The sequence below is a fragment of the Notolepis coatsorum genome (genome assembly GCF_963971535.1).
Source record: "Notolepis coatsorum genome assembly, chromosome: 9".
Taxonomy (NCBI): domain Eukaryota; kingdom Metazoa; phylum Chordata; class Actinopteri; order Aulopiformes; family Paralepididae; genus Notolepis; species Notolepis coatsorum.
The window spans coordinates 150,323,464-150,375,963 of NC_140173.1; the positions used below are offsets into that span (position 1 = coordinate 150,323,464).

Below are 52,500 nucleotides of genomic sequence, written 5' to 3' on the forward strand. Positions count from 1 at the left end.
GTAAGGGATAATGTATAGCTACGAGGTCATTGTCGCAAAATAATTGACCGACACAGAGTTTAAAATACAGAGGCGCCTCGCCGAGGTGTTTTAAACGTCAGTGAAGGTAAATTATTTTGCGACAATGACCGAGTATAGCTATACATTATCCCGCTTATTACATGGCTAACTTACTAACAATATACCTAATTAATTTAATCATTTTACACCATCGACAAGACGAGATCAAACGCAGACGTAGTTCTGTTCTGTCGCTCCAGCTGTCATCGCCGGCAGCTTGCACTGATTAGTGCAGCTCTGCATATGCTGAGAGTGGGCTTGATTACTCCAGCTGCGAAAAACAATAATCACTGGTGGTTATCGAAAAATAATTCACCGCTGTCTGGGGCTATTGACCAATCACAATCAAGCATTTTGGCGAATGTTAAAACGCCATGTAATAATAGATAATAATAGAACAGAAAGAGTATATGAAAATAAATTCCTGGGAGTGATTTTAGACCATGAACTCTGCTGGAAACCCCATATAGAATGTATGAGGGCTAAGATGGCAAAGAGCATCTCAATCATTAGTAAGGTGAGACATGTACTCAATCCCAACTCATTGCACACTCTGTACTGTGCAGTGATCTTGCCTTACTTGCATTACTGCACAGAGGTACGGGGTAACCCGGGTAACACATACAAAACAACCATAAATACATTGACTATCCTACAAAAAAGAGCAATAAGAGTAGGGGTGTAATGGTACACAAAAACCACGGTACGGTACGTACCTCGGTTTTGAAGTCAAGGTTCGGTACGGTTTTCGGTACAGTGGGGGAAAGTTTGGCTTTCCATGTTCCACTCAGGGGTGATGTAGTGTGCAGTAACTAATTGTGCTTGTAGGGCTGTCAACGAATATTCTATATTGAAATTAATAATCGACTTGTAAATTTTATTTTAAATTAAATAATAATATTAGATTGTGAAAGAAACAGCCCCCGGTGGGCGGTCGTTAGTGGTTAACATACCGTTGTATCCGTTCGGTACACTACACAGCCGTTCGGTACGGTACGGTACACACTGAAACTTGTTCGGTTCGGTACGGATACGTGTTTACACCAATAAGAGTAATAAACAATGCAGGATATCGGGACCACACACACTGTTTCTACAATCACACATTTTGAAGTTCATTGATATGGTAAACTTTAAAACTCTGCAAGTTATGTACAAAGCAAGAAATAATCAATTACCGGTAAATGTAAGAAGCAAATTTCTGGATAAAGAGGGGGGACAACCTCAGAGGACCATTGAACTTCAAAAAACCTGTGATGAAAACAAACTTGAAAATAATGTATATCTCCTCTTACTGAGCCACCCTTTTCGGACAATTGGACAATGCTGCAATAGCAGCTGGTAAAACGTTGCCGATTTATGGAATTACCATTGATTGTTATGTGTCCAAAACCCGAAATAAAAAAATAACTGAACTGAACTTCCATTGCTGATAGCTCTGAGCGGAGATTGTTTGGTCAGCCACGTAGAGATGATGAATCAGTAAACAAGTTTAATGTTGCTTTACGGTGGAATGTCAGGGGATGTTTTTTTTTTTTTATCCACTTTTTCTCTCATTTTCTATATTTTCTCCCATCCCAATTTCGTATCATCCAATTCAACCCTCCCCTGTCACGGACGCTGTTTCTTGCCTCCCACAAGCCGGCTGCAATGTGGACTAAGTCATACATAGCACAAGTCCCCTCCGGTACTTGAGGTAACAGCAGTCGCATCTTTTCACCTGCGCAGCTCGATCTCTCAGTGGCGAGGAGTAACGCGTGGGAGGCTCACGCTGCCCCCGACACTTCCTGATTCTACTGCGCAGGTGCACCAACCGACCTGTAGGAGTCTGATCCCCACCCATCAGTTTCCCACCCCCTAATACGGCCAATGTGTATTAGTACGGACGACCAGCTAAACTGAAAGCAAATGTGGAGCGCTGGGCTCGAACTGACGAGCCCAGCGTGTCCAGCATTTCGTGGCGAGCGCCTTGCCCACTACGCCACGTAGCCGCCCTGAATGTCAGGGGATGTTTTGCCTGTTCTGGAGTCAGTGACTTACACAGGATCACCTAGCTATGCACTGACCACAGAGGGGTATCCATTCCCCTTAATTGGCTGATATCAATCCCTGTCTCCTGAGCCGTTCAGCCATTGTGTAGTGTGATGTGTGCCGGGTGCCATGTATGGTAGTCAGTGTGTAGTGTGATGTGTGCCGGGTGCCAGTGTATGACAGCCATTGAGCCTGCATAGCCCAAGGTTGGGTGCTACCAGTGGTGGTGAAGGAGGCAATTTCCATCCTACATTGTGGGGAGCGCTTTGAGTGTCTAGAAAAGCGCTATATAGGGCGGCTAAGTGGCGCAGTGGGCAAGGCGCTCGCCACTAACGCAGGAGATGCTGGGTTCGAGCCCAGCTCTCGGCGTTGCTACCAGCTTGGCTGGTCGTTCATACTAACACAATTGGCAGTGTTAGGGGTGGGAAAGCTGGTGGGTGATTGGACGTTGTGGACAGCGACTCCTACAGGTCGGTTGGTGCGCCTGTACAGCAGAATCAGGAAGCATCGGGGGCAGCGTGAGCCTCCCACGCGTTACTCCTCGCCACTGAGAGATCGTGCTGTACAGGTGAAAAGATGCAACGGCTGCCTCCTCGTGTACCGGAGGTGACACGTGATGCAAGGCTTCGTCCTCACTGCAGCCGACCAGTGGGAGGCATAGTCTAGCAACATTCGAGACAGGGGAGGGGAGAATTCAAGGGAGAATTGGCGAGGCGAAATTGGGATGGGAAAAAAAAAATAAGGAGAAAAGGTGAAAAAAAAGCGCTATATAAATGTAATGAATTATTATCATTTTTACCATTCTATTGTCTGACTCTCACCTAAACTGCACAGACTACAACATATAATGTATAACATTCACTTTAGACACTTTTTCACTACACCATATTTTATCTATTTATTACTAAAAGATTTGCACTACCTCTCTACCTCATTTTAGCATTGTCTGCATTTTGTATAGTGTTTGGTCTTAATTATTGTACTTTTCTTTTACTATATGAAGCACAAGAGCGCTTTGAGAGGTTTATTTTGTTAGGGTAGCGTTTAACTGGAGCCCAAGACCAGAACACAGGGAGGGGAGAATGGAGTGGTTTAGGTTGTTTAATGTTCCAATAGGTACCATGCAGACAGGGTTATAGAAATACAGGAATGTACGGCTGGGTGGCGCAGCGGACATTGTGCTCGTCACCAACGCAAGAGACACCGGTATCGAATCCGGCTGTCAGCGTTGCCTCCGGCTTGGGCCGGCCGTCATACTGACTCAATTGGCAGAGTTAGCGGGAGGGGGCGCCTGCACAGCAAAGACAGGAAAATGGCGGGGGTAATGTGAGCCTCCCACACGTTACACCTCGCCAATGAGAGTCCGCGCTGGCAGGTGAAAAGAAGTGACAGGCTGCCTCCACATGTATCGGAGGGGACACGTGATGGGCTTCTATCCTCCCTACGACCGACCAGTGGGGGGCACATGCGAGCAACGATCAAGACGGGAGGGGAGAATTGGCACGAGAGGTAAATTGGGATGGGAGAAAAATAGAAAAAGGAGGAGAAAAAGTGGATAAAAAAATTAAGAAATACAGGAATGTTCGACAGGTGCGAGCAGGAGCACTCCTTGTGCTCCACAGGAACGTCCTGGCGGGTGGTGTCTCGTGAGACAGCGTAGGCCGGCGGCAGATGATCCTAGGTAGATGTAGCAACACTCGGACAGTGAGTGGCAGGCACCGCAGGGCTCATATCAGAGCTGGTGATGACCTGACGAGTCTCAGGTGTGCAGATAGGACTTGGGTGACAGTGTGTGAAAACAGCGACAGGAAGCTGCCCATATAAGGGCGTGGAAGCAGGGGGAGTGAGAGAGGCTCTGGCCGTGATTGTAATCACTCTGTATGTGTGTGTGCTTCAAGGCCCTCGACCTGGCATATCGTGCGGCAAAGGGAATGGCTCCCACCTACCTCCAGTCAATGGTCTCCAACTACACACCCTCAAGACCCCTACGCTCTGCATCTTCCGGCCGCCTCAGACCTACTCTGTGCTCCGGGAGGGTCATCAAAGAGAAGCCGCCTATTCTCAGTCCTTGCCCCACAATGGTGGAACGAACTTCCCAGTTCCCACCACAGTTAGGACAGCCGAAACCCGTCCAATATTTCGCTGTCGACTAAAAACACACTTCTTCAACCAATATCTGAAATGAAAAAAAATATATATGTAACGGTTGTGACAACGTCACCTCAAACTTCGATGCCCCGAGTGGGAGTCGAACCGCGGTCTCCCACACCGCAGGCAGCAACACAGACCGCTATACCAAGAGGTGAATCCACTACTTCGCATCGTGTCTATCTGTCTTTGAGGATGTGAGAGTGAGTTTAACCCATAGCACCGCTACTCACCCCAGCCCTTCTTGACTGCGCTTCACGATACCATCCGTTACACTCACCCCCACAAACTCACTCCACTCCACCCAAGGCACTTCGATGCCCCGAGTGGGAGTCGAACCCCGGTCTCCCACGCCGCAGGCAACAACACAGACCGCTATACCAAGTAGTGAATTCACCTCTTGGTATAGCGGTCTGTGTTGTTGCCTGCGGCGTGGGAGACCGGGGTTCGAATCTCCCTCGGGGCATCGAAGTTTGAGATGACGTAGTCACAACCGTTACATATATATATAAAGATATAACCCTAACTAACCTTACTGTCATGCACTTGTCCTAATATACTAACCTACACTGTAGCACTCAACACTTTGATGAACATTGTTATTCAGCTAATTGTAGTTGTGCCCTTCCTGATGACTTGTCATACAGAACTTGTAAGTCGCTTTGGATAAAAGCGTCAGCTAAATGACTAAATGTAAAATGTATGTAAATGTATGTCTGTGTGTGTGTGATTGATCAGAATCATAGAACCGTTAGTGGAGGTGGGACATACCATTGAGTAGTAATGTAAGCTGCGTTGTTATTGTTGCAATCATGTGGTGTACATCTGGTATGACAGAAGACAAAAGGTGTTGATTGATATTGTCCGGAAGGTTGTGATAGTAGTCTGTAGCCTGTCAATGTTACTGTTAATCCTGTTAAACAGATGTTGATATTACCCTGAAGGTTGTGACAAGTCTGTAGCCGGGCCCAGGGTAGATGTTATGGTACCACCAAATGTTTAAAAGAAAATTGTATCTGAAAAAAATGTGTCCGCCACTTTTCTCTGTACCAAGGCTGTGACGTCACACGTCAACATCTGGAGTGCTCTGAGACTGCTGGAATCATGTGGATTTTCCCCATTCAAATGCACAGATTTGTATAGAATCAATGCCAGACGAGCTGTCATTTAGGCAAATGGTGGACATAACAAATATTGAAATTTGATATTGAAACTTTGACTTTCTGTTAATATCAGCCAAATGAATCAGTTCATTGAGCCGTATCTGGGATGCTTCTAGGACTATATTACATCATATTCACACATTGAAACTTTTTTTTTTTTTTTTAAATCCAATTGGACTTGCACACGATTTGTTTTAAGATCAGATATTCCTTTATTATTGATCCCCTTGGGGGGAATCCGGGTGTCATATCAGCATGGGGGAGAAGGGAGGGTTGAAAATGGGGGACCCTGATGTAAACAAGACGAAAGTCTTTCTCTGGTCTGCATCCCCTTAACAATTGTGTGTATTGAGCCGTACTGTACTGTACCCATTCTGCAATCTGTTAAATAAAGTTTTCATTCATTCATTCACACAGTTATGGGCAGGGTAATAGTAGAAAGACATACATCTAAAAAGAGAAAAATAAAGGGACGTTTATGGGGTGGAATGTTCCTTTAACCCCGGTCCACAGCGAGAGCAGGCAGCCACAGAGAAGGGAAGAAGCAGCAGCTCACTACGCAGCATCCAATTTTACAAAGAAAAAGTGACTGGGTTTCCCCCCTCAAGTCCAACAACAGGTCCGCGTTTCAGAACAGTGAGTTGAAACTCTTCTCGCCATATTATTATTGACCCTAGAGCTTCGACTGTTGTGTTGTTCCGCTTTTCACTCGAAAAAAAAACGATTACGTGGGTGTTCCTTTTTGGGCAAAACGCTTTCTCAATTCCAGAGAGATGTTTTGCCACCGTGACCAAAAAATGGAGGCGGTTACAAAAAATAAAAAAAGAGGTGAGGCGAGGGGGGGGGGGGGTGACTTGTCGTTACCGGGGGGGGGGGGGGTGTCGTCGTTGAGTCACGCTGGGGAGGGGGGGGGGACATATGTAAACCAGTGCCTTGACACACAGTCGTCGACTGTTTCTACGTCAAATGTATATACTCTCTTTTCTGGACTCTTTTTGTATCACAAACAGTACTGTATTTGCAAATCTGGTGTGTCATAAATGTATAGATGTAGCAGTACTGTCTATCTGTATGTTGTGTGTATGTCATATGTTATGATGAATTGAAAATGGGGGACCCTGATGTAAACAAGACGAAAGTCTTTCTCTGGTCTGCATTGTACTGTACCCAAATTCCCATTCTGCAATCTGTTAATAAAGTTTTCAATCAATCAATCAATCTGTTGACATTTTATTAAAAAAATTAAATAATACGCAATCCCCGCGACGACAAATAATGATCACGCTTCACCCCTGAATGAGGTGATTGAATGAAAAAAATGAAAAAGTTGGACGCCTTTCCTTTTCGCCCAGCAGGGTGGTGGTAAAAGAAAAAACGTGAACATCAGATAAGCCGGCAGCCAATGAAACACTCGGGGCTCGTGGCATCAATTCCCCTCTCGACCAATTGCTTTAAAACGACGTCGCGAGCCTCACAGACAGACAGCGAGCGGAACACAGGGCGCTTAGGTAACAAACCGGTCATCATCATCACCACCACCACGGCGCGCGGCGGGCAGCGACTACATCACACATCATTATAACCACACACACAGTGCCTGGCGTTGTTGTGTCGTCGTCGTCGTTTTTGTCGTCCACCACAGCCGCCCTCTTGTTTGACCTGTATTTGGTTGGAAGAGACCGCATTGTTACTCGGTGAGTATTCAACTGTACTGCTGTGTGATACTGTAGTTGTTTAGCCATGACGGGGAAACAAATGGAACTCGATGTCCTGCACGTGAGACCCTCCTGTTGAGGCGCGAGACCCTCCCATCGCTTTTTAGTCCGTCGGCTAGAAGAACTACTCTGATGATGTAATAAAACAGCGGCGCGTGCGACTGTACTGTTTAACAAGCCCGTGCTGCGACTGTACTGTTTAACAGCGACTTGATAGGTTTTTCAGTTCATTGATGTCGAATATCTTAAGTTGATAGGTTCATCAGTTCATAATGTCTGGTACTGTTTAACAAGCCCGTGCTGCGACTGTACTGTTTAACAGCGACTGTACTGTTTAACAAGCCCGTGCTGCGACTGTACTGTTTAACAGCGACTGTACTGTTAACAGCGACTGTACTGTTAACAGCGACTGTACTGTTTAACAAGCCCGTGCTGCGACTGTACTGTTTAACAAGCGCATGCTGTGACTGTACTGTTTAACAGCGACTGTACTGTTTAACAGCGACTGTACTGTTTAACAGCGCATGCTGCGACTGTACTGTATAACAGCTACTGTACTGTTCAATTTTTACTGTTTAACCCTTTCACTGCCACATGACAGAAGGTTAACCCTTTACTATCACACAACCGACGGCGCTAATGATGCTAATGATGGAGCATCGCCGTCGGTTGTGTGATAGTAAAGGGCTAAAAACGTCTGTATTGTTGTCACAGTGAAAGGGTTAACTGCGTGCGACTGTACTGTTTAACAAGCGTGTGCGACTGTACTGTTTAACAAGCGTGTGCGACTGTACTGTTTAACAAGCGTGTGCGACTGTACTGTTTAACAGCGCGTGAGACTGTGTACTGTTTAACAAGCGACTGTACTGTTTAACAACGACTGTACTGTTAAATTTTTACTGTTTAACCCTTTCACTGCCACACGACAGCCGGTTAACCCTTTACTATCACACAACCGACGGCGATGCTCCATCATTAGCATCATTAGCTAATGATGGAGCATCGCCGTCGGTTGTGTGATAGTAAAGGGCTAACCTTCTGTATTGTCGTCACAGTGAAAGGGTTAACCGGCTGTCGTGTGGCAGTGAAAGGGTTATTAACAGCACGTGCGACTGTGTACTGTTTCAAATTTTTTTTTTTAGACTGACGGGCTGCTACGCCGTGTTGTGTACCGTTTCCTGAGTATTTCAGTTGTTGTTGTATAACTCTATCTCTCTCTCTCTCTCTCTTCCCCCCCTCTCTCTCTAGACCGGGACCCACATCGCTGCGCCATAAAAAAAGAATCCACTGACTAAAAAAAAAAAAACAGAAAAAATGACAGAAACGGAGACGATAAACCGCACTTCAAGCAAACCGCAACAGAACGGAGACGCCACCACGGCCGCCTCGACGGAGCCGTCGTCGTCGATAGAGGATGTTTTCGATGACACTTATAGGGAAAAGGAGGGTCCCAAGCCGCCCCGGTTGCTGGTGTGGAGGAACATCGTGCTGATGGTGTTATTGCACACCGGAGCTCTATATGGACTCTCGCTCATCCCTTCTGCGTCACCGTTAACTCTCGTGTGGAGTAAGTATTCAACTGTTAACTATTCGCCGGTTACCGTCGGTAGTAGTGTGATAGTAAAGGGTTAACCGTTCTGTAGTGTGTGGCAGTGAAAGGGTTAACCTGCTGTTGTGTGGCAGTGAAAGGGTTAACCTGCTGTTGTTGTGTGGCAGTGAAAGTGTTAACCTGCTGTAGTGTGGCAGTGAAAGGGTTAACCGTCTGTAGTGTGGCAGTGAAAGGGCTAACCTGCTGTGTGGCAGTGAAAGGGCTAACCTGCTGTTGTGTGGCAGTGAAAGGGCTAACCTGCTGTTGTGTGGCAGTGAAAGGGCTAACCTGCTGTAGTGTGGCAGTGAAAGGGCTAACCTGCTGTTGTGTGGCAGTGAAAGGGCTAACCTGCTGTAGTGTGGCAGTGAAATGGTTAACCTGCTGTTGTGTGGCAGTGAAAGGGTTAAACCCTCGTGTAGGTATTCACCTTTAACCCACCGTGTAGTAGGTATTCACCGGCAGCCACACCACACAGGCGGCGCGTTTTTATGGGGACTTTCCTCTCTCGCCGTTCCCCTGCAAATCCATGCATCCAGCTAGCTCAGAAATGTGCTGATCTTGTGTGATGATTGCAAAGCAGGCGCACCCTGGCGTTAGGCCGACGAACGGTGTCTATAGTGGGCAAGACTATTATATATTCTGGGTACCCCTACCCCCCCCCCCCCCCCCATTAGAACCTACACACAGTTATGCCTATATAATGATTATTATTATTTTTTAAAGCCAGAGTATGTTGCCTCGAAGAGCAGGGAGATCTGAAGGCCAAATACCACACAAGTGGTTTTCAGAATGTGTAGCCCAGGGCAACTGGGTCCCTCTTGACACAGACGCACCAGAATCTTAACGAGAAAACGCCAGCACTAATAGCCAAAACTATTCAGAGAATATAGAGTTCGTGCCCAAAAGGTACGACTGTTGGTACGAGCGTGACTTGAATTACCGAACAAGCGTGAACTTTGTTTTCCACTTGTGCCCGCATAATTTTTTTCCCCTTCTCGTCGCAATGCCGAGCCGCATATTATTTCACTTGGGAGAGGGGACAAAGGACAATCGCAATTCCAATAGGCATTCCATTGTGAGCTACATGGCACCACAACAGAATGGCCTTCTTTGCTGGTTCAGGCTCCTGGTTCCCACATCCTTAGCAGCCTTGTCTGGCCCGCACATAGAAACACATTCAGCCGGGTTTGGAACAACAAGTCGGAGAGAGGGAGAGCGAGAGCAGACACTCGTACTCCCACACTGTCAGAGAGAGAGAGAGAGAGAGAGCCCTTCGCAACATAAATAACTCCCCCATGACAGAAGGGCTCTGGGGGGGGTAAATAGACAGAACATGTTGTCCCTTCGTCCCACTGGATGTTTTTGTGTGCGTGTCAGACGTGTCTCCGTGTGGTGGTAACGGTTGTCTCCCACTTTCCTCCTCCTCTCTCTCTCTCTCTTTCAGCGCTCGTGTGCTTCGTCACCAGTGCGCTGGGTATAACGGCCGGGGCACACCGGCTGTGGAGCCACCGGTCCTACAAGGCGTCCACTCCCCTGAGGGTCTTCCTGGCGCTCGCCAACTCCATGGCCTTCCAGGTAAAGGGGAGGAGTTTCTCTCGGTTTCAGAGGGAAGGGGGGGGAGCATTTAGGGACACACAGAGGGAAGGCATTTTGGGACACACCAGGGGAAGGGGGGGGGGGGGGGGGGAGCATTTAGGGACACACCAGGGGAAGGGGGGGGGGGGGGAGGATTTAGGGACACACCAGGGGAAGGGGGGGGGGGGAAGCATTTAGGGACACACTGAGGGAAGGGGGGGGGAAGCATTTAGGGACACACCGAGGGAAGGGGGGGGAAAGCATTTAGGGACACCAAGGGAAGGGGGGGAAGCATTTAGGGACACCGAGGGAAGGCATTTAGGGACACACCGGTCCCCCCAACATTTTACGATTTTAGAGTTTCGGTCTGTTACTTTTTAATGGTATTAGACACGGGACATTTGGGGTCATTGGACAAAGATTATTGAGATTTATTACATGGCGTTTTAACATTCGCCAAAATGCTTGATTGTGATTGGTCAATAGCGCTCGGTTGCCCCTGACAGCGGTCAATTATTTCTCGATAGCTGACCGCTGTCATGGGCAACGCGCAATAATGATCGCTGTTGGGGGCAACGGAGCGCTATTGACCAATCACAATCAAGCATTTTGATCGCAGTCACGAAAGCTAAGCTAAGCTCAGCATATGCACAGCTGCACTACATCAGTGCAATCAGACCACACACCTGCCGGCGATGACAGAGGAGCCACAGAACAACTGCGTCTGCATTTGATCTCGTCTCGTCGATGGTGTAAAATGTTGCGTATATTGTTAGTAAGTTAGCCCTGTAATAAGCGGGATAATGTATAGCTATACTCGGTCATTGTCGCAAAATAATTGACCTTCACTGCGTTTACAGAACTCTGTGTCGGTCAATTATTTTGCGACAATCACCTCGTATGATCACCTCGTATTATCCCTTACATAATATGTTTTTCTCCATTGGGGAGAGTTAATGTGTCAGAGATAAGATAAGATATTCCTTTATTGATTATCCCCTTGGGGAAATTCTGGCAGCATGGGGAGGGGGAGGGGAGGTACAGGTAGTAGAAGACATGGTACAGGTCACAGAATTATAGTACAGTGGAGAAGTAAAAAAAAATTAAAATAAAAAGGCAGTGTAAACAATATAATTAACTGGACATGCGCATGGGCAGCAAGGTGCGAGATGAGGGTATGTGTACCCTCAGTTATATTTGCTGAGAGGCACTTTTGCTTTGATTTCGGGCACGTTAGACGTGTTTCTTGGTATCGGATTTTAGCTTGAGGGAAATTGTCGGGATACCATTATTCTATTCTAGCCCGGTTATCGGACCGATATCCGATACCAGTATCGGTGCATCATCCCTAGAAAGATCATCATCAGTGCCTTGATGGCAATAGCTAGCAAAGGATCTATTGATATTCGTTACACGCTTAATACTCTCGTCAAAATGTTTTTACGTAGAGCTTTTTGAGTTTAGAAAGACTCTTATTGGTGAATTCACATTCAAATCCTACCAGCGCTGGTCACATTATAGAATGCAGTATGCAGATGTTTTTTCAACGGATATATTTACATTTGATCTGAGCATTATATACATCTAATCTCTTTTGTTCGCTGCTGGGCCCCTTAATCTGGTGATGATGAATCTCGTTGTGCATTTCCAGGCCATACAGTATAGATCTTTGAGTCCTGCACGTATAGTTTTGGGTACAGTTCACATTTGAACCGGTACCAGTTCCTGAAATCTCATTACAGTATGTTTAAATATCAACATTATCTGGCCATCCTCTGTAAATATAATCAAACTCCTCTGACCTCGCCTGGTCTTTCCAAAGACTGAAGGGATAAGACTGTAATATATATATATGTGGAAAAGCCTCCCTCTTGTCTACCATATTGCATGGAAAGGTACAGAAATCTGGTCTATGTAAAGCGACCTTGGGTCCTCTGAAAGGCGCTATATAAAACGAAGTTATTTATTATTATTATAGCGTGAATCGGTACTCTGTAGTACTGATATAATTTGGTTGGTTGGTACCCTTAAAAGTATAGAGTTCGGTACCCAACCCTATGCACGTGTGTGTGTGTGTGTATATAATATATACATCTCTCTTATAACCCTTATTGAACGCACACACACCTTAACATGCACTATACGCATGACACTTTCTGTAAACAATTTACTATTTTACCATACCTCATTTCATATTCTATCCTACTACTACTTATTGTTACCATTCCTGTATTCGTTGTAGTTTCTTAATCGTGCACCGTTGAGTCTGAGTCTGAGCTTGAAACGCAAACATTTCATTACCTGCAATGCCCCCTGTATCGTTGTGCATTTGACCATAAAGAATTTATATAGAATAGAAATACCTTTTTATTATCCAGAGGGAAATTTGACACTGCAAATCGCTCAACATTTAGACGGGTCACGAATAAGAATAACAAAAACAAATCAAATTGCCTAAGAATAGAATAAAAAAAATTAAATAAAATATACAGTAAAAATATACTGAAGTCTACAGTAGGTGTAACTTGAACTTGACCCCCCTCTCGTCTCTGTCCGCGTCCACAGAACGACATCTACGAGTGGGCCAGGGACCACCGGGTTCACCACAAGTTCTCCGAGACGGACGCCGACCCCCACAACGCCCTGCGCGGCTTCTTCTTCTCCCACATCGGCTGGCTGCTGGTGCGCAAGCACCCCGACGTCATCGAGAAGGGCGGCAAGCTGGAGATGGGCGACCTGAGGGCGGACAAGGTGGTCATGTTCCAGAGGAGGTGAGACGAGAAAACGAAAAAGGGAAGAGGGCGACGACTGGCGGCTAGGGCGGGGCGATCAATCGATTAATTCAAATTCTTTCTCAAGAGTTTCCTTCTTTTATTTTACAAAAAGTGATGTTTGGTGAAAGTTAGATTTGCACTTTATTAATCCCAATAGGGAAATTCATTCTTGGTTGATGATCAAGAGGCACCTTATTTGTTTTTAAGTGAAGTTTGGTGAAAAAGCAAGTTATTGCACTATTAATCCCAATAGGTCCCTTCATCTTTGTTTGATCAAGAGTAACCTTATATATATATATATATATATATATATATATATATATATATTATTATTATTAAAAAAAGAATTTAAGTGAAGATTGGTGAAAGTTAGGTTTGCACTTCAATCCCAATAGGGAAATCCCCCATTTCTATCTTGGTCCAAAATAAGATAAGATATTCCTTTATTGATCCCCTTGGGGAAATGCCTGTGAGCACGTTTTAGTTTACAGATTATGTTAATTACTATAATTTAAGGTACTCGATGCTATTTTAAAACCACTGATGATACTTATTAACATTGCAGTTTATTGTACATTGGCCTATACAAGATGACGGTTCAAGAGAGATGAGAAGGAAGGTAGCCAAGTTATTTTACTCAAATACTGTACTTGATTACAGTTTTTGAGTTTCAAGTTTGTTTTTATTTCTCACATAAGGTACATGTACTTTACAGTGAAATGCTTGGTTCTGTATGAGCCCCTGAGAATGTGCTTCCTACAGTAAAAGAGGAATAACAATGTACAATGAGTAAAAATGCAGACAATGCGGTACAAATGCAGAAGTAGCTATACTTGTGTATTTTCATTTCAGGGGGAACTTTTACTCCCCAATACATTTTAGAAGGAACTATATTTTTTACTTAAAGGCACATGCCAACATTATAGGAAATATCTTGCTCTCCACAGTCAGACGATAAGATGGATAACCAATTTCCTCTGTGTTCAGTAGAAAGCTATCGAGGAAATCAAAGAAATCGGGCAGTGCACTGCTAGCACAAATGAATGGAAGCAGATATGGACTGTTTTTGGCCCAACAGCTAGGGTTGTCCTATGAGGGTTGTGCTAGGCTACAGCTAGGGTTGTCCTATGAGGGTTGTGCTAGGCTACAGCTAGGGTTGTCCTATGAGGGTTGTGCTAGGCTAACAGCTAGGGTTGTCCTATGAGGGTTGTGCTAGGCTAGCTCTCAGTCGGATCACTTTCCAGTGAACGCACCGAGGGGAAACTGGCGTCTTCTTCTCCGACTCTGGAGAAGATGGTAAGTGCATTTCCCATAATGTTTGCATATTCCTTTCAACTACATTTATTTGAATAGTCTTGTTTATGGTTACAAAAATGTTTGCCAGGAATTCTAGAAGAGAATATAAATGATAAATAGTGCATAATAATGTATACATGTAAAATAAGAGCATTTCAAAGCCTGAAAAACTGACAAAATCTTGCAAATGGAATATATCCAATGTCACGCTGAACACCTTGTCTAGGGAAGTTGGTTTCTTTTGGATAATCTTCAAACTATAGCCCTTTTATCCTACTTTCCCTATGTCGTTTTAAAAAGCCAGGGCCGTGTCAAATGGGTCTTGTGTGAAAGATTCTCCCGGTTTTGCACCCTTTTGGATCGAGTGTATCCTACTTGGATCTCGCTATTCCAGCAGGTCATTATTACCGCAAAGAGTCATCATGACAGAGCAAATATCGGGACGGTAAATGCAGGCCGGTGTGGGTTGTCCCAACACGCGTTTGCTGCTGATGCCAACAGATGAGAGGAATCCCTCATGCCATTTAAAATCAAGATAAGCAGGTGCTCCGAAACGATACATGGGACGCTGAAGAGAGGGTGATAATGGCGAGATTAGGGTTCCAAATCCAAGAGGTTTTCCTGTTAAAATGAGGCCTTTTGACACCTCGAGGAGGAGGCTCGACCATGAGTCCCACAACCGGACGAAAGAAGAGAAAAAACTTAAAGAATGCACATCAAGATAGGCTACATGTGGGCTTTTTTATGATGCAATTGGCATTCCTCTGTCATCTCTCTCCGCTGAGATAGTGAGGCGCTGTCTCTCTCCTAAGATAGTGAGGCGCTGTGTCTCTGCTGAGATAGTGAGGCGCTGTGTCTCCGCTCTCTCTCTGCTGAGATAGTGAGGCGCTGTCTCTCTCCTAAGATAGTGAGGCGCTGTGTCTCTGCTGAGATAGTGAGGCGCTGTGTCTCCGCTCTCTCTCTGCTGAGATAGTGAGGCGCTGTGTCTCCTCTCTCTCTGCTGAGATAGTGAGGCGCTGTGTCTCCGCTGTCTCTCTGCTGAGATAGTGAGGCGCTGTGTCTCCGCTCTCTCTCTGCTGAGATAGTGAGGCGCTGTGTCTCCTCTCTCTCTCTGCTGAGATAGTGAGGCGCTGTGTCTCCTCTCTCTCTGCTGAGATAGTGAGGCGCTGTGTCTCCGCTCTCTCTCTGCTGAGATAGTGAGGCGCTGTGTCTCCGCTCTCTCTCTGCTGAGATAGTGAGGCGCTGTGTCTCTCTCTCTCTCTCCGCTAGTGAGGTGCGTGCTGCTCATGGAGGACACCAGCTGGGTAAACAACATCACGTGTCGTTTCTGAGTCACCTTCTTGTTATAATGCCCGTGGCTGGCTACATGAGTCGGGAGTTCACTGCTGCCTTTTTATTTCTTCTTGTCAAGTGACCGTCATCAGACCAAAACATGACCCATAACTGCATCAGGGAAATTCTCCAGGTCTTCCAGGCCGGGGAAAAAAATGCCAGTGTGACATGGCATCTTTTTGATGTGATTTATTACAGCTAAGTAATTTGTCGTGGTGTTACTTAAAGTCAAACGACAACCAAAAAATAGCCTATATGTATATTTGCGACGACTGTATTGTAAAAACACATACCTTTCTTCGTCATAATTTTTTATTTAGCCAGTTAAAACATTAAGAACAGGTTTCTTATTTACAATTGTCGGCATCAACCTTTTATTCAAGTCTCTGAATAAACTATTTGAGGGTGGGCCGTCATTATCAATGTTGCAGAGATGACAGAACGGGCAGTGATGATGTATAATTAATAACATGCTACACGAGATCATGGCCCTGAATGGTTCACGGGTCAGCAGGGAGCCTCCGCTGCCTTGTTGTGCAGAACATCATTCCAAGTAGTTGGCTGACTTTCCATGTTTTTTTTATTATTATTGATTGATTGAAGTTTATTTCAAATATGCAACATAACAAACAAACATCAAGTACATATATAGCCTTAAGCCATTCAAATAATAAAAAAATAACAGAACAAACTTATTTTTTTTGGTCATTTACATATTTGCAAAGGAGTGGGAAGAAGCATACTCCAATTATTTACTAATTCATACATTACTAGACTTGTATTGAAAAAATGAATTTAGTTGACAATACATTTTTTAATAATACCTTATTAATATTTGCCAAAACTGTATCTTACCCTCTAGCCAAATACACATACATACTGCCAGTTATCAAGCCCCTTCTTCATCTCTGTACCTCTGGAAAACCATTTGTCTGCATTTTATTTAACTTTTATGTTTTGACATTGCTTTAACTCCACAATCAGACCGTTCCATAATTTTACTCTGCAAATTGAAACACAAAGACTCTTCATGGTCGTTCGAAAACTATCTTTTGAAATTAAATGTTTCCCTTAAATTGTAACCCCATCTTGTACGTTGAACAATCTTTCAATATTTCCTGGGAGTTCATAATTTTTTTCTTTGTACATTATTTGTGCAGTTTGATACATTACAATATCGGTACATTTTAATAATTTTTACTTAAAGAGTATGTTCAGACCGTCTTCAGGGGACCATGAGCATAAGCCAGTCATTTGAGCGGGTTAGTTAACACATTGGACGCCAGCAGCAGGGGGCGCTGATGGCCTTCAGCGCCAGTGCCGTTATTCAATGGATATAGTTTTAGAATGCCAAACTTGCGAGTCCTAATACTATATTTCATATTATAGGTATGGATCTAATCACGCCGTCGACTGTCAGTGAGTTGCTTCTGGTCAACATGCAAGAAACGGATTGTTTTTTCATCCGTACATTTCCGTTTTATACCGTTTGAATATGAGTATAGTTTGAGTGATTCTGAATAATTCCAGGAAAAGACGAGAAAAAGGCATTTTAGTGTAATCCAGTTATCACGTTCAAATTTTTCGGCTGATTATCTAATCCTGAAATCAACGCTAGATTATTGGTATTATGTCTCCTCGTGTATACATGAAATGTTGCTTGAACCGCGGGGCGGTTCTAGAGCCATATGATTTTTTTTTTTTTTTTTTCAAATTCCATTCCATTCAATTATCTTTTTTTTAAAATCAGAATTCTGTATTTTGCTTTGTACGCTCATTTTACCATCAGAAATAGTGTAATAAGTGGGAATGAATAAATGTCCACAATTTAATAAGATATAACAGTCCATTTAATGTTTTTAAGTGCTGCAACTCAGAAATACAGTTCAATTTTACACTATTTTTCAAATAATATTGTGACAAAATAAAAATACACATTAAAGTGTAAACAATAGATACAGCTAGCTACTACTGACATCACAATGTAAGTAGCCTAGCTATATCTATTCTATTGTGATGATATATAGTAATGCATAATTTATAGGCGTGGGAATCACCAGTTTCATCACGATACGATATTGATTCTTTGGACAACAAAGTCTGCCACGATACGAGTTCGATTCAGGTGCCTGGGATCGATATGAGCCGATATTATATGCCCATTTAACACAATCGGTAACATTTAAATCAACAACAAAAAAAGGCAATGGAAATATCATTTGACATTTTTATTTTTGATCTCTTCCAGACATTTAAATTAAAAACAATCTTTCTTTTTAATACAAATAGACCTCCTGTTCACTGTTTTTGGTTAGTTTTTCTTTTTTTCTCTATATTAATATATCCTATTCACTGTCTCAGCGCTGTATTTTGGCTGGAAAAGGCATATTGGGAGTCAGAAGGTGCAGTACTGGCCAGATCTAGTGGGGCTATCTCGAGAATGCAGTAACCCCCCCTCCTTCCCAGTCCCTAGTGGACCTGTGCTGTTCTCTTAGCTTAGTTAGCTTACGCTAACGCAACGTTAATTTCGGTATTTATCGCGACGTGGGCATAAAGGAATGGCGAGGATGGAAAGCATGTTGGATGCATTTGACCCCTTGTGGGGAAAAAAACAACAGGCACTTATTTCGGTCAAACTAGGCGGACTCTGAAGCAATGCTGTCTAACGTCTACACACGCTGAGCTGCGCTGAGCTAATGTTGTTGTTCCGGCCGGGCGGATATGCTCAACAGGGGATTTTCAAAATAAGAGCGATCTTTTTACGTTGCATCGATCCTATTTGATAATTGATAATGGATCGATGTATCGTCCCACCCCTAATAATTTAGGCACCTTTAGATTATAAAGGACAGTGTGTACTGACAATCATTTGCATTAAACAAATGGATGGGTGCACCAGATTTAGCAAGAAGCTATAATTGCTAGTCCTGTGTACTTTATGTACTGCAATGTTACATAGCTATTTCATCACAATAGTGTCAGTGATTAGCCTCGCCCTCTAGCTGTATCTATTGTGATCACCAGGTATCATCGTTAGAGGGCTGGTGTGTATGGGGCTGCGGCACTGCAGATATACCCTACTCTGTTTTGAAGCAGTGTTTTCCCGTGTTCCTGACATGGCTTTTGGAGAGTGATCTTGCACGTGTTTTGCGAGTCCAGTCCACGGCATGTTGACATTGACAGAATTAGCAAAACACCTTATCGCCGGTCATATACAAGTCATAGGATACTGCGCTGCTCTGAATTTAGGGCTTAGTGTGGAATTTCTTCCGACGTTAACGTTAACACCGAAGCAGCTAGACTCTTCGAAATTGCTGCGTGTTGTGTGTAACACGATGTAGCGTCCCCGGTCATGTTCGCGTTGCACCAACATTCAATGTTCTCCCGAACACGGAATTTCAGTCCAGATTAGGGCAAATTCTGCAATATTCCACGTTTACAGTTGATTCCATTTTTATTGCTCGATTCCGTGAATGTGGATTTCATATGGCTCTACATATACTGCATTACCATATGGGGTTAGCTTTCTGATAATGGCATTATTTAGATCAGGGGTTCTCAAACTTTTTTATACCCCACACTTAATGTATTGTGTAATTTCAACATGGAATTAAGGAATATCAAAATAAAAGCACACGTTGTTGAACTTGATCATGCATATTTATTAGAACATTTTATTACAGCACTATGTTATCAATACACATTTATAAAACGAGGCATATTTAGCCAGAATATGTTGCCAGAACATTAAACATAATTATATATATTTTTTTATATTTTCTTTACTTGCCAATGACCCCACTGTCGCCTACCCCAATTTGGGTCGCGCCCCGTAGTTTGAGAACCACTGATTTAGATAATAACGATACCAATGGCAGAGAAGACCATCCCACTTTAATCATGATGGCCACGGTGGAGAGTGTCATCGCTATCACCGGTAATAAATCTTGAGGGCGGAATGTTGGACCGTGGACCAGGTTTTCAATGGCGAGTTGTACAGAATCTGCAATGCAATACACGGTCGTATCGTCAGCATAGAGACGCCGAGACGGGCTTGACAACCTCTCAACGAAGAGACTATATCATTCATATAAATTGTGAAAAGGGCCCATAATTGATCACTGCGTTTCACTTTGTTACCGACAAGAATTCAGACTGGGCACTTCCGCACTTGACACACTGAAGTTTCTCAAATAAATAATTCTGAAACCAATCTTGCATAACTTTATATATATAAAACTGGTCAACCGTATCAAATGCTTTTGACTGATCCACAAAACGAGCAGCACAATGTTTCTTATCGTCCTAAAGCGGATACTATATTATTTGTAACTAATGTAATGGCTGAAATAGTGCTGTGATTGGCTCCAAAACCATATTGGTGCAAACCTAAAACAGAATGACTAGAAAGAAATGCCTCGAGTTAACAGGATTTCTGCTAGGCATGGCAACTAGGAAATTGGTCTGTAATTACTTCAGTCATTTCCATCGCCACCTGTTATGTAATGGAAATACATGTGCTGTTGCTGTTATTCAAACACTTGTGAATACACTTGTTGAGATGGAAAGATTGAGTGTGCCTTAATTGCTCTGTGATAAATCCTCAGCCATTTTTAGGAGAAGATCCAATTGATCCCCCTCCAGTTGAGCTCCTGGAATCAATGGCTTGCAAAGCTTCCAATAAATCCCTAGTAGAGTAGTGGAAACGCAATCATCATTAACCCTTTCACTACCACACTACAGAAGGTTAACCTTTTACTACCACACTACAGAAGGTTAACCTTTCACTACCACCCTACAGACGGATTCTAGATCATAATTAAATTTGTCATTTCTTACTGATGTGCATTTATTCCTAATTGGTCTAAAAGGTGCCCAACGTGACCGTGTCTGGCAAGTGACCAGGCTCCGTTCCTTTAGTTTTCTTTGAATAAAGCTGCTAGTTCAGGTGAGAACCAGGCTCTGTTCCTGAATAAAGCTGCTAGTTCAGATGAAAACCAGACTCTGTTCCTGAATAAAGCTGCTAGTTCAGGTGAAAACCAGGCTCTGTTCCTGAATAAAGCTGCTAGTTCAGGTGAAAACCAGACTCTGTTCCTGAATAAAGCTGCTAGTTCAGATGAGAACCAGGCTCTGTTCCTGAATAAAGCTGCTAGTTCAGGTGAAAACCAGGCTCTGTTCCTGAATAAAGCTGCTAGTTCAGATGAAAACCAGCCTCTGTTCCTGAATAAAGCTGCTAGTTCAGGTGAAAACCAGGCTCTGTTCCTGAATAAAGCTGCTAGTTCAGATGAAAACCAGACTATGTTCCTGAATAAAGCTGCTAGTTCAGGTTAAAACCAGACTCTGTTCCTGAATAAAGCTGCTAGTTCAGATGAAAACCAGACTCTGTTCCTCAATAAAGCTGCTAGTTCAGGTGAAAACCAGGCTCTGTTCCTGAATAAAGCTGCTAGTTCAGATGAAAACCAGGCTCTGTTCCTGAATAAAGCTGCTAGTTCAGATGAAAACCAGACTCTGTTCCTGAATAAAGCTGCTAGTTCAGATGAAAACCAGACTCTGTTCCTCAATAAAGCTGCTAGTTCAGGTGAAAACCAGGCTCTGTTCCTGAATAAAGCTGCTAGTTCAGATGAAAACCAGACTCTGTTCCTGAATAAAGCTGCTAGTTCAGATGAAAACCAGCCTCTGTTCCTGAATAAAGCTGCTAGTTCAGATGAAACCCAGCCTTTGTTCCTGAATAAAGCTGCTAGTTCAGGTGAAAACCAGCCTCTGTTCCTGAATAAAGCTGCTAGTTCAGATGAAAACCAGGCTCTGTTCCTGAATAAAGCTGCTAGTTCAGATGAAAACCAGACTCTGTTCCTGAATAAAGCTGCTAGTTCAGATGAAAACCAGACTCTGTTCCTGAATAAAGCTGCTAGTTCAGATGAAAACCAGCCTCTGTTCCTGAATAAAGCTGCTAGTTCAGATGAAAACCAGCCTCTGTTCCTCAATAAAGCTGCTAGTTCAGATGAAAACCAGGCTCTGTTCCTGAATAAAGCTGCTAGTTCAGATGAAAACCAGGCTCTGTTCCTGAATAAAGCTGCTAGTTCAGGTGAAAACCAGCCTCTGTTCCTGAATAAAGCTGCTAGTTCAGATGAAAACCAGGCTCTGTTCCTGAATAAAGCTGCTAGTTCAGATGAAAACCAGGCTCTGTTCCTGAATAAAGCTGCTAGTTCAGATGAAAACCAGACTCTGTTCCTGAATAAAGCTGCTAGTTCAGGTGAAAACCAGCCTCTGTTCCTGAATAAAGCTGCTAGTTCAGATGAGAACCAGGCTCTGTTCCTGAATAAAGCTGCTAGTTCAGATGAGAACCAGGCTCTGTTCCTGAATAAAGCTGCTAGTTCAGGTGAAAACCAGCCTCTGTTCCTGAATAAAGCTGCTAGTTCAGATGAAAACCAGGCTCTGTTCCTGAATAAAGCTGCTAGTTCAGATGAAAACCAGGCTCTGTTCCTGAATAAAGCTGCTAGTTCAGATGAAAACCAGACTCTGTTCCTGAATAAAGCTGCTAGTTCAGATGAGAACCAGGGAGTTACACTTGTCTTTCATTCTGAACTTTTTAAAGCGTGCGTGTAATGTATGTCAATGACCGATGAATTAATGAGCTCAATTGGCATTGCATGGCTCCACAGCAGAATATTAGACACTCAAGTGTAGCATTGTGTACAAAAGCCACATGCATATATTAATTAATCACCGGCATGGTGTTCTGTGTGTTCTCATTCGCTCACTAGTCTTTGATGTTTAGGTGTCACAGTGACCGTGACGAGTTGATTAGAGGCTGAAGACCACTGTAATCTATCAAACGGCTGACGGGTCGCGCTGACCGTGATGGGACTAAACCCAATGCTCTCAGTACAGTGACCGACTGGCCCTTCGTCCACGGGACTGTATACTCCTTTTTTGGAAGCCGCAGTCCCAAATTAGCATCGCTGCTGTCGTGGGGGGGGGGGGGGGAATTAACATTCACACCGAAGCCAAAAGATGAGAAGATCTGGTCTAAAAAAAGCAAGTGGTTTGGATGTTAAAGTTTAACATCTAGCTGCACATTTTGATGTTAAAGTTAACCCTTTCACTGCCACACGACAGTGTGATAGAAAAGGGGTAACCTTCTGTAGTGTGGCAGTGAAAGGGTTAACATCCAGCTGCACGTCTTTTTTGATGCTTCCAAGTCACTTTTTATTTTAATGGCTACCTTTTTTTTTATTTGTCCTCGCTGAAGATTTGTCTCGTATTTTCCATTGTGCGTCACTCACTCACTCGATAAGACTAGATTACAGTGGTGCGGCCTGGGCAAGCTTTTAATATCAACAGGCCCCGACACGGCAGTGAAAAACCAACCCGTCCAACCGGTTTTTGTAACTGAATCATATTCAGTGTTGTGGATGTGCATCGATATTCTAATAAATCATTAAATTTTTTATTTAAAAAACAATTGGAATAGTTTATGCGATTTTCAGATTAGTATTCGAATAGTTCCCACTAGTGACTTTTGAAATGAGAGTTTTTCCCAGACCTGTTCAGTACAGGTTAACCTTCTGTATAGTGTGTGTGGGGGGTAGTGAAAGGGTTCATTCTTCGGACCAATAATGGATCCAGCCTCTGTCAGACCACGCCTGACGTTCACACTAGGGCTGGGCGATTCTTGCTAAAATGTGAATCACGATTTTTCTCTAAGAATTGAGATCACGATTCTCTCACATAAAGTAAAAAGAAACGAGAAAAATAATAATAATATTAAATTACAATTATTATTTTTTAATTAAAAAAAAATCGTCATAACTTAGAAATGAGATTGCATAGGTCTATGAATCGAGATTGCGCTTTTTTTCCGATTAATTGCCCAGCCCTAGTCCACGCCTGACGTGTGATAAACGGTATCTGCGTCTTCTGGCCGCCTCAGACCCGCTCCTATCTGAACTCCTGGGGGGGGGGGGGGGGGGGTCATCAAAGTGAAGTAGGATATTTTATTTGACCAGAGTCGAGACGGGTAAAACGCACTTTTTCCATCAATATCTCAAATAAGAAATAAAATATTCGTATAGTGTTTTACTGTTATGAACTGAATGCCCTCCCCCTGGACCTGCGAACTGCCCCCTCAGAAAAACAGCTAAAAACACATGTTCAGACAGGCTTTTGGTCATGGCATCCTTTGTCCTCACTGTTCCTATAGTTTTTAGTTATTGACTGATGATTTTATTTCAATTATTTTTATTTGATTTGGTTCACTGTTTTTAACTGCAGTCTGTTATTGTTGTAATTTATTTCAGATTTTCTTTTATATGTTATGCTGTAGTGTAACGCACCCTGTGCTGTGAAGGGTGCTACCGTATATAAATAAAGGTCATTCATACTAACTAATCTACCTTGCCTATACTACTACTACTACCTGTAGCATCCGCGGAGCTAATGATTGAGCATCGCCGTCGTTTGTGTGATAGTAAAGGGCTAACCTTCTGTATTGGCACAGTGAAAGGGTTAAGCGGCTGTCGTGTGGCAGTGAAAGGGTTACCCATGTCAGTTTGATGTATTATTAATATCACATTATTGATGCACACACAATGACACTATGCTCAATGACATGACACTATGCTCAATGACACTATGCAACAACCCATCTACACACACATCCACATGCACACGCTCACTTTAAACAACCACTCACTTTTTTTGGCCCCCTTAATTGATTTTCGGGGGCTTTTTTATTTATTTCGGGGGCACTGCATTTCTTTTTTTTTTTTTTTTTTTTTCTCCCCGTCCCAATTTAGTCGCTGTGCCAAATCCCCCCCTCCCCTACCTGGCTGCTGTATGCAATGCATGTTCTCCTACGAGTCGGTACAAGGGCGTCCCGAAGCCGACTGCACACTTCCTCCGATACGTGCGGCGACTGCCAGTGACGTCTTTTCACTTGGCAGTGAGGACTCTCATTGGTGAAGTGTAACGCATGGGAGGGCACGCTATCTCCACAAAGTCCTGCCCCCGCTGAGCAAGCGCAGAGACTTCCGTCGCTGTCCACAACGCCAGATTACCACCCACCAGCTTCCCACCCCCTAATACTGCCATTGTATTAGTATGAACGACCAGCCAAGCTGGTAGCAACGCGGAGAGCTGGGCTCGAACCCAGCATCTCCTGTGTTGTTGACGAGCGCAATCTCCGCTACGCCACCTGACCGCTCGGGGGCACTGAACTTTTATGATGAAAAAGGTTATTAAACATCCTTATCATTTAAAAAATACAACTCAATTAATTTAGTGGCTGCGGCTGTCCTGGTGGTGCAAAGCGCTGTATTTCTTTACAGTCTTCGTCCCGCCGACAAAAACATCCACGCAAACTGCTCCTTGCACACTACCAGCCAAAAATTCTAAAACTAATTTGTGTCTCATATATAAAAAATTTCAGTACATTTCAGGTAGATAAGGTATTAAGTTCAGGTAGATAAAGAATACACACTTAAATAAGAGGCCAGAGTAACATTTTAAGCAAATTATTTTAATATATTGATTAATCAATACAAGTCAATCTTAAGCTTAAATTGTAACCTAATCATCAGACTCTTTGCAGGATTTAACGGAACATAATAAAATGTGAAGGTTTTGTAAACCTAACTTAAACCTCCTCAATCATGTCCTCATCAGAGTCCACAATCTCATTGATTTACTACAGATGACTGTGGTGTTATGTTAATGTGTGTGCGTTATACGAGAGAGTGTACAGGCCACCGTACTCTGGGTCAAGGGGCAGGTACGGGAGGGGCGATAGTAGGGGTGGGAATCACCAGTTTCATCATGATACGATACGATATCGATTCTTTGGACAACGATACGATATTTGCCGATATCACAAAGTCTCTCACGATACGATACGATTAGATTCAGGTGCCTGCGATCGATATGAGATGATATCATATGCCCATTTAACACAATCAGTAACATTTAGATCAACAAAAAAAAGGTAATGAAAATATCATTTGACATTTGTATTTTTGAGCTCTTCCAGACATTTAAAGGAAAATCAATCTATTGTTTTTAATACAAATAGACCTCCTGTTCACTGTAAAGTGCCACGTTTTTATATATTGAGCTTTAAACTTTAAGCTACATTTTTTGGAACTCAAAACTCACAACCTCCCTCTCCCAAACCGTTCCTACAACAATTTGTTGATGTTGCATGATCATGTATAGGCCTACATTTATTATGTATTATATTGTTTATGTTTAAATAACATTTAAACATCAAACTCCTCTGACCTCATCTGGTCTTTCCAAAGACACGCGCACACACACACACAGAAAGGGAGAATGCTATGCTGTAACATCTACACACACGGAGCTACTGCTGTTGTTCTTGGGCGGATATGAGACTCGCCACAGGATTTTCAAAATAAGAGTATCGATATGAATCGATCTTATTACATCGCATCGATCCGATTCGATTGTTGATAATTACATCGATGTATCGATCTGGATCGATGTATCGTCCCACCCCTAGGCGATAGAGATACACCTGTGTGATGTTGCTACGGAGTTAAGCTAATAAAGGATACTCAGTACAACCACAGCAGAGGACTCACGTATTTGTACTGTGAAGTAACATGACAATGACAAACGTGTTGTTTCTGTTTTTTCTTTTTGACATACTTGCGGCACACGGAACAAGTTAACAACTCACCACTGTCTACAACCCCCGCATCATACTGTAGCCTAGCTAGTCTCTTGAAACTTCCACTGCTCTGGAAACTTTCTTTTGTCAGGTGGTCCCACTCATCCTTTTCGTCTTGAGAAAGCCGCGGTGGGTTATCTTTTTAGCGGCCGGCTTACTCCTTCCATATGGTTCCACACATTTATAATCCATTAACGTTATTAAGCTAACGTTAGCTAATCGGGCGTAACGTTGCAGTGTAAACGAGGAGAGATTTTACATTACTATTTTGTTCAAATCTGCCCGCCATTGACTCTTTGCGGGTGCTTATTTTGTTCCCTGTGTATATATATATATATATATATATATAATTGGTACACTGTCTGGCTTTTTTTGCCCCCCTTAACTGATTTTCGAGGGCATTTGGTCAATTTTTTTTTAGGGCATTTTGCCCCAAGCCCCCGTTAATTTCTAACCCTGCACCACATTCATACCTCATTTGCACCCTATACCCCACGTTTTGTACCTCTGCATTCTACCTCACTGGTACTCATTTTACTCTTTATTGTATTGACTTTACCTACTTTTTACTTACTTAATTTTTTACTTACTTTCTCTTTACTGTATGTAGCGCACTCTCTCAGGGGCTCATAAAAAAAAACGCGCATTTCATTATAAAGTATCCTGTATTTTGTTCTAAGAAAAAAAAGTTCCAGGCACTCAAGTATATAAAAAAGCTTTAATTAGTTGCTTAGTTCATAATAGAATAATTAAATAGATAATAGAATAATGAATTGTTCTATTATGAACTAAGCAACTAATTAAAGCTTTTTTATATACTTGAGTGCCTGGAACTTCTTTGTTTTTTTCAACTGGCTTCCCTTTATCCAAAGAGCACCTTCTAAAACACTGGATTCACACTACAAAGACTCTGCAACCCTCCTTCCTGTTCAAATATAAAACTAAACCTTGTCTTTTGTCTCCCCAGGTACTACACGCTCTCAGTGCTGCTGCTCTGCTTCCTCATGCCCATGCTGGTGCCCTGGTACCTGTGGGGCGAGTCCCTGTCGGTGGGCTACTTCGTGCCCGGGCTGATGAGGTACACGCTGGTGCTCAACGCCACCTGGCTGGTCAACAGCGCCGCGCACATGTGGGGCAACCGGCCCTACGACCACGGCATCAACCCCCGGGAGAACCGCTTCGTCGCGTTCAGCGCCGTCGGTAAGGAAGGAAGGAAGGAAGGACCGCGAGTTGTAGTTGTAGTAGTTTATTCAGTCATCTCACACATATTTGATTTTACAGTGACTGCAAAGGTACAGACTGAAGCATAATGCTTATACATGCCTGTCCTATATTCTTAACAAAATCAAGACTCAAACGGTATTCTAAAAGAAAATGGCAAAACACAGTATTATTCACCTTTTGTAGTTTTCAAAAATAGCGTTACAAACTATTTTCTTAAAAACCAAAAGCGAATGACTCATTCTTAACTGTACATCAGCATTGTTCCACAAGTTAACCCCGATAATAGAAATACACCTCCTTTTAATCCCTTTCTTAGCTTTTTGAACAGTAAATACAAACGCATATCTCTCAAATCCTATTTTCTTTCATGTATTGTGAATTCTGCGAGTGAATTCTCTTTGTTTCTAAAGTCCTGTAGACGGTAACGACGACCCACCCTGTGTGAATGTGCCTTCTCTTTTTAGATTACATTAAAAATGTATTCTCATCGTACAGTACAACAAAAAGAAGTTCGGCATCCAACCAGAGTGCAAATTTAACAGTAAAGTGCAACAGTAATGTACAGGTGATTAAAACTGGGTATGAAATATATAAATTAGTACTCCTGAGTAATGGTGCTAAATCGGATGCATGTACAGAGTTGTAGTATCAATGTGTGCAGTGATGCAGGTATAAAGACACAATGGTAGTAAGTCATACTGGCCAGCAGCGTAACTCAACTCCTGAATTTTCCCAAGGGGATTAATAAAGGATAATCTTATCTTAGTAAGAGTAGGTAAGGGATATGTACTACAAATATAGACATAGTATCACACATCTATCAGATATGTAAAAAGGATTATATGCGGGTATGTACAGACGGGCGTGGATGGATATATATTCGGTGAGAATAAATATATACGGTGTATATACAGCATTATTGTTATATAGCATACAGGGTTATATGGGTTATACGGGTTATACGCAGGTGTAAGTAGGTATATAGAAGGATATATGGTAAGAATATATGCTATTTTGGCACTTTTGTCTTGTGTTTTGGAGCCCTCTCTGATATTTAAACTCAGTCTGTGCTGCTTGTTTTGTCTTGTGTTTTGGAGCCCTCTCTGATATTTAAACTCAGTCTGTGCTGCTTGTTTTGTTTTGTGTTTTGGAGCCCTCTCTGATATTTAAACTCTGCGCTGCTTGTTTTGTCTTGTGTTTTGGAGCCCTCTCTGATATTTAAACTCTGTGCTGCTTGTTTTGTCTTGTGTTTTGGAGCCCTCTCTGATATTTAAACTCTGTGCTGCTTGTTTTGTCTTGTGTTTTGGAGCCCTCTCTGATATTTAAACTCGGTCTGTGCTGCTTGTTTTGTCTTGTGTTTTGGAGCCCTCTCTGATATTTAAACTCGGTCTGTGCTGCTTGTTTTGTCTTGTGTTTTGGAGCCCTCTCTGATATTTAAACTCTGTGCTGCTTCTTGATATTTAAACTCCGTGCTGCTGCATGGGTTATTACGCCCCGTCTGCCACACATTGGGAGCCCCGTTGCAGCTGATGTCGTCTGGCATTCACACACAGTGGGGCGGAACTTGCTAATCCAGCGGCTAATGTTTATTTAGTGAAGGATATCCTGGTTTTAGCTGGTGGTGGTGGTGGTCTGCTGCATGTCCATTTTGCACCGGGCATGTTTACCCACTTTGTAGAGCCGAGCGGTGCACCCATCATATTGATCTCAAACGCAACTTTTCTCATACCAGAACAATAATTAGTTTGGTGGGACAGACAGGCCCACGTGCAGGTCGACCTGACCTTGTTTGCACACTGAGGAGTAGAACTAATGGGGGGAAAAGGATCGCACCATTACATCATGCAGGCTACAGCTGGATCTGATCTGATTTAAAAATCCAACCTTGGTCTCATTAAAATATAAGTGTCTCTTCACCGAGCCTTTACCTAAATACTCTTTATTTCACAGAGCCTTTACCTAAATACTCTTTATTTCACAGAGCCTTTACCTAAATACTCTTTATTTCACAGAGCCTTTATCTAAATACTCTTTATTTCACAGAGCCTTTACCTAAATACTCTTTATTTCACAGAGCCTTTACCTAAATACTCTTTATTTCACAGAGCCTTTATCTAAATACTCTTTATTTCACAGAGCCTTTATCTAAATACTCTTTATTTCACAGAGCCTTTATCTAAATACTCTTTATTTCACAGAGCCTTTATCTAAATACTCTTTATTTCACAGAGCCTTTATCTAAATACTCTTTATTTCACAGAGCCTTTACCTAAATACTCTTTATTTCACAGAGCCTTTACCTAAATACTCTTTATTTCACAGAGCCTTTATCTAAATACTCTTTATTTCACAGAGCCTTTACCTAAATACTCTTTATTTCACAGAGCCTTTACCTAAATACTCTTTATTTCACAGAGCCTTTATCTAAATACTCTTTATTTCACAGAGCCTTTATCTAAATACTCTTTATTTCACAGAGCCTTTATCTAAATACTCTTTATTTCACAGAGCCTTTATCTAAATACTCTTTATTTCACAGAGCCTTTACCTAAATACTCTTTATTTCACAGAGCCTTTATCTAAATACTCTTTATTTCACTGAGCCTTTATCTAAATACTCTTTATTTCACTGAGCCTTTATCTAAACACTCTTTATTTCACAGAGCCTTTACCTAAATACTCTTTATTTCACAGAGCCTTTATCTAAATACTCTTTATTTCACAGAGCCTTTATCTAAATACTCTTTATTTCACAGAGCCTTTTTCACAGAGCCTTTATCTAAATACTCTTTATTTCACAGAGCCTTTATCTAAATAGTCTGTTCAAGACCGTCTATTCCTTTTTGTTAAACTAAATCTCGCCTAATTTCCCTTTTTTTACCCTTAAACTTACTAAATTCATTATGATGTCCTTGATTTTGATTTGGTATATGTATATTTGTCAATTGTGCACATGCATAGTAAAAGTGTGTGTGAAATATACCAAATCAATGACCTCAATATACTGTATATACCGTAATTCCTCTAATAGTAACCGGGTCTCAAATACAAGCCGGGTCTCTATTAATGGCCGGGTGCGCTCTTGAGCTAAGCAATTATAAGCCGGCCTCCTAATACAAGCCGGGTTACTAATATACTGAGCTGCATACTGAGCTAGTTACTTGATTTCACTTTGAAAACATTGAAATGACCAGTGACCACCTGTAATTGCACGGTTTACTATTTCATACAGTACTTGGTTTCAATAAATGAACCCAGTACATTTTACTGGGTTCAAACTGACACAAAATGTTGATTTATTCATTATGATCCGTTTGAAAATTTGAAATGTAGGCCTCCCTCTTATACAGGCCTCCTCCTAATACAAGCCTGGTACCCGCTACAGTTGAAACAAATACAAGCCGGGGTTACTATTAGAGGAATTACGGTATTTAGTGTGTCTGTATCTGCATTAAGGAGGCACAATTGACCAAATTAAAATCAATGACATCGTTATATAATGATAAAAGCATACATATCAACCATTTTTGAGTATCATTCTTCTATTCGCCACCAAACATGGGGCGACAGTAGCTCGGGAGGTAGAGCATTCGTCTGGCAATCCGCAGGTTCCCGGTTTGATTCCCGGGCAGCGTGTCGATGTATCCTTGAGCAAGACACTTAACCCCTTGATTGCTCCTAATGAGCAGGTTGGCACCTTGCATGGTTGCCTCCACCGTCGGTGTGTGAGTGAATGGGTAAAATGTGAGGAACAAATTGTAAAGCGCTTTGGATAAAAGCTGCTATATAAAAAAAAAAAACGGCCATTTACCAAATATGGATGGTTCTGTTGTTTTCCCGGGGAGGGCTTCTTCTATTCAGCCCCAAAACACTGATTTGTTCTCTTGTTGTTTTCCCCAGGCGAGGGCTTCCACAACTACCACCACACCTTCCCCTTCGACTACCGCACCAGCGAGTTCGGCGTCAAACTCAACCTCACCACCGCCTTCATAAACCTCATGTGCTTCCTGGGTCTGGCCCGGGACTGCAAGAAGGTGTCGAAAGAGATGATCACCGCTCGCAAGCAGCGGACGGGCGACGGGAGCCACAAAAGTGGTTGAGCGATTACCCCCCACCTACCCCACGCCCCCGAGCCCCCCCCACCCCCCGACACGGTAACAAGACTCTTTAAACCGATACCGACTGGCCAAAACCGAGAGACCATAGCGACGAGTTTAAAAAAAAAAAAACTGCAGCATTTTGGTTGGATCCCTAGTGGTGACGGCAGGGTTTATATCTCTTGCTTCTGTTTATGAGTTAAAATTATACCCGAGTTCCTCGGACTAATATTGGCTTGAAACGGTCCTAGACCATTCCATAAAGTGTGTTGTATTTTTTTATTTTATTATTATTATAATTTCTTCAAGTTTCAAGTTTGCACCGCCTTCAACGGACCTAGCCCGCACCAGTTAACCTTGGCTGGGCGCGTAAAGCACAGCATTTTCACCTGCCCTTAACATCAAATGAGCACTTAGGACCAGTGGTGACCAGCACACCCGGGGGGGGGGGGGGGGGGGGGGGGGGGGTTTCAACGGCCCACCGGGTGACTGCGACGCCAACCAAATAGCCTGTGAGTGACCTGTGTTGTCAAAAAGCAGTGACTATATATTAGAGTTCATTAACCTCCTTATTTATTCATGTGCTATTTATTAATCCTCTGTGGCACTTGTTGAGTGAGAACTTTAGTGGTGAGGTTTCTTTACACGCGCGGGGGGAACTGATCCTGCGAAAGGTCCGTCTTGTCTCCCCCCCTCCCCCGCCCCCCCCCCTAACTTTACCGGATCTTTCCGTGAGGCTCTTCGCTTCATTCCATGAGGTTGAAGTCAAATCTTGATTTTTATTTTCCCTTCTATTCCTTTCTCTCTCTCTCTCTTAAAAGCCTGTAGTCTTATTAAAACCACAAGCTACAGTGATTTACAGCCGATATATATATTATATATATCCAAGACGGCCGGTGCGCCGTTTTTAAACCGTTGATAATTTCGTATATACCAGACAAGCGGCAGCTTAGCTGTGTGAGGACGACGCCGTCGGTTGTCTCCTGTCCAAGGTGCTCTTAACGAGAGTCTTCCCCTTGGCGGAGAGAGGAAGTCCTCTTGATCTCGTGATGATTTGTGTATAACACAATTTATACCTCTATAATTGAGTTAAGTCGAGGTGCCCGCAACCTCCGTTTCTCATCAGCCGAGGTCCTGGGGAGTCCATCCGCCGCCGTCGCTCGAGACGCCTCTTCTGCACTGAAACATAAGAGACCGACTGACTCCTCAGTCCTTGATTTATATGAGAAGAAGGAATTGTTTTTGATTTTATTTTTAGTTTTCTTAATGCAGTTGAAAACGAGGCGGATATGCCTCGTGTCTCTCTCTCTCTCCTCCGACGAGGCCAATGAAAGCGCGTCGAGCCGTAGCCCTGATACAGGCTCCTTCTGGTCTTCTTCCCGAAGGGTCCCGTCTCGCGCACACAGGGGGGGCGCTCACCCTGCGAAGGTCGGGGAAGAGGTCTAGAATGACGACGAGAAACCACCCAAGTTTCACTTAAACCAAAAAACGGAAGTCCACCATAATTGGTCCCTCGTCTACTTTTCCGGACGGCGTATATACCGGCACTGCTGTGTCTCCTGTACGTATACAACAACGCCCACGCGCGCTCTGCTTCCAAGCAAAAATGCGCTCGCCAGATTTTGGGGGCATACGTGTGTCTCTTTTTTTGACTACATCTTAAAGTGTATCTGTACGTGGGAGACATTTAAGAGGCCGGCATCACCGCCCCCCCGGAAAGTATTCATGTGGAAGATTGGCGAACCTCCCGTTTTTGGGGTACGTGAAGTTCTCGATGTGTTTTTTTTGTTTCCGTTCTAGATCTCTCGCAACCTTTTGCAGAAGGTGAATTGCCGGTAAAGCCAGACGGGAGACCACAGGGTCCTGTATCAGGGCTGGTATAGGTGCGTTTACTGTATGCGTCGTCTCAAGGATGTCGAAAATATTAGTCAGGACTCTTTGCCCAAATGCCTTATGGGGGGTAATGTACTTTGCCAGTTGCACATCTAGGCATGACCCGTCTTAATGAAAGGACGAGTGCAACTGATGATGGAAATTATGAATCGGGGCTTAAAACTAATGTCGAATCACATATGAAAAGGTGTGTGGTGTGTGTGGGGTGGGTGGGGTTGGGAATATTTGCATCAGTGCTGCCAAGTGCATCGAACACTGTCGTGTTGTGACTTGCCTACTGTGTGTAGAATAGGCACATTGTAACTTAAAGCCCTTATATTTAACTTAACGTAAACAAGGAGGACCACAGAGTCTTTCAAGTGGCGAATCAACTTTTTGCATAAATTGGAAAATATTTTGCTCTGAAACAAGATTCAAACTTGTTATGATCTCATTAATGACATTGTTGTAATATTTGTCACACTTGCTCTTTTTTCAGTGCAATTATTTTTTACAGTGTTAACTTCTTGAGAGAGTCTGAATGCCTTAAAAAAAAAAAGAAAATAAACTGGCGCATTCTTTTCGAGGAAGGTTTTCCCCACTGTATGTACCATAAAATAAACCAAATTTTCTACTTGTAGGAAAGTACGTTTTGTTGTCAATTTTGTTGTAATTCTGTAATACTATCTATTCCTAAACTGAATAAAAATTAGATTGTCATACCCTTTCTGTAATCGGGTGTTTTGTCGAATGGCTTTAGTGATCAAAGGTGGCAGTTTGTGTTTTATGAATACTTTTACAACACGAGATAAAGCGTTTCCCCCCTCTGGCAGCCAAACAATCAAACGCTAACAGATAAGTCTCGAGTACAAAGACGGGATGTTTTCAAACTTCATTATCTAAAGATTGTGAATTGGACTGTTGTGTTCATTTATAGTTAAAGACTGTGGTGGTTGATTACTTTCTTGTGATGTAACACATTCACACTCGACTCGAGTGAACTGGATTGATTTTGAAACTACAAATACATGAGCTGTCCAAACAATTAAATGGTTATATATGTAACTGATGGTATCGTGAAGCGCAGTCAAGAATGGCTGATTGATTGAACATGTTATTAACAGATTGCAGAATGGGTACAGTACAGCTCAATACACACAATTGTTAAGGGGATGCAGACCAGAGAGAGACTTTCGTCTTGTTTACACCAGGACATATATGACATACAGATGGACAGTACTGCTACATCTATACATTCATGACATGGGTGGGGTGAGTAGCGGTGCTATGGCTTAAACTCACTGTCACATGCTCAAAAGACTCATAGACACGGTACAAAGAAGTGAATTCACCTCTTGGTATAGCGGTCTGTGTTGGATGCGGCGTGGGAGACCGGGGTTCGAATCTCCCTCGGGGCATCGAAGTTTGAGGTGACGTTGTTGTCACAACCGTTACACATATATATGGCTCAGGAGAAGTGGTTGTCTGCTAATTGAAAGGTTCCCGGTTCAATTCCCGGGCAGGGTGTATATTTGTGAGAAAAGCTTGCGCTTGTCTAGCATCTGCTGAACGCTTTTATCCAAAGCGACTTCCAAGTTCTGTACTACAAAGTCAGCGGGAAGGGTATACAACTCTCACAGCTGAGTAACTATGATGACATCAAGCAGTGTTGAGTGCATAGTAGTAAAGACATTAGTATAGTAGGAAGAGTGCATGATGGAGGACAGTAAGAAGGTTAGTTTTGTATTTTAGTTATTTCAATTTTTTCATTTCAGCTATTGATTTAAGAAGTGTCTCTTTGTTCAGGTTTCGACTGTCGTAACGGGTGGCAAGTTCGTTCCACCATTGTGGGGCGAGGACCAAGAATAGGCGGCTATTTAATTTTTAGATTTTTTTCGAACATGGAACACTCGGATGATGGGCTGCACGGTTAATCCATATTACTTTACTTTTTTTTTTTTTTTTTTCTTTTTTAATTATGACGAAAAATAAGAATCGTGTGAATCGTGATCTCAATTCTTAAGAGAGAAAAATCGTGTTCACATTTGAGCAAGAATCGTGCAGCCCTGTGGTGTATTTTCTGCACCAATTTATGGTGGAAAAGTCTTTATTTATGTAAAGGAAAAGACAACATTCAGGAACCAGCTGACACATAATGGATTATAATGCAGTGAGGCTCTCAGGCGTTCTGTATTGCTTTCAGATATTTATTCTATAGTTGCAGGTAAGAAGGATAATATAAATGTTTTGACCCCCTTGTTTCTTTTGTCTTTCATATTAGCTATATTATTTGAGGGGGAATGAATGAATGAAAATGAAAGTTTATTTTTGAACATGTACTTCTCCATATTTCTCCAAACAAATCACGGTATCTTGTTCCGTCAAACCAAACAATCATAACAACAAATTAAAAAACATTAAAAAAAAAAATTTATAAAAGAGGAATTATAAACAAAAGGTCAAGAGCAATGTGTTTGGTTAGCAGACATGTCCAAAAAAGGAGTAGAGGGAAGCTAAGCTTATTGATCCCTACCCCCTTACATTTATGTTTTTTCTTCCATACATTTTACTAGATATAACATCATTTAGTATATTACAATATATACTAGAAGGGGACAAATTGACCTCTTCTCAATATTGAGGGGCACCTGCCACCCATCTTATGCCTATGGATGTAGTATAAGGAGGTCTCTTACCAATAACAAAGGCCTGGAAGCCAACAGACAGGTCTGCTGATGTATTACTGAGCATGATTATAGTGGACTGGTGTTACCCTGAAGGCAACCGGAGGCACATTGTTAGCATATTTAAGGAGCGGTCACAGATATTTCACTTCACTATGGTGTACAGGAGAAGCGAGAGGGGAAATAGTCAAATAGATAAGTGTGTTATTGGATTCGATTAGATTAGATACAAATGTATTGTCATCATTGTACACGGTGCCCACAAGTACAGACTACCAGTACAACAAAAAGAGGTTTGGCATCCAACCAGAGTGCAAATGTAACAGTAAAGTGCAATAATAATATACACAATGTACAGGTGATTAAAACTGGGTATAAAATATATAAATGATACTACTGACTGAGTAATAGTGCTAATCAGATGTAGGTACAGAGTTTTTTTTTTTCTTTTGTGATCCAATCTTTTTAAATTTTCTTTATTTTGTTCACATAACATACAACAAGACATACAACACACAATAAACGATAAATAACAAACGAAGGAGCAAACAAAATAATATATATATATAATAACAAATCAACAGATCAAGAATCAAGAGGTTTATTTGTCACACCAGGGCATACAGTGAAATGCGGGTGCATGCCTGCATCGATTGTACAATAAGGCCTAACAAAAATAATAGTTGGTTTCAGGTTGGTTGTCAGTTTGGCCATGGGTAGGTAGGGAATTTATTTTTATTTTTTTTTTATTTTATTCTTTCCCACGGCGACTATGGATAGGGAATTTCTTTATTTAATTAACCCTTTCACTGCCACACGACAGAAGGTTAGCCCTTTACTATCACACAACCGACGGCGATGCTCCATCATTAGCATCATTAGCTCCGCATCCGCGGAGCTAATGATGCTAATGATGGAGCATCGCCGTCGGTTGTGTGATAGTAAAGGGCTAACCTTCTGTATTGTCACAGTGAAAGGGTTAACCGGCTGTCGTGTGGCAGTGAAAGGGTTAAAATGTTCACAACAACATGGATGCATGTACTCTGCCAGCATGTTTAATATCCATAATACTAAATGTTTGACTAAGATTTCTATGAAACTTTATTCTAAAAAAAAAAAAAAAAAAAAAATGATTTTTTTTTTTTTTAATATATAATTTTTTTTTTAAACTCATAAAATATATTGGGTCGCACCTAAATCGGCAGGGTCGGTCGGCAACCTGAAACCAACCATTATTTTTGTTAGGCCTAATAAAATAGATGTTTAAAGCGGTTGCTGTGTATGTGTGTCATGTGTACTTGTGTGTGTGTGTACTTGTGTGTGTGTGTGTGTGTGTGTGTGTCATGTGTACTTGTGAGGGGAGAGTTGGGTGTTCTGATGGCCTGGGGGAAGAAGCTGAGCCGGAGTCTCTCTGTTCTGTCAACAGACAATAACAACATGTGTGGTCACAAGAGAACAGGAAAAACAACAATCCATATATAATTATAAAAATACAAACGACATACAAAAACAAAAATATACGTAAGAAATTATAAAAATACTAAAAGACATGATACAAAAACAAAAATATACGTAAGAAATTATAAAGATACTAAAAATACATTTCTTCTCCCACCCCAGGAACACAGGACCAACCATCCCAGATGTATATACAGAGTTATAGTATAAATATGTACAGTGATACAGGTATAAAGACACTATGGTAGTAAGTAAGTCATACTGTCCAGCAGCGTAACTAGTAATAGTATGTAAGGGATGTGTACAGATATAGATATAGTATAGATATGTAAAAGGGATTATATGCAGGTATGTACAGAGACGGATGTGGATATATATATTCGGTAAGAATAAATATATACAGCATTATTGTACATTATGGTGTATGACAGTGTCCTCGTTATTCAGCAAGTCTGATTTTTTTTTGCTTCGAGGTCAGAGGGCACGGTTTCGTGTTGACTCTGGGCACACACGTCCATAACGCCTCTTGCCACTAGACGACGGATCGATGGATTATTATTTACCTGCAGTGTAACTGTACTTTTGGACACCTTTTTACCAGTGGAGACGGGTTGTGACCGGTAGTCAGACCAGTGCAGTCTGTGTTTTGAACAGGCTTCTCTAAGGCAAGCCAATAGAAGGGTCTCGGACCCCTCCTCCCATGTCTTACATGCCGAGTACGAGCTACTGCCCTCCGGGAGGAGGTTTAGAGTTCCACGCTCTCTAGACTAAAAACTCCTTTATTCCGATCTCAGTTAAACTTTTAAATAGTGCCAGATAAAGGGCAACTATCGAATAACGGATATTTGGTTGTTATATTATCGATATTCGATAACCGATATTTGAGTATACTATTCTATATATACCGTAATTCCTCTAATAGTAACCGGGTCTCAAATACAAGCCGGGTCTCTATTAATGGCCGGGTGCGCTCTTGAGCTAAGCAATTATAAGCCGGCCTCCTAATACAAGCCGGGTCACTAATATACTGAGCTGCATACTGAGCTACTAGTTACTTGATTTCACTTTGAAAACGTTGAAATGACCAGTGACCACCTGTAATTGCACTGTTTACTATTTCATACAGTGCTTGGTTTCAATAAATGAACCCAGTACATTTTACTGGGTTCAAACTGACACAAAATGTTGATTTATTCATTATGATCCGTTTGAAAATTTGAAATATAGGCCTCCCTCTTATACAGGCCTCCTCCTAATACAAGCCTGGTACCCGCTACAGTTGAAACAAATACAAGCCGGGGTTACTATTAGAGGAATTACGGTATATGTGGTGTTGCCAGACATCCTGCTGTGCGGGTACTTTACTGTATCTTTTACATAGTTTATCTCCTCTGTTTGGAGTCAGTTGTGTTGCGTCATGTCTGTCTGTATGTGTCTGTGGCTGTAGTGGGGGTGTGAGCCCAAGACACATTTCTCAGCTGATGGGACAATAAAGTGACTCTTGACTCCTGACTCTTGATCGGACACAGAGTTCCTGAGTGACCGCATGCTTCATAATAGAAAGACCTTCTTTCGTGTAACATCAGAGATCCAACTCTGTATCTTGTAGCCGTGCCCTTATCTCTGGTCCCACGTCAAAGAAAACGTCTGAAAAACGTAGATAATTACAATCGTGTTGTAAAGGAATCACCCTTCCTAGAGGGGACAACACAAGAGTCCTTGTGACGACAACCTACACTGATTATTACTTCACTGATGTCATTTAGGATGTAATTTATAGGCATGCTGCAGCCTCAACGCTTAAATCCTTGGACTCTGTATATCACTCTGTCCTCAGATTCATCATCACTAATGATAGATATGACTCATCACTGTGTCCTTTATGAGAAGGTTGGTTGGTCCTCTCTGACGGAGAGGCGCAACAAACACTGGTATTTGTTCATTTTAAAGGGGAACTATCTTATGAATGGCCTTTTTCAGTGTTTAGCATTGTTTCCTAGCTTATATTAATAGGATCTATGTCTCTAATTCTCATATTATATTATTATATATATTCCAATTCTCCTCTCACAATATTCACCCTCACTGAACTGAGTCATCTGAAAATGTGCCTATCTGTGATGTCAGAGATTTCTCAGCTGCATAATAATGGGGCAGTTGATGTGGCAGTTGGCACCAGGCCACACAGTGGTTGGAGCCCAGCCTCAAAACGGCTTAAGATCTTGAGGTAGAAAAATGCTATTTTCGAGTACTTGACTAGAAATACAAAACAATGAATTTCTTTGAAAAAACCTTACAGAGGTGTTCCATAGACTCACAGGAAGTGCCCAAATAGTGAAAGAAATAGTAAAATAGTTCCCCTTTAAGGCCCTTATTGGTAAGCTATACCTCCTTATATACATCATTATTGGAACCTATGGAACCCGTTCTGGTGACTGGCTGGTCCTTAAGATCCCCTGAGTTTGCTCTGAACAGGGTACATCTGCATGATGCTACGATGCCCCTCTAGCTCATGGAATGAACTCCAACGGTCCTTAAAGCTTGAGATTCTCCCCTCTGTTGTTGCAGAGTTTAAAACCTTGATCTCCAACCTTTGTCAATCAAGTTGTACGTGTTTCAATTGATTTGTTATAGCCTTGCTCTTTGCCTCGTCTTGTCGTCTTATCGTTATGATTTGATATGCTTTTTTTTTGGGCTCACTTCTGTATGTACACCCTCGACGTGACTGTACACGAGGGAAACCTCCGTTGCCTTTTGAGTTTAAATAAAGGTTTGAAAATGTAATTAAACTCTTGGACTTGGAGATGTTGATCACATTGGATCGTCCCAGAGGATCCCTTGGTTGGGGGCCATTTCTTCCTCCTCCTCTCAGAGATCAAATCAAATTTATTTGTAAGGCCCGACAACACACGTTAATGTCCCCATGGGCCGGACACGTCTTCTTTAAACAAGTCAAGAAGAAACATAACAATAAGTCAAGAACAAAACAAGAACACCATAAGGTCCAACAAATTTAAAATAAATGCAAATAAATAATAGAATGCAAGCACTCCCAGACATACCCCACGCGAAGGTAAGGAAAAACTCACTAAAACCTAACAATAGGGAAAAAATGCTCCACAGGCAGTGTGGAGGAGAGAAACCTTAGAAGGGCCGTTCAAGGGGGGATCTCCCTTCTTAGATGTCGGTGATAGTAGTGTTGCAGACTGACAATTGGTAAGCATGCACTCATGTGTGTAGTGAAACACAGAGGAGTGCATGCAATAGCAACTGAACATTTTGAAAAATTAAAGATAGAGCTGATAGCGATAGCAACTGAACATTTTGAGAGATTAAAGATAGAGCTGATAGCGAATCTATTTGAGGCACAGGGGCGGCGCAAAGAGGGTCGCGTCCTCCCCGTCTTAATCACGGGACGTTCAACACTCCGGTCATCGCTCAGAGACAGCCGGAGATAGGGGGCGGCGCAGAGAGGGTCACAACCTCCCTGACATCATCGCGGGACGTCCAGCACTCCCAGATGGGGGGGAGGGCGGCGATGTGGTCTTTCTTCTTGGGGTGTAAGAAAGGCACACTTGAAGACTCTGTGCCAGTGCTCAGGTCCTCAGATGACGCCTTCGTAGAAACCTGTCTTGAAGGTCAATAGGTCTTATTATTTCTTATTTCGCTGCTGCAGCCCCTTGGCTCTGAAACAGCACCTCCCCCCCCCCCCCCCCCCGACATTAGATCTGCCCAGAGCCTATAGAGAGGCCTTTAAACCGCTGCTTAAAACACACCTTTTTTCCCCCTGGCCTTTGACCAGAGTTAGCCTGCCACCTGTACACTACTACGTTTGCTGTTACTCTGGACTTTTTATCTATTTTCTTGTCTCTTTTTGTATTGCACCTTGCTCTTGTTTCTTAGTGTACTGTGTGGCCAAGTTCAGCTCCAACTCCATAGTGAAGTTTGCAGACGACACAGTGGTGGTGGGGCTGATCTCGGACAACGACGAGAAGGCCTACCGGGAGGAGGTTGAGGTACTGGAACGCTGCTCCTGAACATTGGTAAAACCAAGGAGCTGATCGTGGATTATAGGAGAGGACAGCAGGAGACACACACACCACTGAGGATAAACGGGGCTACCGTGGACAGGGTGAGCAGCTTTAAGTACCTGGGGGTCCACATCTCAGAGGACCTGACATGGTCAACACACATAGACTCAGTCGTAATAAAGGCGAAGCAGCGCCTCTACCACCTGAGACAGTTAAGGAAGTTCAGAGTATCTGGGAAGATACTCCAGTCCTTCTACTCCGGAGCTGTAGAGAGCATCTTGACCGGAAACATCACTGCCTGGTATGGAAACAGCACGGCACAGGACAAGAAGGCCCTACAGAGAGTGGTGCGCTCAGCCGAGCGTACCACGGGTATTGCACTACCACCCCTGCAGGTTCTATACAACAAGAGGTGCAAATCCAGAGCATGCAGAATAATGAAAGACCCACACCACCCCAACAACAGCCTGTTCATGCTGCTGAGGTCAGGCAGACGCCTGCGAACCCCAGCTACTAGGACAGAGAGACTTCGGCTCAGCTTCTTCCCCCAGGCCATCAGAGCCCTGAACACTGAACTCTCCACACTCAAGCACACATGAGCACACACACAATACACACACTGTACACGCTCACACACTAGCAGCCACTTTAACATGAGCAAGCACACACTCATGCTGCACACGCCCACACTTATGGCCACTAAGGAAAGGTCACTTTAAAAATAGTATAGTATAACCTGAGATTGTATAAAATAGCAATGTACAGAAAGACCCAGTGCCTCATCCGTAGCTAACAGTGTATTGCACTACCACAGGACCTAGCATGTCCTCCATGCTCTGTAAATAACTTATGTACAAATACCGATATGCCCTACTATGTTACTGTTTATTGCACAATGTTGTTTTATTGGATTCCATTATATGTTGTTATTACTGTATTGCACATCGTTGCGGGCAAGACCACCCGCATTTCATTGTATACTTGTATCCCGTGACAAATAAAACTCTTGACTTGACTTGACTTGCCTTGTACTATACCTTTTTCTGTATTCTATTTGTTACTGTATTGTACGTGTTTTTTATTGTGTCTCACCTGTAAAGCACTTTGGTTGACTTTTAGTCATTGTCTGCCCATAAATCAGATTCGATAGATTTCTTATACAAACCGAACTTACCCATAAAGCATAGTGGGGTATTGATTTTTTAACATGAGTTGAAGATGATTCCAAGAAGCTGAGGCATTAAAACAAAAGGCTTTCCAAGTTCAGTCTGTACTCTGGAGACCTGGATACCTGTAATTTGAGCGTCTCAGATAGGGTCCATAATTATTATTATTATTCAGAGATTCAGAGTTGTTACATAAGGTGGTAATTTCATGTAGCCTTGAGGATAAACAAATGCCAATTGTCATTTAGCTTCTCTGCCAGAGACGACCAGTCCACTTTATCACAAATTACAAACATCTCAAAACAAGCTAGTCAGACTACTACTTGACCTGACTCCTAGAACCCACCTCACCCCTGCCCACTTTGACAACCTAGGATGGCTTAGAGTAGACGACAGAGTACAGCAACTTGCAATGGGCCTGGTCTACAAGATACACTACACGACCAAGGTACCCATGTACATGTCAAAATACTTCCCAAAGGTCAGTGAATACCACGATCACAACACCAGAGGGAGCTCCACAAATCATGTAAAACCCAGATTCGGCTCAAACAAGGGACTAAACACGTTTCGCAATTATGCCACATCAATGTGGAACGCCCTACCCAAAGCTGTAAAGGAATGTGAATCACTACCCACTTTCAAAAACACTCTCAAAAAACACCTACGTGAGACTGCAATTCGAAACTGGCCCCTACAAATGTCCTAACCTAGTTGTACAGTAAATGACCAAGTAAGGCTTTGTCAGGATTCCAATGTACAGTGTAAAATGTGTGTGTGTCCCCTACCCAACCCCCCCCCCCCCCACCTCCAATGTACAGCCCTCACCCAACCCCACCCCACCCATCCAACCTCCTCCAATGTACAGTTTCTACGCCAAATGTATATACACTCCTTTTCTGGACACTTTTGTATCACAAACAGTACTGTATTTGCAAATCTGATTTGTCATAAATGTATAGATGTAGCAGTACTGTCTATCTGTATGTCATGTATGTCATATATGTTATGATGAATTGAAAATGGGGGACCCTGATGTAAACAAGACGAAAGTCTTTCTCTGGTCTGCATCCCCTTAACAATTGTATGTATTGAGCTGTACTGTACTGTACCCATTCTGCAATCTGTTAATAAACTTTTCAATCAATCAATCAACACAGGAAGGTATCACATGACTAATAATAATAATAGATTTCATTTATATAGCACACTTCAAACTCAGTGAGCTCTCAAGGTGCTCAAGGACTACCATATCTATCACCGGTAATACATCTGAGAGCATAATGATAAGACTGTGTCTAGGTTTTCAGAGATTAAATTGATATCAATCTTCTCATCTCACTCTGGGGAAGGTGGCAAATTAAGTGTATTTACCTAAATGTTGGAATGTTCCCTTGTGTGAAAAAAGCCATTTCCTGTGTCAAATGGTTTCAGACATGATTTCTGAAACACATTAAATGAAGCCAAATGGGGTCCAATAGACCCCAGAAGGGACCCCATTGACTTCCACTAGCATTGCTAACCAATGCTAACAATCCATTATCTAAAAAAACTGACCATTTTGGATTAATTGGAAACGACTCCCAGTTTGTGACAAATCCTTATTGTCTTTTTGGAGTCAGCCTATAGTAGTGACAAATCAGATAGCTCTTATAGGAGTCTGATCATGAATTAATGACTTTTATTTATATAGCACCCTTCACCGCATGAATGCACAGGGTGCTTTACACTACAGCTAGCATATAAAAACAAAAACAAAAATCTGAAATAAATGACAACAACAACAACAACAGACAGCAGTTAAAAACAGTGAAACCAGATAAAATAATAGAATAAAAGAATTTAGATAAAATCATCAGTCACTAATTAAAAAACAAAACTATAGGAACAGTGAGGACAAGAAAGGGTGCCTATGTATGACCAAAAGCCTGTCTAAACATATGTGTTTTTTGTTGTTTCATAGTAGTAGTGACAAATCAGATAGCTCTTATAGAAGTCTGCTCATAGTAGTAGTGATAAATCATTGCATCTTATACAATCTGAACTGTTAAACTAAACTGTCATTCACTTTACTTTTCACTTTAGAGGCCTTGCGTGGAATGTTTGTATAGTTGTCTTTCCTCCAACATGGCTGCCTGTAACCACTTTAACCCTTTCACTGCCACACTACAGAAGGTTAACCCTTTACTATCACACTACCGAGGGTTATTAACCTTCTGTAGTGTGCCAGTGAAAGGGTTAACCGGGGCTGTTGTGTGGCAGTGAAAGGGTTAACATTCTGTGTATTGTCGCAGTGAAAAGGGTTGGTGGTGTAGTGGTTAACACTGTCAACCTCACAGCAAGAAGGTCCTGGGTTCGATTCCTGCTTGGGGACCAGGTTTCCATGTTGCCAGGTACCCACTCCAGGTGTGGTATCTCCCGGGCCTTTCTGTGTGGAGTTTGCATGTTCTCCCCCTCTGTGCTCGCAAGGGTTTCCCCCCCGATAAGAGAAACCCAATGGAAAAACATGCACAACAACAGATCGCTAACGCTGTGGCGTCCGTGATGAAGACGGGCAGGAGCACTACTTGGATTGGTCCCCGGGCGCGGCCCTTGCCGACTCCTGTCTGCTCCCGGCTGCCCTTGGGGGGGAAGGACGACGGGTTGGGTTAAGCGCAGAGACAAATCGCATCGGCGATCCTACAAAGACAATGCATGCGTGTGTGTTCCGGTGTGTGTGTGTGCTAACCGCTAAAACATTGAGGATAATTGCATGCCAATTAAAGACCTCTGAACAGGTCCTGCATTATTATTATTATTATATTATAACCGTTTTGTAGGTTAAAAAGAAAACGCCTCATTTCTGTGCAGTGATAAGAGTAGATAAACACACTGGAAAAGCACAATATTACGGTTCCACTGAGACTTGTTTACAAGATACAGTAATAAATTAATTCAAATTTGGTTGTTGTATTCCTCACATAGCAAGTCATAGCAAGTCGTCTCTTCCTACATGGAGGAAAGACAGGCATTCCAGACACTCAGGTGAAAGGTCTCTATTTTGGCGAGATCTCTCGAGAGGAGCAATCCTCCTTTATTTATTTATCTCAATCCTAACCTCATTTAGTCACGGTGTGTGATACCATCTCTGACATCACACATGGTGTGTGATAACATTAGTAGTTATGCACAAGGCCAAAAGTAAAGCATTACCAGCCAAACTACAGAACAGGTTTGTCCTCATATCACAGAATGGAGAGCATGGAAGGGAAGGTCATTTTAAACATCAGTGTGCTGCACGGACAACCCTGACACAGATGTGTGTATCAGTGGTGGGAGTCAGAACAACCCTGACACAGATGTGTGTATCAGTGGTGGGAGTCAGAACAACCCTGACACAGATGTGTGTATCAGTGGTGGGAGTCAGAACAACCCTGACACAGATGTGTGTATCAGTGGTGGGAGTCAGAACAACCCTGACACAGATGTGTGTATCAGTGGTGGGAGTCAGAACAACCCTGACACAGATGTGTGTATCAGTGGTGGGAGTCAGAACAACCCTGACACAGATGTGTGTATCAGTGGTGGGAGTCAGAACAACCCTGACACAGATGTGTGTATCAGTGGTGGGAGTCAGACTCTGGAAGTCTCTTTATAACTGAAGTACTGAATGAATACTGTAAAAATATTTTCCAACTAAAAAATACTTTTAAAGACAGAACAATGAGAACATAATTATGAACAGCAGGTATACATTTCTCTGTATCTGATTTTATTTATTTTTTTGTTTTATTTTTTTTTCTCTTTTCCATGCATCCGAGGCTCGTGACGCAGGTTTTCTTTATTTAATATATTTTATTTGGGTATCTAGCAATATTATTATTATTATTACCGTTATTATTGTTATTATTATTAACACTATTATTATTATTATTATTATTATTATTATTATTATTATTATTATTATTATTATTATTATTATTATTATTATTATTATTATTATTATTATTGTTATTATAATTATGGTAATGATAATTATTATATTTTTATTATTATATGGTATGAAGCTGTAAGGTGCACTTGAGCTGACCATTATGTTAAAATAATTATGAAGTTTGGAAGGGGGCAGGAAACATACGTTTTCTTCATCCTGCTCCTTTTCGGCCATGGGTGTATCATGTAAAAAATACAAAATAAAAATAAAAAGATGTTGGTGATATTGTGCAAAGATTAACTGTACCCCCATGTACGAAACAAAATAAAATGAATGAATGAATGAAAACACATGGTGTGTGATAATAACATCTCTGACATCACACCCCGCAGTGTTGTTTCCACAGGCCTGTGATCTGCTGATCAGCCTCTGCCAGTCCCTCACTCATCACACACATCGGACGTTGTAGCGTACAGTACCAACCCCCCCCCCCCCCCCCCCGCCAGCGGTTCTGTCACCCGTGTTCACCTGATGTACACTCGTTTTAAAGGCGCTGTAAGTGGTATTTTTTTAGTTTGTTAACATGAGTGGTCTACATGTTAAAATAATAGCTCTTATCTCTTACAGAATGACCTCCTAGACCCTAACCAGTCAGGATTCAGGACTGGCCACTCCACAGAAACGGCCCTCATTGCGGTCACAGAGGCACTTCACTTAGCAAAAGCGAAAGGCCTCTCCTCTGTCCTGATTCTCCTAGATCTGTCTGCAGCCTTCGACACAGTCAACCATCAGATCCTCCTCGTGGCCCTCGCAGGAAATGGGAGTGGCTGGCTCTGTGCTGACATGGCTGACATCTCAATGACCGCTCCAACCAAGTGTCATGGAGAGGGACCCTGTCGGTCATGGGCTCGGTCCTCCCTTCTTCTCCCTCTACACTAAATCTCTGGGTAACATTATCACGTCTCATGCCTTCTTGTATCATTGCTAAATTCTATGCCGATGATACTCAACTCTTCCTCTCCTTCCCTCTCTCAGATATCCACGTCTCTGAGCGGATCTCGGCCTGTCTGTCCGACATCTCCGCCTGGATGACGTCCAACCACCTCAAACTGAACCTAAGCAAAACAGAAATGCTTCACCTGCCGGCCAAAAACCTCCCCCCTGACCGACCTTTCCATCACAGTCGAGAATTCAGCTGTGACCGCGTCCCCGACCGCCAAGAACCTTGGTGTTGTCCTTGACGACCAGTTGTACTTCTCCACTAACATCGCAGTGACAACCAGAACCTGCAGATTCCTCCTGAGCAACGTCAGAAGGATCCGCCCCTTCCTGACAAAAGAAGCCACCCAACTCCTCGTCCAATCAACAGTCATCTCCCGCCTCGACTACTGCAACGCACTGCTTGCTGGCCTCCCGGCCACTGCCACCAAGCCTCTTCAACTCATTCAGAACGCAGCGGCCCGCCTGATCTCAAACCTACCGAAGTCAGCCCATGTCACCCCACTTGTCAGGGACCTGCACTGGCTCCCCATGGCCACTCGAATCCGCTTCAAGGCCCTCGACCTGGCATATCGTGCGGCGAAGGGAACGGCTCCCGCCTACCTCCGGTCAATGGTCTCTAACTACACACCCTCAAGACCCCTACGCTCTGCATCTTCTGGCCGCCTCAGACCTACTCCTATCCAAGCTCCGGGAGGGTCATCAAAGAGAAGCCATTTATTCTCGGTCCTTGCCCCACAATGGTGGAACGAACTTCCCACCACAGTTAGGACAGCCGAAACCCGTCCAATCTTTCACCGTCGACTAAAGACGCACTTCTTCAATCATTATCTGAAATGAAACAAATAAAAAAAATTAAAAAAAATATATCTAACCCTAACTAACCTTACTGTCATGCACTTGTCCTAATATACTTTCTAAATTATGTTTTTGGTAGATTTTTATTTTGTTTTGTTCTACCGGGCAGTCCGGTAGAGAGAGAGAGAGAGAGAGAGAGAGAGAGGAAGAACGGGAGACAGAGCGGGGGGAAGACATTCGGCAAAGGACGCCGGGTCCGGGAATCGAACCCGGGTCGGCCGCTTCGCGACGCAGCGCGTTACATGGGTCACCACTTGGGTGCCCCACTTGTCCTAATATACTAACCTACACTGTAGCACTCAACACTTTGATGAACATTGTTACTCAGCTGATAGAGTTGTGCCCTTCCTGCTGTCTTGTTGTACGAACCTTGTAAGTCGCTTTGGATAAAAGCGTCAGCTAAATGACTAAATGTAAATGACAGCCATCACTGATATAGAGTGTCTGGTCAGTAACATGGGTCTCCCAATCCCTCCTGCTCTGCAGTAAACAGCCCTCACTGATATAGAGTGTCTGGTCAGTAACATGGGTCTCCCAGTCCCTCCTGCTCTGCAGTAAACAGCCCTCACTGGTATAGAGTGTCTGGTCAGTAACATGGGTCTCCCAGTCCCTCCTGCTCTGCAGTAAACAGCCCTCACTGATATAGAGTGTCTGGTCAGTAACATGGATCTCCCAGTCCCTCCTGCGCTGCAGTAAACAGCCATCACTGATATAGAGTGTCTGGTCAGTAACATGGGTCTGATAGCCATCACTGGTATAGAGTGTCTGGTCAGTAACATGGGTCTCCCAGTCTCTCCGCTCTGCAGTAAATAGCCATCACTGATATAGAGTGTCTGGTCAGTAACATGGGTCTCCCAGTCTCTCCGCTCTGCAGTAAACAGCCATCGCTGATATAGAGTGTCTGGTCAGTAACAAGGTTCTCCCAGTATCTCCGCTCTGCAGTAAACAGCCATCACTGATATAGAGTGTTTGGTCAGTAACATGGGTCTCCCAGTCCCTCCTGCTCTGCAGTAAACAGCCATCACTTATATAGAGTGTCTGGTCAGTAACATGGGTCTGATAGCCATCACTGGTATAGAGTGTCTGGTCAGTAACATGGGTCTCCCACTCTCCCAGTCTCTCCGCTCTGCAGTAAACACGAAATACACTTCATGGGAATCCAGTTCCCACTTTATTCAATCAGGAATAAAATGGTCCGACAAAAATAAGAAATAAAAACTAGTTTTAAGCAAATAATGTGCTTGTAACAAGTAAAATAATCTGATAATTTGGCTTGACAAAATGTATTATCTGTAAATATCTAGGGTTCTCTCTCCTGATTGTATAAAGTGGGAACAGGATACCAGAAAGTGTATTTCCTGTTTACTGCAGAGCAGAGAGACTGGGGGGACACATGTTACTGACCAGACAGTGATCCAGACTTTATATCAGTGATCCAGACACTCTATATCAGTGATGGCTTTTGGAATGTTTAACACTTATCAGAAACAATACCGCTTACAGTGCCTTTAATATGACCTATAGCCTTCAAGCTTTACGGTACCTGGACATGACTCTCTCTACACAACAGTTTGTGGTTACATCATGTGACTAGGCGCGATTATACATAATCTTAGATCGATTTAGATTAGATTACATTTTATTGTCATTGTACCTTTTACACGGCCAATTCTCTAGTCTGGCCAATGCTCCCCTCCCAAGAACACTATGATCTACTGGTGAAGGTTCCCGACAACAGCCAAAATAAATGACAATGGATGCAGCCTTTGCTAATTACGCACCAAAGCTATGGTACACGTCGCCTATATGGACATTAGGGAGGCTAGCTCACTAAATATTTTCAAAAGTACGCTAAAAACGTACCTCTTCACCTTAGTATTTTAATGCATTCAGCCTCTTTACTACATCCACACTGTGATTATTGTATTGTAAATTAGAGCTATTTTTATTGTTGTTCATGCTGATATGTTATGCTGTTTATTTTCTTTTCTTTTCTTTTATTCTATTGTTATTGTCTGCATTGGTTTGAACCTTCTTCTTTGCATTGCTTTTATTCTGTCTATTCTATGTACATTTTATGTTTATTTTACTGTGTTTTCTGCTGTGAAGCAATTTGGGCTGCGATTCTTGTATGAAAGGTGCTCTACAAATAAAATGCATTATTATTATTATTATCATCATTATTATTATCATCACTACTACAGGGTACAAGTAGCGAGTACAACGAAATGAAGTATGCATCTAATCAGAGAGCAATGGAGCAGTGATTGTAATGTACACATGTGTATGGAATATATATGAAGTATATGTGAAAAAGCTACAGAGTATATGCTAAACTAAGGTATATACAGTATTAATTAGAAATGATTATTAGAAACACAGTGAGTCACTATTAACACTATAGGCAGTAGTATGAATATGAATAATACACTACGGGTAATATAACCAAGCTAGCCAGTGGTTTAAATAATGAGTGAATACAAATGAAATATATATAGAATATGGAAGATAAAAAAGCTAGGGTATATAAACATGATGAACATACTGTAAAATGGTTTAGTATTTAAAGGATGGGTTCACTTTTCTCCCCCCCCCCCTAAACATTGTCTGGCAGTGGCATGATGTTGCCTAGAACAGCCCATAATTTCACTGGTCGCTTTAGAAACTTAGCACAGCGCTGCATCCTCTCACCAGGCTCCAATCCAAATCTAATAACAAAGTATTTTAACCTCCAAAAACCACAATGCATGTCCTTTTCCAAAAGAGGAAGCGCACGGTATATATAATCAGACGTTTCTTCAGAGGATGGCTTGTACTAGTCAACGTCATGCCAGACACAGTTTAAATAGGGCCTAGGTTAAGAATAAATAAAAAAAATGAACCTGTCCTTTAATATCAGTGTAAAACGGTAAAAACAGCACTCCTAAGTAGAGGATATACTGGCTAGGGCTGCGTACCATTTAAATGTAGAAGAGAGTAGCCTCGCCCTGCTTGCACCTCATGGTACCAAAGCACCTCAAAGGCACTAAAAACCAAATTACAAACATCTCAAAACAAACTAGTCAGACTACTGCTTGACCTGACCCCTAGAACCCACCTCACCCCTGCACACTTTGACAACCTAGGATGGCTTAGAGTAGACGACAGAGTACAGCAACTTGCAATGGGCCTGGTCTACAAGATACACTACACGACCAAGGTACCCATGTACATGTCAAAATACTTCCCAAAGGTCAGTGAATACCACGACCACAACACCAGAGGGAGCTCCACAAATCAGGTTAAACCCAGATTCGGCTCAAACAAGGGACTAAACACGTTTCGCAATTATGCCACATCAATGTGGAACGCCCTACCCAAAGCTGTAAAGGAATGTGAATCACTACCCACTTTCAAAACACTCTCAAAGTACACCTACGGGAGACTGCAATTCGAAACTGGCCCCTACAAATGTCCTAACCCAGTTGTACAGTAAATTACCAAGTATGGCTTTGTCAGTATTCCAATGTACAGTGTCCCCCCCCCCCAATGTACAGCCAATGTATGCCAAACTATTTGTGTAGAGAACCTGCGCACTTGCTCCATCTACTGGGGAATACTGGGGGCAAAAGGGTTAATGCCAAGTACGAGTTAATAACTCCCATAAAAGTGAAATAGGCGGTGAAACGTGGCATTAAGTGGTCAGTGTCTGCGGGGTCAATGCCAAAACTGTTGCCAGCCAGTCCCAGCCAAGGCCAAAAACACCAGCCAGGCTGTGAGTCCAGTCCATTTGAATCCAGTCCAGATGCCAGTGGTCCCACCACCACCACGTGACCACGGCTGTCTGTCT

The 52,500-nt window shown here is 42.7% G+C and overlaps 1 protein-coding gene across 2 annotated transcripts; it reads left to right on the forward strand.

Moving 5' to 3' along the window:
• The first annotated feature begins 5,913 nt into the window (after positions 1–5,913).
• On the forward strand, positions 5,914–33,781 carry scdb (stearoyl-CoA desaturase b). Of its 2 annotated transcripts, none has more exons than XM_084321479.1 (6): positions 5,914–6,038; positions 8,366–8,684; positions 10,150–10,280; positions 12,846–13,051; positions 27,337–27,569; positions 31,494–33,781. In XM_084321479.1, the coding sequence occupies exons 2-6, from the start codon at positions 8,432–8,434 to the stop codon at positions 31,691–31,693; spliced, it is 1,023 nt and encodes a 340-aa protein (XP_084177605.1). In that variant the 5' UTR covers positions 5,914–6,038; positions 8,366–8,431; the 3' UTR covers positions 31,694–33,781. The 2 variants fall into 2 exon arrangements, with proteins under 2 accessions (XP_084177605.1, XP_084177604.1); XM_084321478.1 differs by lacking the exon at positions 5,914–6,038 and adding an exon at positions 6,872–7,096.
• Positions 33,782–52,500: the final 18,719 nt, after the last annotated feature.

Bases quoted from the DNA above. Each gene is read 5' to 3' on its own strand.
- scdb (XM_084321479.1), top strand. From the start codon at position 8,432: ATGACAGAAACGGAGACGATAAACCGCACTTCAAGCAAACCGCAACAG. The intron at 10,281-12,845 runs GTAAAGGGGAGG...CCGCGTCCACAG, and splicing joins CCAACTCCATGGCCTTCCAG to AACGACATCTACGAGTGGGC. The intron at 13,052-27,336 runs GTGAGACGAGAA...TTGTCTCCCCAG, and splicing joins GTGGTCATGTTCCAGAGGAG to GTACTACACGCTCTCAGTGC.